The sequence below is a fragment of the Astatotilapia calliptera genome, chromosome 20, assembly GCF_964374335.1.
Source record: "Astatotilapia calliptera chromosome 20, fAstCal68.1, whole genome shotgun sequence".
Taxonomy (NCBI): domain Eukaryota; kingdom Metazoa; phylum Chordata; class Actinopteri; order Cichliformes; family Cichlidae; genus Astatotilapia; species Astatotilapia calliptera.
The window spans coordinates 22,497,049-22,552,258 of NC_137441.1; the positions used below are offsets into that span (position 1 = coordinate 22,497,049).

The 55,210-nt window shown below is 41.6% G+C and overlaps 3 protein-coding genes across 5 annotated transcripts; 2 read left to right on the forward strand and 1 right to left on the reverse strand.

Moving 5' to 3' along the window:
* Positions 1–2,982: 2,982 nt before the first annotated feature.
* Positions 2,983–14,210, reverse strand: gss (glutathione synthetase). The gene is made up of 13 exons (XM_026154343.2): positions 13,955–14,210; positions 13,528–13,669; positions 12,010–12,155; positions 11,771–11,846; positions 10,634–10,773; positions 8,150–8,266; positions 7,736–7,816; positions 7,540–7,617; positions 7,346–7,415; positions 6,226–6,420; positions 6,001–6,082; positions 4,183–4,372; positions 2,983–4,058 (listed from the first exon to the last, which is right to left on the reverse strand). The coding sequence occupies exons 2-13, from the start codon at positions 13,663–13,665 to the stop codon at positions 3,935–3,937; spliced, it is 1,437 nt and encodes a 478-aa protein (XP_026010128.2). The 5' UTR covers positions 13,666–13,669; positions 13,955–14,210; the 3' UTR covers positions 2,983–3,934.
* zgc:103759 (U8 snoRNA-decapping enzyme) lies at positions 14,211–22,834 on the forward strand. 2 transcript variants are annotated; one of them, XM_026154344.2, is made up of 5 exons: positions 14,211–14,350; positions 16,554–16,685; positions 16,814–16,854; positions 21,687–21,927; positions 22,018–22,834. In XM_026154344.2, exons 2-5 carry the CDS (start codon positions 16,554–16,556, stop codon positions 22,261–22,263), a joined length of 660 nt encoding a protein of 219 aa, XP_026010129.1. In that variant the 5' UTR covers positions 14,211–14,350; the 3' UTR covers positions 22,264–22,834. The 2 variants fall into 2 exon arrangements, with proteins under 2 accessions (XP_026010129.1, XP_026010130.1); XM_026154345.2 differs by lacking the exon at positions 14,211–14,350 and adding an exon at positions 16,321–16,384.
* Positions 22,835–24,312: 1,478 nt separating this feature from the next.
* On the forward strand, positions 24,313–53,185 carry arhgap4b (Rho GTPase activating protein 4b). Of its 2 annotated transcripts, none has more exons than XM_026153988.2 (24): positions 24,313–24,661; positions 32,612–32,969; positions 34,792–34,963; positions 35,074–35,236; positions 36,047–36,109; positions 36,205–36,378; positions 36,789–36,917; positions 37,098–37,319; positions 37,727–37,828; positions 37,984–38,169; positions 38,309–38,393; positions 38,816–38,843; positions 39,076–39,172; positions 41,434–41,494; positions 41,659–41,736; positions 44,084–44,212; positions 44,848–44,953; positions 45,084–45,311; positions 47,030–47,085; positions 47,183–47,354; positions 48,261–48,359; positions 48,558–48,665; positions 50,358–50,460; positions 52,248–53,185. In XM_026153988.2, exons 2-24 carry the CDS (start codon positions 32,900–32,902, stop codon positions 52,470–52,472), a joined length of 2,856 nt encoding a protein of 951 aa, XP_026009773.1. In that variant the 5' UTR covers positions 24,313–24,661; positions 32,612–32,899; the 3' UTR covers positions 52,473–53,185. The 2 variants fall into 2 exon arrangements, with proteins under 2 accessions (XP_026009773.1, XP_026009774.1); XM_026153989.2 differs by lacking the exon at positions 39,076–39,172 and adding an exon at positions 39,687–39,714.
* Positions 53,186–55,210: the final 2,025 nt, after the last annotated feature.

Genomic DNA, 55,210 nt, shown 5'->3' on the forward strand with positions numbered 1-55,210 from the left:
CCCGATGCGCGGGAGGATCTAAGTCTAAGTAAGACACCTGTCAAGCCTACACTTAAGATACAGTATATCATCTCATCCTAATTAATGTTGAAAAAAAGCTTGTACTTGTCTTATTATATACTTTTTGTACACATTAGTCTGAGTCCAATAATCAAATAGGCTGATCGGAGAGTACTATGAAGAAGTCAAATATGGTTCGATTATTATACGTTTCTGTCTTTCATTTATTATCAGTGAGTTCAAAGTCAAATAACTTCATGATTAAAAAGGGCAAAGCCTGGTTCACTATTTTGCTTTTTATTATTTAGTGTAGTATCTATCAATACCAAGTGAATACAGGCTGGTATCGCTGATAACAATACTGATACTATTCAATAAATAAGGTGGATGCGTTATTGAATTGCCAAATCTCAATTAATTTTCATGACCTTAAGTGTTTTTTGTGATGTTTCCTTTTGTATTATTAAATAGTTAAACCCAGGACATAATTAGGACAAAGTTTATAATTATATAGAAAATGCTTATAGAAAATTAATATTCTTCATCTTAAATAAAAAGTGCACACAAACCAGTAAACAAATTAAAACAAACAAGTACAGTCCACAGCATTGCAAACAAGAGCGGAACTTAAAGTAAAGAATCGATCTCACCAGGCTAGTATCGATCCGATACCGATGCCGACTGGGTATCGATACAATCGATATTTGGGTCGATCCGCCCACCACTAGTTTATTAGTCAAAGAGTCAAGAGACCAGCTCACAGACAGGTCAGCTGATACTGCATGATTAGATGTCCAATCAGCTGAACTGTCACTGCGGGGTACAGCCCAACCACACCAGGATTACTTTTGTCAGTATTACACTACTGGGTATTTAAACCCGTCCAACTTCACTACCCTCTATTCCTTGCAGCTTCAGCTAAAAATGATAGGAAGAGATACAAACCTGTTTGAACGACAAACAGCTGCTATAACACTCCATGTAACACTCCCAACTTCAGGAGATTTGTTTTTTCAGATGTTTAGAGAAATGCACCGTTCCTGGAAATACTGCAATACCAGATTCATGTGTGGAGTGGCCGGAGCAAGCCCCTATTCCAGTGCTGTCCAAACCCAGGCCTCGAGGGCCGGTGTCCTGCAGGTTTTAGATGTGTGCTTAATCCAACACAGCTGATTTAAATGGCTAAATGACCTCCTCAACGTGTCTTGAAGTTTTCCAGAGGCCTGGTAATGAACTAATCATTTGATTCAGGTGTGTTGACCCAGGGTGAGATCTAAAACCTGCAGGACACCGGCCCTCGAGGTCTGGAGTTGGCCAAGCCTGCCCTATTCCACTTCCCCGTCCTTAAAATCAAGTTAATATGTGTTCACACGTTTGTGAAGAAGAGAGCTATCTAGCTAAAGAATCAGTAGTATCCATCAGATATTTTATGCTAACACAATGTATACTTACCTCGTGTAGCAAAGAAATCCTAAGGTTTCACTTTAATTGTCTTCAGAGAACATGTTGAAACACATTCAGAGAGAACTGAAAAAGTTAGAAGTCTTCCTCCATGATATCAGGGTAAGTTTTGCCTTACTGAACAATTATTTGGTGAGGTTTAATACATATTTAGTCAAAATGTGTACAAAAAATGTGTAAATGTGTAAGTCACACTCAACAAGCACCAAGGCCAACCGAGCTCCAAGATCAGTGTGTCCTTAAAAAGCACAGGGAAAAAATGTACAGGAAGACGTGTGATATTTATGAAGTGCAGTGTGTGCCACTCCGGAAGCGAGAGCACGAACCATGTATTTGCCTTTGACAGTGTATAGAGTTTCATTTGCTTGTAGTACTATTCTCTTTCATTGTGACATAAGTACTTTCGTGAAGGTGTTACATCTAGTACTGTGCAAAAGTCTGAAGCCACATCACATAACCTCTGCCAGGGAGGTTGTTAGTGTTTGCATCTGTGCCTGATATTCTGTCATATTGTCTGTAAATAGGATTACTCAAAACTTTTTAATGAATTCAGATACAAAAATAAAAAATTTTAAAAAAAAAAAACCTTGTGGGGGTGTAGTGTGGGCTCAAGTGACCAATCCGTTTGATTTCACCCAACATCCACAGAGGTTTTCAAGGTCAGTGTCATGATCTGTTGGTCAAAAATTGACAAAAAGCCTTATAATTTAGAAAGTATGACTCTTAAAAGTGTACTGTGTATTGTCATCATGTAGAAAGTAGTGTATAAACATATGTCACATTTGACCTGTGACCTCTTCATTAATAAATTGATCTGAAGGTCGAAGTGCTAGTAATGCCATATAGAGCTATTTAAAACCATGTTTCTTACTGCCAGTTTGACAGCATATAGACATATGGGAACAATTTATTTAAAAATGAATTGAGTTTCTTATTTCCTTCTAACTGTCCCATCTTACTCTTGTTTTAGTTTTTTAAATACATTTCCTGAAAAGTCCACAATTTCTATGATCAGACATGTGAGACTGATCTCACTAGATTAGATTAGATGAAACTTTATTAATCCCTCAGGTGGGTTCCTCCGGGGAATTCAGTTTCCAGTAGCACTGACAGAAGTTGCATGTTACAGATACAATCAAGGGGAATCAGAGCAGAATTTAAACATAAATATACCATATATATATATTTATATATATATACACAGAATATATAATATGGATAAATAGGAATACCTGTGGATTGCACATTTGAGTGAGTCTATTGCACAGTCGAATATAAGAGGAAATATTGTGAATATTGCACAGTGTAAAAAAACCCACTACAGCTCAGTTGTTCCCACTCTCCTTTGTCCCCGTTTCCCCTCCCTCTCTCCTCCAACGAGGAGTTAAACAGCTGGATGGCGTTTGGGACAAAGGAGTTTTTAAGTCTGTTGGTTCTTGACTTTGGGAGAAGCAACCTGTCGCTGAATAGGGGCTACTTGGGGCTAGGGTTAGGCAAATGAACAGAGAAGAAAGTCCAGCCTTACAGTCATAACATTTATTTTTTTCATTTACATCATACTGGATATTATTCTTTGGTCCACAAGGTGCACCAACTTCAGCAAGTTATCTGTCACTGTACTATGCAATTAACAGCATTAACCCTTCAATGCCTAGAAGAAGAAAAACTGAACGTCCTTCACATGATCCAAAGTGGGCCATTCAAAAAGTCCAGAACCTGGAACTGTTTGTATACTTAATAATATATTGCTGAGCTTCTCTAAGTTACAGTAGCTTGTGTTAGTATGTGTACACAAAGATTATAAAAACACAGAATAAAATTGTAAGAAGTCATCAGTTGATGCAGTTTAAGGACACTTGTTCTTCTGTGCAGTCTCACCTGGAGCTCACGTTTGTAGTTCATGCCATCGTGACAAAAGACGTCCATGAATGCACTGCTAACTGCTCTTCAACCTTATAAAAATTAACGTGCATTTTGATTATGAACCACTTTTACAAAACCAAAAGCTTCACTGTCTTTAGTGATTTATATGTCTAAAAAAACGGGTTCAGTTTGTAACTGAGAGCGGCTCAGTGGCGCTGAATTATATTTCCAATAGAAACACAATTTCATATGTTGTAGTAACAACACACTGCCACAAGATGGCAGCCTAGTGACAGAGCCTTGAAAGAGTGACAGTGACACTTTTTATGAACTCATCTGTAATGTGTCACCTTTTCTGTAGAATGAAGAAGTGCTTCCCTTCTTTTAAAGTAAATACAGGCTTACAAAGATCCTCTAAACATGTTTCTGAAATAATCCTAAACACAATCATTAATTCAAAAATGCAAGAAACAATTTATCTAATCACTCTTCTTCACTTAATTACTGAACTTATTAAAAAAATAAACAAAGACTTTTTCTTTTTTTTTTAAAGAGACATTTCTGCTGTGACTTCACTGTGGTTTGTATGTGCAGGCAGGAGTGTGAAATCTCAGAACAGCAGAGGATTGTCGAGCACGGCCACTCCTGCTGCGACGCCCCCGTCTGAGTGTTCTGAGCTCTTGGTCCTCAGCAGATGGCCCACACACTCATTTGTCACCATGTCTTTACCCTGTCTGTAAGAAAACAAAGAAAAGGCTAAAATTAGAAACAACCACTACACTGGGAATCTGCAAATACTTCTAAAAAAACAGCCACAAACAAAATGCATTTAATATCAATGCAGTAGTGGTCACATACCTTACATATGCTCCAAACACTCCCAGTTCACTGAGACAGTTGCTTATTTTCAGGGGGCTGCCTTGTCTCATCAGGTAGTTCCTTACAGGGGTTGGATGGATTTTATCCATCAGAATATAGGCTGTACGCTCGGTACTCTCCTTCACTTCTTCCAGGACCTGGCAGATCTCTGATCCATAAATGTTGTTACCTAGAAAAACAATTCTACACTTAAGTATAGATAAAATGGACATGGCTAGATAGGAATTATTTCACATTAGCAGATGAGCAAACTTTTGTAAAACACTTTTTAAAATTAGTGAAGAGAAAGTTCAGTTTTACCCAGTGAACCACACCTGGCTACACCCGGCCAGTCTGACAGGCAAATGGAGAGATCTTTATTTGGCTGGGTTTTTTCCTACTTATGTTGGATAATGCTAGCCTGCTTGCTAGTACAAGCAAGTTGCTACATATTTAGAATAAAGAAATATTAAACAAATACTGCCTCAAGTAGTCTTTCTTTCAGATGCTCCCTTTAGGGGTTGCCACAGCGGATCATCTGCCCCTTTGTCATGCTATCCCTAACATCCTCCTCTGTCACACCAACCCTGTGCACGTCCTCCTTCACCACATCCATCAATCTCTTTGGTTTTTCGCTTCCTCCTGCCTGGCAGCTCCATCTTCAGCTCTGCTACCTCCAGCCCAGCCTCCTGTCTTTTTGTCAATGCCATTGTCACCAAACCATACATCATAGTAGGCCTCACTGCCATCTTGTAATCCTTCCCTTTCACTCTTGCTGCTATCCTTCTGTCACAAATCCCCACTGACACTTGTCTCCACCCACTCCACCCTGCCTGCACCCAACTCTTTACTTCTCTTGTGTGCTGTCTGTTGCTGTGGATAGTTGACCCCAAGTATTAAATCTCATCTACCTTCACTATCTCTACTTCTTCTATCTCCACCATTATACCTGCCTCCCTCTGACTCACATACATGTATTCTGTCTCGCGTCAGCTGACTTTCCTTCACCTTCTCTCCAGAGAATCTGTTGTGCTCTTTTCAGCACGAAGCCACACTCCTGCTCACTGAACGTCACCTCTCATTTTCACCTAGTCTCAGCAACTTTGTCCCAAAGCTTCTTGATTTATCCTTCTGTAGTTACTACAGCTTTGCACATCTGTCTTGTTCTTGAAAATCAGCAGCAGCACACCTCTCCATTCCTCGGGCATCCTCTCAGTCTCTGTTAAACGGTCTGGTCAGATTGCCCTCTCATCTAACTCCCCTCCTCCATCCTCCTCTCTCTTTCATCTTCTACATTCATCAGCTCCTCAAAGTTCTCCTTCCAGTTCATGTGTAAAATTACTGCTAAAATAGCTCATATGAACCCTGATACTGACCTAAGTATTTATCAAAACAAATGCTCTGATATTACAAAGAAAACTAATGATTGCTTTTTACAGTATTAGCCCAGAGTGATGTAAGGCAGGGTGGTTAGTCAGCCATAACCTGCTGACAACTTGTATCTGGTAGCTTTTTCACATCCTGATCAATGTTGTTGTCAAGTGTGTCTCATACACACTATTATCTCAGTCACAGTACAGCATGCATGAATCACAGTAGATACACAGTAATGCAAAACAGCAGGCAGTCATGTATGTGTCGTTACTGTTTTGACTGAGGCTAGCTCATACGTGGAATGAAGCAAATACTGCACGTGTGTGCAGATCCATGCACTGCTTAAACTTCCCGAGTTTAACAAATGGTGAGCAGCAAACACAAGTTCCATCATTTGCTTCTGGTGTTAACATCAAGTGTGCTTTATTAAAAAGTTCAGTTTACCTCCTCCTTCTCGCTGAGGCTTCAAGACAAACCGCTCTGGTGCTGCCAAGGCCATTGACACTGTTTTGTCCCCCTCTGGACCCTGTAGACGAGCACAACCACAGAGAAATAAATGAGAGGAATAAAATGTGAATGATATTGCTTACACTGAACATCAACACCCAGGTGAGGATTATCTAATGCCAAACTTTCCAAACAATGAAAAAATCGTGTGCTTTTTCTCACCATGTCTAGAGTGTAGAGGCCGGCGAACGTCGCTCGGATCTGCTGCACAGCTTGAGGCTGGTCCGGGAAGAACCTCTCCAGGACTCCGGGTCTGGCGAGCACTTGCTGAACCTTCTTGGTACCAGCCAGGTGAGTGCTGATATCTGGACACTTCACAGCTCGAGAGCGCTCCATGAGGAGACGAGCATCCCAGCTCTGTAATTGAAAACAGACAATGAATTCTCTGCTTGTCTTTTTATCATTAGATGATTTTCCAGCATAAAATAGCCTCTATCATTTCACTAACTCTTGGAATCTTATTTCACTGCTGCTAATAACGTTTTACACACTGTCGCAGGTTTTTTTTAGCTTCGTTCGTACAAACTTTCTCGTGGTTGAGATTCCAGACAAAACAGCCAGCACACCGACCAGCAGAGCGTGACAATAGTTGGTTTATATTATGCTGAGATTTGACAGAGACAGAAGAATGAAGGAGAACAACACAGAGTCACGCTATCAAAGAGAGCCTGGACAGTAGATTCAGCAGTTTGGCTTAAATTTGCAAACTGTTTTAACTCGTTATGTCCAATTAAGTGTTGGTTCCATGGTGCTCGCCAGTTTTCCTTCACTTCCTGTTCCTGCCTGCAGAATTAACACACAGCTGCACGTATCTACACACAATGTTGCAGAGAACATTGTGGCTCAAGAGTTGGCAGTTTGTCTTGTAATCGGAAGGTTGCCGGTTCGAGCCCCGGCACCAACAGTCTAGGTCGCCTACTGGTGGTGGTCAGTGTCCGGCAGCCTCACCTCTGTCAGTGCGCCCCAGGGCAGCTGTGGCTACAATGTAGCTTGCCATCCCCAGTGTGTGAATGACTGAATGTAGTGTAAAGCGCTATACAAATACAGGCCATTTACCATCTAATCACCCATTCAGACTGACAAGGCGACAGGTCTGTTGTCACTTATATCAGCCAATCAGGGCTAGACTTGGTGTTGCTAGGCAGGGAAAGAAATAAACTGGATGATAATGACGTTCTAGTTTCTCATGAATACGAATCATTTTAAGTAAGTCTGCATGTTGCATGTTTCTAACTAAACTCTAATGTAATCTTCCATTCTGTGTGCAAATCAAAAGTTGGACCTGTTCAGAAGTGTAGTTGTCAGGCATGTAACCATTCCTGAAATACACCACGGCGACCTCTTTGCCGTCCCTGAAGTGAAAGCGACATAAAAGACACATTAAGGACCACTGCTATGCGTAACACAGTTTTTGTTTGAGAATAATACACTTAAATAATGTGTCAGTGCATTGTGAGCTGACAGAAATCGACTTACACAAAAAGCCTCTTGTCCTGATCAAGGGACCCTGCTTTAAAGACATCTTCAAACCGCAGTCTTATTACGTGAATGTTTCTGAAACACGGCATGTTGGTGAAAAGCACAACTCTTCAAATGCTTTAAGATAATGTTTTAACTTTCACACAAAGAAAACATGCAGGTATGAGAGCTCTAACCCTTCACACACACCTACCTCTTCCAAAGTTCATACTCAACGAATCGCTGATCAAAGATATTTCTCTGGACGTCTTCCACAAAGAACGCGACGACTGCTCTGCAACGACAACAACTGCATCTCAAAATTTCTGGACTTTTGGTTCTCACGGTTTTGATTTTAACTGAAATGATTTGCTTTTTGGTGCCCCATACTACCAAAACTGTCACTGGCCTTTGTTGTCCTGAAGAAATGTTTGTAATATTATGATGCACTGAGCAACCACACCAGCAGAAGCAGTGTTTGAATGTACAGCTCCACTGGCAAAAAGTTTTATTCTGGATGTACTAATTAATTCATCATGAATGGTGACATAATTAGACCAAGTGAATAAAGCAAAGAGCGATCAACAGCATGTCTGGCATGTACTCGATGGATGTACTTCATTCTTACTTCTCTGATCCATAGAGCTCCCAGGCTTTGGCAATAGCCCTGGCCAGACCAGCTGCAGGATTATTATCCAGGATACGCTCGCTCTCCTCCAGCCTGCCGGCCATCTTCAGGATATGTCTGTCAAGCAAGATTGTAAGCACTCTCAGCAAACCTAATCACAGCACATTATCATTATTATCATCATTATTTCCTGACCATGCCTCGAACAATCCAGTCTCACTCTAAGTCGCCTGTGACGCCTTAAGATGAGCATTTTCGCTGCCATCATCTTGCCACCTTGAAACTGATAAACTGAGGGAAATTGTACAGCCATAGGCTAGCAACTTGTCGATCAATCCTGCCTTTTATAGTCTATAATTAAATTAACTTTATATTGTATTTAATAAGACATGACATTAATGAGCCTATAAACTCATAACAGGGGCATTTTCATGTAGACGTCTATACAACGGAATATCTTTCACAACCACAAGAGGCGCCCCCCCCTGGCCACTGAAAAGAATGCAGATTAAAAGAACTTCTGCAGTGGCTTCATTTTTCAGACACAAAAGCTATGTCTATCTTTTATACAGGGTGGACCATTTATATGGATACACCGTAATAACATGGGAATGGTTGGTGATATTAAAGTCCTGTTTGTGGCACATTAGTATATGTGAGGGGGCAAACTCCTCAAGATGGGCGGTGACCATGGTGGCCATTTAGAAGTCGGCCATCTTGGATATAACTTTTGTATTTTCAATAGGAAGAGGGCCATGTGACACATCAAACTTATTGGTAATGTCACAAGAAAAACAATGGTGTACTTGGTTTCAACGTAACTTTATTCTTTCATGAGTTATTTACAAGTTTCTGACCACTTATAAAATGTGTTTAGTGTGCTGCCCATTGTGTTGGATTGTCAATGCAACCCTCTTCTCCCACTCTTCACACACTGATAGCAACACCGCAGGAGAAATGCCAGCACAGGCATCCATTATCCGTAGTTTCAGGTGTTGCAAATGTCATATCTTCACACCATAGACAATTGCCTTCAGATGACCCCAAAGATTAAAGTCTAAGGGGGTCAGATCGGGAGACCTTGGGGGCCATTCAACTGGCCCACGACGACCAATCCACTTTCCAGGAAACTGTTCATCTAGGAATGCTCGGACCTGGCACCCATAATGTGGTGGTGCACCATCTTGCTGGAAAAACTCAGGGAACGTGCCAGCTTCAGTGCATAAAGAGGGAAACTCATCATCATGTAGCAATTTCAAATATCCAGTGGCCTTGAGGTTTCCATTGATGAAGAATGGACCCACTATCGTTGTACCTCATATACCACACCAAACCATCACTTTTGTTGTTCCAACAGTCTTGGAGGGATCCATCCAATGTGGGTCAGTGTCAGACCAATAGCGGTGGTTTTGTTTGTTAACTTCACCATTCACATAAAAGTTTGCCTCATCACTGAACAAAATCTTCTTCGTGAACTGAGGGCCCTGTTCCAATTTTTGTTTTGCCCATTCTGCAAATTCTGTGTGCCAATCTGGGTCATCCTCATTGAGATGCTGCAGTAGCTGGAGTTTGTAAGGGTGCCATTTGTGAGTAGCTAATATCCGCCGAAGGGATGTTCGACTAATGCCACTCTCCAGTGACATGCGGTGAGTGCTACGCTGTGGGCTCTTGCTGAATGAAGCTAGGACAGCCACTGATGTTTCTTCATTAGTGACAGTTTTCTTGCGTCCACATTTTGGCAAATCCAACACTGAACCAGTTTCATGAAACTTAGCAAGCAGTTTGCTAACTGTAGCATGGGAGATGGGTGGTCTCGTAGGGTGTCTTACATTGAAATCTGCTGCAATGACCCGGTTACTGCGTTCACCAGATATCAACACAATTTCGATCCGCTCCTCACGTGTTAACCTCTTTGACATGTCAATGGCTGTGAACTAAGAGAAACTTGTAAATAACTCATGAAAGAATAAAGTTACGTTGAAACCAAGCACACCATTGTTTTTCTTGTGACATTACCAATAAGTTTGATGTGTCACATGACCCTCTTCCTATTGAAAAAAAAAACGATATATCCAAGATGGCCGACTTCTAAATGGCCACCATGGTCACCACCCATCTTGAGGAGTTTGCCCCCTCACATATACTAATGTGCCACAAACAGGACTTTAATATCACCAACCATTCCCATGTTATTATGCTGTATCCATATAAATGGCCCACCCTGTAGATTGTTTATAGCTGTATTAAATCCCAAACCTACTGACAGCAAAGCAAAGAGATTGGTGTCAACTGTAAGGGAAATAAAGGAATGTGGGGTTTTTATTTATCTTTTTTTTTAAATAAGGGTAAAGTAGCTGTGTGAAACGGTGGCTATAAAGATGACAGTAAATATATTTGAAGGTCTTGGCCAACATGATCACTCTTACTGCTGAGTTCTAGTGGCTAACCTACAGAATATGGGTGACACATAAATGACCTGCTTACCTGTGTACATCTGGCGTGCGCGATGAAAGGCCTCCGAAACTGGCAGCAATGGTGTTGATCTCTATCTGCTTTAGCGATGGCGTGTCATTCTCTCTCTGGTCCAGCATGTAGTCAGACCGATTGAGACCCAACACAATGGACTGTAACAAAGGCAAAGAATCCCAGCTGCAGCATTTGGTCACTTTATAATCCATTAATAGATTTTTATGGTCCCAGCTACACTGTTGTAAGAACCTAATGGTTTTCTTCATTCTATGCTACAGCAGATCTAAAGATGTCACAGAGTTTTAGAAAATTGTGAAGAACTTTGTCAAGCAATAAAGCAAAACAGCTGATAATTGAAACAAGATTTTAGTTTTAGCCAAAATATAGCTTTTGCCTCTCACCCCTCTCCTCCCTGTCGTTCCCTGTCTTTTTTTCTCATAAGAAATCTCTCAGGATTTAATGGCTAGCATACGAAGCCCAAAAAGAAAAGAGCCTGCATCATCGTTCCATTTCTAACTTTTTAAAAAATTCCCTCCAAAAATGGCCCCAAAAGAAGCCAGATAGAAAGGTTTTCATGGTGAAAATACATAGTGGTGAAGGTAACCCAAAACAGCCAGCACCCCAAAGGAACAGATAGGCTGAAAAATCATTCCTGTAAACGTTTACACAACCTCACACCTGCAGTGATGACCCAAGATGTTCATTCTACAAATACTCTATTTGAAATCCAATCTTCCTTAACTAGAAACTGTTTGATTTTTTATACACTCTTTCTTTTCACTACTTTTGAATCCTTATTGAGTGCAAGCAAACAGCTTTGTTGGATTTAGCAACATACCAAGGCCTTAGAGCCCAAACAGCTCAAGTACAATGATGATGGGAAATGGAATGATAATTATGCAGCACTTTGCTCTAACTGAAAGGCGCATTTTACTGCAAACCCTATTCACCCAACCACACAAAAGCCTCCAAACTGCCTTGTCTAACTTCGCACACACTGGATGCACTGGGGGAAACTCAGGGTTCATCATCTTGCCTAAGAAAACTGGAATCTGGACAAACTGGGTAATCAATCCGCCAAACTTCCAACTTACAGACTCTGCCTCCTGAGCTCCCCCTAACACCAGTGTCATCGGGGCTGTGCTGACGTACCTGTGACCTGCCTTCTTTAAGGATCTGTTGGTGGATTTTGAACAACCTTGCAGTGAAATCATCCACAGCGATGGTGCTGTAAACAGACACTTTGTTCAAATCTTGTCAGCAGGTTTTTCATCACAGTGTATTCATTTTGAATTAAACTAACGGGTCATTTGAAGACAGACTTCAGAGACTGTGACAATAATGAGTTTTTTTCTTCCAAACCACATACATGAGGTCATAATGCATCCTACCTAGCCAAAGCTTCTTGTAGGAAGTCTGCATCCTGACTAATCTTGTCCACCAGGGTGTTGTAGTGTGTTTGCACTGCCAGAGCCTGGGAGAATACAGCTTTAGGTACAGGTGTGGGGAACAGTGTGAATGGAGCAAAGGAGACCACCTGAAAAACAAGATGTAAAATGTGAGAAAAGAATGCTGACCAGGGGAAACAAAACAAAACAAACAAAACTGTTGGACAAACATTGGAGATGGCTTGTGGACTCAAAACACGGGCTTAATAAAGATCTCTCTGAAATCCTCTGCCCTAAGGCAGAACAAATTCCTAACATGACTTCACATTCAACACGGCCTTTTCATCAGCAACGGTTTAACATTCCACTGGTATGTGATCTTTGTTGTTGAGGCTTATTACCTAACATATGAATTCTGTTAAAGATGCTGAAAAAAATGTTTACTTACTTTTTTTTTTTTTAGTTTAAGCATTTATTAAAGTATAACTACTTCACTACTTTGCTCATGGCCATTCAATCACATTCAGCTAAAACTGGACAAACAGATTAAATCAGTTGTTAAGGTCAGTCTCATTCAGTTCAGTATGATTGAATTAACCCTTTGTTTTAAAGACCTGCAACTGGTCATACGCTATATTCCCAAAAGTCTCCGTCTGGCAATCCGATGGACGACTCTGGGTTTGTCCGTTGCCAGGAGAACTGTGCATTGGTCTTAATATGACATCTATTACACGTTTGCAGCTGGTCTAAAATACTGTAGGTTACCTATTAATGGCTAAAGAGAAGCAAGACCAGATTACTGAAATTTTAGCCTCCCTTCACTGGTTACCTGTTTGTTTAAGAATCAGTCAGTCAACATGTTCCCAGTAGTTCCATAATCCAAAAGCAACAAGGGAACGTGCTTTGTTACGTGGCTTCACTAAACCTAACACCAGGAAAAGTATAATATTACAAATATACACTACATGTTACAAATATGTAGCGTCTTCCCCTGAATGAATATTTTGAGGAAATGTATTCTCATGGTCTGTAGCTTTACTCTTTCAGGTGCAGTTGTTGGATGGGGCAAGAATGAATATAATAAGACGATTCAAAATCATACCTGAGCAGACTTGCATATTTTATATGAGTTTCACAAGTACACATTCCCTCTTTAAGATTATATAACTATACTAACACTTATCCAGCAATGAAAAACCAGTGAAAGTGCTTCTACATGTAAATGGTAAATGGACTGTTTCTTATATGGTGCTTTTCTACTCTACCTAAGCACTGAAAGTACTTTATACAACTTGCCTCATTCACCCATTCATACAGGCACTTTTTTCTATACTTTTTATATGTGTTTTCTATCTAACATTCACACACATTCACACAACTTGTGGATAGTATCTTGCCCAGTGACATTTGACATGCAGACTGGAGCAGCCAGCCACGATCAATGACCTGCTCTACCTCCTGACCTACAGCCACCCCTCAATGCTACAACCGCTACATGCTACATGTGTGTATAATTCGCACCTCAGATGAGTTGGGGGTCTCCTGGAGCCTCATTAGGACACCCTGTGTAACGGCTGAGTCTTTTGCCTCCTCTGCCAATTTTTTTATCAAAGCCGAGTTCATCAGCATCTCGTCTGGTAGCCCTTGCGCCATTCTCATTCACCTGAAGTAGGATAACCAAATAAGATTACTATTACTGCTAACGTTATTACCGCAGTGTTTGCTCATCACTTAAATTTCCTAAACTGCTTTAAATGATACACATATACATATACACAATACACAAGCGTAAATACTAAAATCAATTATATTTAAATAACAATAATTACAATGAAACACGTCATACATCGATAGTAACATTAAACAATACATTAAATATTTTCTTTTCTGTAATAATCGTGTTATAGGATAGTTTATAACATCAAAACAACACATGTGGCTAACTTACCTGCTTAAGTTTTAACCAGGTCGTTTAACACCGTCTGTTAGCAGTCACCGGTAGTAGAAGCTAGTTAGCCATCAACCTAGAAGGTTCCCTTGGACTGTGTTCTCATCAAGTACTTTCACACTTATGCAGAGAGCGATTAAGACTGCCACCCTTTACCTTCCACGGTGCATCACAAGACCTAACCGGAGCATGTACACACTTCAATCCCTGACGCATAAACTAGATGAACCGGCTGAACGGCTACTACTAACCAAAGCTGATTGGTTGACCGGGGAGCTAACCGGAACCACATGCTTCGCTTAGCCAATCAACGGCCAGAACGTCATCGGAAAAGCCAGAAGTTTTGAAAAGGCACTGCTGACTGAAGAATGAGACAGCATTTAATGTAGAACAGAGGTAAATGCGTGTGACTTATTAAACAAGCGGGTTTACTTCATTTTTGATTAGAAGTAATATTGTTTGACCAAACGCGGCACTAACCTTTATTTCGTGTTGCTATTATGTCAAAATATTAAGAAAATAATTTATAAACTGTACGATAACAGTGTTTGAATGTTAGTTAAGACATCAATCTCCTTAAATAAACAAATAGAAACACACACTTATTAAGAGAACTTAATGCTGGGGAAATATACTCATGTTTATAACGTCCATGCTTACCCAGCCTTTACCGCGCATTTTAGCTTGCTAAACGATGGGGAAGTGTAAGCGCAGAGCGGAGAGTGCCGGTGTTGCAGGTTAACTGTTTTGTTAACTGGTTGGATTTGTTTACATATTCCATTCTCCGTGTTTCAGATGTTGGATCCGCAGATTCGTCTTTTTCACCGCGTGGTCGTATGTCATATAGTTTGACAAGATTAAAGACCTCGACAAAAAAGGTTTCCATCTCCAGCTCGTGCAAATGCATACACGTGTCAATATTAAATTATTTATTTATTTTTTTAATAAAAAATAATTTCATTGTTGTCTGAAGATGATAGTGATACCTGTGTGTCATACTGGCAATAGAGACGACCGCTCGGTGAAAAGGACGAATCTGGGGGACCAGATTGTTGAGCCATCTACGGATCATTAAAACATCCATGCGCACAACTGCAAAGAATGGATTTGAATTCGAGCAGGAAAACTGAAAAAAGGAATAAACTTGACAAAATATATATGTTTTGACAGATCAAAGGAAAGAGTTCCACAAAACAAATTTGTGGGTTATTAGCATTTTCTCAGTTCTGGATTACATGGTGATGTATTTTATTCATACACTGTTGCAGAGACGTCTGTGTTTGCACCTTCAGCCACTTCAGCACACAAAATGTCATCATAGGCCAGACATGATTTATTTTGATAGGCAATCGATCAAAATTAGAAATGAGCATGAGTTTCCAATATTTAACTGGATATAAAGTTAAAAAATATCTAAAAATGTTATGGCCAATGTGACGGTTTTTGGGTTTTTTTTGGTCTGAAATGTATATTTCACCTTATTTTTAGTGCCAGCTGTTTGGATGTAATGTTCTACCACTGTCAGAAGGTGGCAGTCATACTTCAATCATAAAAACCTTGATTTTAGAGCGTGTTTTAATGCTGTTCATTGTTGGTTTTCACTAAACAATATTCTGACTCACTGAGTCTTAATTGGATCTTCTCTGTAGTGGGTCTCCAGTCGGTGGTGCCCGTAAGGCCCATATGGTTTGCTAATATACAACACTAACCCTGGCTGCTGAGGATTTAGCATAATTTTTCCAGTTAGAGCCTAAAGTATAAAAGACTGAAACTGAAAAAAAAAATCAAAATTAAATAACTGACTTTGAGCAAAGCATCTTTAGTCCATTTTTAAATGACAGCCTCTTTCAATTTTAATGAACTATAAAGAATTTTAAAAAGCTGACCAAAGAATACATTAATCTGAGATCTGAGGAAATACAGATTAATTGTTTTATTTTGTATGCTTACATTGTTTTACTTTGCACACAGAAACAAAATAATTTCATAAAAATGAAAACCACCAAGGTCTAAATTAATTCCCTCCCCAATGCTAATAGTCAGTTGTGATTCCTTTTTGCTGGAACAGCCTGCAACCATTTGTTGTAGTTTTCAGCAAGTCTCACACACATCTCTGATCAATCCCAGCTCATTTGTCTTTCTTCTTCTGAGTCTCACATACTCCTCCATATCCTCATAAAATAGACTTGCCGTTTCTGTGCTGACTTGGTTATGATACTGAATGAAAGGCAACTGTGTCAAAATTCATAATCATATTCCAAATTTTGAGGAAAAGTTCACTATGGAACAGGGATTATCTCACTCGACAGTTTGCTCCACCCCAGTAGAGGGAGCTAAAGCTTTCCCAATGCAAGTCACTCAGATCTGTTGTGTTTTTTTTTCTGCATACAAGCCCACAGGCCTTCCAGCTAATCAGTAGGTTTCATTAAGGTCTGTTGGCTCAGCATATGAGGGAGAACAAATGACCAAAAAGAGCAGCTATAATAGGATGATGTCACTTTGGTAGCACATGGCAAAAGAGGGCATCCAGCCAGTGTGTTCAGGAAGCACTGAACTGTGACTGTATAATTTAGCACTGTGTTTGTGTGTATGCTTGTAGATGGCGAGTGGACAGCTGTCGAGGGCGGAGGCATTGGCATGCTCAGGCTGCAGGCATGCGTGCCATGTGATGCTCTACGCTGACACGAAAGCTCAGCTGTTTGGAAGAATTCCCATCAAACATATCATACTGGTGAGGTGTGTGTGTGTGTGTGTGTGTGTGTGTGTGTGTGTGTCATTTGAGCTACTCTAACACACACACACCTTTACATGTCTGCCTCTTTGAGTGAACAGGCATATTTCTGTGTGTCACTTCCACAGATGCAGATGCGCTTTGACGGTCTGCTGGGTTTCCCTGGCGGGTGAGTCTTTCCTGGTGCTGCTTTTGCTCCTTGCAAACATAGGTACATTTTAGCTTTTGGTTTGTAAAGCCTTCTTGTTCTTCACAGAAGAAAGAAAAAAGAAACCCTTTACAGCTCAGAACAAACATTCAAACACTGATGCTACAATCCTCGTCCTGCAAGGATTGGCGATGATAAAATGTGCCTGACGGCTTCTTGTTTAAAGCGACTTATCTTGCCTTAAACCCCTATTTGTAAAGATTGAGATTGTCACATACTGCTTAATTAGTATTCTGCTAAATGAATCACTTGTGCCTTTGTGATTTACTGTAGTCGCTGCCAGGATCTCTGGCATTTCATTTGCCAGCACAGTGAAATTATATAACGAGGAGGCAAAGAGACAGGGCTGAAAAATGATAGAGACATATGCAAAACAAGAGAAAACTACGTCAGCAAATAGCAACAGTGGCAGCTCTATTGATACAACTACATATGAATTGTGTAGCCTCTGTTTTTAATATACTGCTGCAGGTGGTGTATGAAGAAATCTTTCAAAAACGTGTACTGCCTGGCAACATTAAACATCCAAAACACTAGTTAGTTGTGTAAATTTGGTCTGCTACTAAAGTTAGCGGTTAGACTTGTGCAGGCATTCATACACATCCATCCATTTTTTGTCAGAGTCACAGGGGCAGCAGTCTAAGCACAAGTCCCCTCTCTTTCTCCCCGGCCAGTTCCTCCTTCTCATCTGGGAGGGACTCCGAGGCATTCCCCGAGGCATTCCCAAGCCAGCCAGGACACATGATCTGTGTCCTGGGACTGCCCTGGCATCTTCTGTCAGTAAGACATGCCCAAACCACCTTAACTGGTTCCTTTTGATATGTAGGAGTAGAGGCTATACTCTGAGTGCGTCCTAAATGTCCAAGTTCCTCAAACTCTTTGGCCAAGGGATCAACCTTTGAAGGAAGCTCATTTCCGCTGCCTCCACCCAGAACTTGTGGTCATAAGTGAGAGCAGAAGCGTAGATCAACCAGTAAACTCACACTTTTCCTTTCACACTCAGCTCTTTCTTTATCACAGAATACCTGTACAGCATCTGTATGACTGCAGACGCCACAGAAATCCATCTGCCAGTCTGCTGCTTCACTCACCCTCGCTTGTAAACTAGATCCTGATATACTTAGGGCAACAACTCATCCCTGAGTGTTCCACCCTTTTGCAGTTCAGGACCATGGTCTCAGACTTGAAGGTGTTACGGTAATTCCGATTTGCAATTTGGAACAAACATTCATGTCGCCCTTTTGGAGGCAGTCTGTTCACTTTGTATCAGTGGCCATCGTCAGCTCAAATGAGAAATTTACATTTTATTTGCGACAAAATGTTTTTGTTTTGGGTTTTTTTGCTTATGAATGCTAAACTAATATCTTCAAATCATCAGTCTGTTGGCACTGTGACTGATTCTACATGCCTGGATAAATTGAGTGAGAGTTTGAGTTTCTTTGGCTTTCTTATGCCTTAGACCAGTCAAACAAATAGTTATTGGCTGATTTTGAGTTTGAGGTTATACCAGAATTACATTAGAGCAGGTTGTGCCACAGATGGCTGTTCTATTGAAATGTGGTTATACGTTTCTCTAAAAAAAAAAAAAGTTTTTTAATTTCTGAGCTCTTTGAAGTCTGTGTATTGACACAGTGTGTCACTACATTTCATGGTTACTTTTAGCCATATATTTGTTGTAGACGGCATCTGGGTCACTGCCCTCTGCAGCAGTGCCAAGTTGGAAGCAAAATCATCTCAAACTGGAAAAAAAAAGTTTGAGTTTATTTGAACCACAGCTCATTCTGCACTACACTCGTCTCGCATCATCAAAGGGGCCCTCTACTGCTTATTTCCATTTTAGTTTTTTTTAACTGATTTGATCTACTATTGTAGCTTTGCATGATTCACAATTCAAAATAGTCATTCATCTTATACTGAGCCTCTACAGTGGGGCAAAATAGTATTTAGTCAGCCACCGATTGTGCAAGTTCCCCCACCTAAAATGATGACAGAGGTCAGTAATTTGCACCAGAGGTACACTTCAACTGTGAGAGACAGAATGTGAAAAAAAAATCCATGAATCCACATGGTAGGATTTGTAAAGAATTTATTCGTAAATCAGGGTGGAAAATAAGTATTTGGTCAATAACAAAAATACAACTCAATACTTTGTAACATAACCTTTGTTGGCAATAACAGAGGTCAAACGTTTACTATAGGTCTTTACCAGGTTTGCACACACAGTAGCTGGTATTTTGGCCCATTCCTCCATGCAGATCTTCTCGAGAGCAGTGATGTTTTGGGGCTGTCGCCGAGCAACACGGACTTTCAACTCCCGCCACAGATTTTCTATGGGGTTGAGGTCTGGAGACTGGCTAGGCCACTCCAGGACTTTCAAATGCTTCTTACGGAGCCACTCCTTTGTTGCCCGGGCGGTGTGTTTTGGATCATTGTCATGTTGGAAGACCCAGCCTCGTTTCATCTTCAAAGTTCTCACTGATGGAAGGAGGTTTTGGCTCAAAATCTCACGATACATGGCCCCATTCATTCTGTCCTTAACACGGATCAGTCGTCCTGTCCCCTTGGCAGAAAAACAGCCCCATAGCATGATGTTTCCACCCCCATGCTTCACAGTAGGTATGGTGTTCTTGGGATGCAACTCAGTATTCTTCTTCCTCCAAACATGACGAGTTGAGTTTATACCAAAAAGTTCTACTTTGGTTTCATCTGACCACATGACATTCTCCCAATCCTCTGCTGTATCATCCATGTGCTCTCTGGCAAACTTCAGACGGGCCTGGACATGCACTGGCTTCAGCAGCGGAACACGTCTGGCACTGCGGGATTTGATTCCCTGCCGTTGTAGTGTGTTACTGATGGTGACCTTTGTTACTTTGGTCCCAGCTCTCTGCAGGTCATTCACCAGGTCCCCCCGTGTGGTTCTGGGAGCTTTGCTCACCGTTCTCATGATCATTTTGACCCCACGGGATGAGATCTTGCGTGGAGCCCCAGATCGAGGGAGATTATCGGTGGTCTTGTATGTCTTCCATTTTCTGATGATTGCTCCCACAGTTGATTTTTTCACACCAAGCTGCTTGCCTATTGTAGATTCACTCTTCCCAGTCTGGTGCAGGTCTACAATACTTTTCCTGGTGTCCTTCGAAAGCTCTTTGGTCTTGGCCATGGCGGAGTTTGGAGTCTGACTGTTTGAGGCTGTGGACAGGTGTCTTTTAAACAGATGATGAGTTCAAACAGGTGCCATTCATACAGGTAACGAGTGGGGGACAGAAAAGCTTCTTACAGAAGACGTTACAGGTCTGTGAGAGCCAGAGATTTTCCTTGTTTGAGGTGACCAAATACTTATTTTCCACCCTAATTTACGAATAAAGTCTTTACAAATCCTACCATGTGAATTCATGGATTTTTTTTTCACATTCTGTCTCTCACAGTTGAAGTGTACCTCTGGTGCAAATTACTGACCTCTGTCATCATTTTAAGTGGGGGAACTTGCACAATCGGTGGCTGACTAAATACTTTTTTGCCCCACTGTATGTAGCCACACTTTTAGCTACTGTCCCTTTAAGTTCACTTTCCCTTTCAGACAACTTTCTTCTGATTGGCTGCCCCTCAAGAAGAGATGTTGTTAACGGTATGTGGGTGGGGCTGTTCCCGCTCTGTGACCCAAACACTGAAGCCTGAACTGTTGGCTCATGAGGATTGCCTTAACTCACATTTTCCTCATTATTTAAATCTTTAGCCCTGTTAATATGGACATGCATAATAGCACCATTTTAACCTATTATTAATTGTGGGGCCACAATTAAGCTGTGCATGAGTTATCACTCATGTTCTATGGAAAAAAAAACAAAAGAATCCAAGCACCACAGCAGAAAATACTCAGTAAGCGTAACAAAGATTGATAATGATACCAATAATGATAATAAACGTGTTAAAAAGGACTCCCAACTGTGCCCAGTCACAGTTCTGTCCACACAGCTTTGTTAGAGAGTGACCTGCTGAGACACGATACATGTAAAAGCAGCGGTCACTTCAGTTAATTGCACGACAGCAAGTGGCCTTTTCTGTCTCTTCCAGTGACATTTATGAGGGTTAAGAACCTCTCTAAAGAGCTGCTCTTAGTTGTCGGTGTTCTCCTAATGATAATGGAAATGTGCATCTGGATGTTGACCAATGCTTTGACACTATGGCAACAGTACAAAACACACCTAAACTCCTTCAGAGATTTTTATAGAAGCCTATAAATTGCTCTGAAATATATATAAAAAAAGAAAACGTGACAAACTTGATATGTTAGAATCACACGGAGCTGTTGATAAGCAAGTGTTCCGTATAAAACGGTTGTTGGCTGATATCCAAAGCGATTTGCTTTTAGGCATTTAACATCCCGCTAGCTGTTACCTTTTGCTTTCTTTTTGCTGTACTTGTGCTCTTCTGGATACAAACGTCACTCTGATCACTTTGGCAAATGTTTTTATTTTTGCGCACTGTCAAACACAGTGAAACTGTATCTTTAGCCTCTGTGCATTTCGTCCATTATGTCCGGTATATTGTTATTGTAACAGCTCAGGTTGAGCTTTTGTTACTATATTTTTTTTGCACATTTTCTAAGATGAGACTCGAAATCTAGTGACTTGAAGGAGAAGTGATCAGCACCATCACCTGGACAAACTAACTTAGGGCTTTAAATTGAATTAGCCTTTCAATTAGTGTGATTTATTGTCAGGAGAGCAGTGCCTCTGACATCGTTTATCTACTTTCACATCTGTTGCTGACCTTTGATTCTCACACTTCAGGCTCGTTAACCCTTCGGAGGAGACCCTTGAGTCGGGGCTTAGCAGGGAATTGTCAGAAGAGCTAGGCCTGGCCTTGCCAATCTCTGTTGAAGATCATGTGGATTCTTGCTATGCACCTCCTTCCTCCCCCTCCTCCTCTTCACGTCTTATCACTCACTTTTACGTGAAGAAGATGGATGAAGAGCAGATTAGGGAGGTGGAGAGGGCAGCTGCATCCACTGCAGCAGATCACGGTTTGGAGGTAATGTGTCCTTCCAGAGTGACTGATTGCAGCGATTTACCTGATCTCATGCTCTGATCCTCACCACCTTCTTTCTCTGCCTGACTCCAGGTCCTGGGAATGGTCAGAGTCCCTCTCTACACCATGAAAGGAGGAGGAGGGCTCGCATCCTTCCTGTCACACTCTTTCATCGGCAACGCTCGCTCCCAGCTGGTCCACTCGATGCTGAGACTCAACCTGGTCGCCCCCGGGGAGTTGCACAAAGCCCTGACGCACTCTCTAAAGACTCATGCACACACGAAACAGGACCTGCAAGCAGCCCTGGCACTGACCCAGGGATTGAGGAAACAGTTTTAAAAAAATGCAGCTGCATTGCTACATCCTCTCAAAATGTAAATACAGATCCATCAGGACTGTTATAGACAAAAGATGATTTCAAATCCACTGTAACTTATACTCTGGAAACTCCCCGCCATACATGAGTATGGAAAGCCAAAGGTGGGAGGCCAGCAGCAAGAACAGAGCAGGCATTAAGGACAACGGATATGACACTAATTGAGTCAGACATGGCATTAAAATAAGAGAGGCAGGAGTGGAGGTGGGTTCCAAAGCGGCTTGTAGATGCACAGTAACCGTGGGCAGACTGAACCGGCTTAAATAGCGTGCCCTATTTGACATTTGTCAATTAACTGTGTAGAAGGGTCTCAGCTGAGCTTGATTTCCGTGGCCCGCCTGAACTAACCCTATGCTCGGTTTTGACCCTCCGCAGCACAATCTCACACATAAACCTCCACACTCACACTCATGCTGTCACGCTGACTCTGAGCTGGTGACTCATAATTGCATACTGTGCACCAAACAGTTTGGGGCAAAACATTATCAGCTCCCTTACAATTAATGGAAATAAAGCTGTTCACACTGCCCATCACGTCTGAGTCTTTCCTGTCATTTCTCTTCATTTCAGTCGTCAGCACTGTGTTGATTTCAAACAGCCAAAATTGAAATGCTAATTACAAGGCGCGAGAGCATTTTTAAATTTTTTTTTTTTTTACATTTACAGTCACATCTTTATGTGCTGGTGAAGGTTACTTTTCTGTTATTCTAGCAGCAATTTTGACACTTATCTCACAGGCATCTATCAAAAGTGCTACACAGCACTCAGAGAAGCAACATAAGATGAGGGGTTACCTTATATGGCATTGCATAGGCACCCTGTGGTTTCCTTTATCTGCTGGTATCAATAATGAGGCAGGATGTGTATGATCTACAGCCTTTTCAGTCAGAAGGGATTCTTTGTCTGTGTGCTCCTCACATTTCCTTTTCTTTCTTTCTTTTTTTGTTGTTGTTGGTAGGTTTCATTTGAAGTTGTAGCACATCAGCAGTGGTGGTGCTGGTGGTGGAGGATTAATTACGTCCGTGACATACTATACAGCCTGCAGGCGAAGATTTGATTCTGTTTAAGTGCACCCTTGGTGCACATAACGCGCTTGCTCCAGATGTTAGTAACCTCATTCCCCAACATTATTGCTGCCAGTGAGGAAGAGCAGAGACAGGATGTTGCTCAGCGTTCATGATACCTACTGTACTGAAAGTATAAGATCCATTCTCTGGTTTTATTTTATTTTTATTTATTTTTAAATCAGTCAACTTCTGCAGGTGCAGGAGCATCATTTATCCATGTCATATTATTACTACACTGCATTCATCCTCCTGCATTCATCAGATAAAAGCTGGAACGCGTGGAAGAAATGTGCAGAGTATCCCGCTCGTTCACTCATCTAACATAATGGATTTCATGGGGACTTATTGCATTCTTACAGGGGTGTCCATTAATCATGGCTACATGCAGATTGACTCATCATCGAGCAGGTGTTAATGCTATTAGTGATGAAGGTAGAATTAATTTGTGCAGCGGAGTACGGTGCGATCTGCTGTCGGTGCGCGTCTCTCGATCCGAGCGTGTTTTCTGAGCTGTGAGGAGGAGGGGGGGAATACGCACCACATCCGACACGATAGACAGGAAGCAAAAGAGACTGGTAGTACCAATCGCTCCTGTCTGTGGTTGCCTTTTATGTGATCCTGTGGCCCTTTTTGTGTTTTTGTGTGTCGACGGTTGCATCTTGCATGACAGTAAGGTGTGTGTGTGTGTGGGGGGGGGGGGGGGGTGTAAAAGGATGCTGTCGTGTGCTGCAAGGGAAAATAATACAAGGTCATTAGGAAACATTTAGAAAAAGATTGGTGGGGGTTGAAGGGTGGTGCAGTGTAGGTGAGGGGGAAGGATGGATGCAGGGGGGAGAGAGCAGGAGCGAGGGATGCTGAGGGAGAAAGACGGTATATTCATAGCAGCAGCGGTATTTATAGCCGCCCAGAGGAGAGGAGAGAGCGCGGGGGCGTGGCTTTTTGCGCTGCTTCGCATGGCGGAGAGGGAGAGTGGGGAGGAGAGAGGCAGCTCTGGCGCGAGTGAGTGAGCGAGAGGAGAGGCTATTTGGCAGGAGAGGGAAGGAAGAAAGAAAGGCGGGAGAGAGGGAGGGCTGTTTTTTGAGTGAGCGAGTTTGTGTGTGTGTGTGTGTCCCTGAGAAATAGAGAGAGAGGGTGGAGAGTACTGAGCTGAGAGAAATCTGTCAGATTCAAACACACTGTCTGTGTGTGTGTATGTGTGTGTGTGTGTCTGTGGTAGAAAGAGAGCGAAGGATGTAAAGAGAGGTGGAGAGCTGAGGAACACATAGAAAGAGACCGAAGAGGACCACAAAGTGAGGTATGTACGGCTGTCATGCTGCTCATAAATCCAGAAACAACCTGTGTGTGTGAGCATGTGCATGCGTGACTGAAGTGAATGTGTCTGTGTGTTTATATATAGTTTGGTGTCTTAAATGGACACTGTGTCCTCTTGGGGGGTTTGTAAGTGGACAAATGGAGCTACTGGCTGTTAGAGGAGTATCAATTATGTAATACAGTGTGCACCATTTTCACTGTTGATGCTCTGTATATGAGTGTGAGTGTGTGTGAGAGAGAGTGTGTGTGTTTGCGTGCTTGTGTAATTATGCTGAGGTGTTTATGTGGCCATTGTGTGGAGCCCTGCCACTGTGCCTTGACCATATGGGGTGATTTACAGCCACTGTTAAAAACAAAAAAACACCAGTGCTGATGGAGCTGTGGAACCTTAAATCCCACCTGCTGGCCTTCTCACCTATAAGGAGTTCACAGCTATTTTCATGTTATGTTATTAAGGCACGCAGATAAACAAGCTTCTCAGAGGCATCTGCAAAGTAGCGCTCCCTTTGTGCTGTTGGTTCACAGTGCAACAACAAAGATTGTGATAGTAATGTAAGACAGCAGCTCGAGTACAGACACAGCAAGCTCAAAAGCTTATGTAGGAAGCCGAATGGTGTGTTTTGTTTTCTTATTTGATGAGCTTACCTTTAGTTAAACCCAGGAGGAGCAGCAGATTCGAGAGCGACATTGTCACGATAAAACTTGAAATTCTCACGTTGATTGAAATCGTAGCCCTTCCGGCTCACAGGTTGGCCTGATCTAAGATGCAAATCCCTGACCTCAGATGGCAACACGAGCGTCCTTGCTTTCACTGCATCAAAACAACTGCACAGACAGTGGTGTGCTTCAAGCGTGTTTGCTGTGCTTGCACATGCATAACGTGGTGCTAATTTTGACCTACTCCACTTCCCTCATGTGTTGATTTGCCAATGAGCTGTGCCGGACACTTAAGTGACATTACAGAAAATCAGGCGTGACACTTTTTCCACAGAATTTGAAACCACATGTGGTCACAGTCATTTTAACCCAAAGGATGCAGAACAATTTAACAGTAATTTTACTTTCTATCTATTGATGCAGTCATATGCTGTAACCAATTCAATATAGGTGAATGTATGTCAGGTAGGGTGGACCTGCTTTATAACTATTTTATGACCATAACTTCAAATTTGTAATAGCAGGTCTGGCTAAAAGATGGTGGAGTCAAAAGTAGTTTTGTTTCCGTAAATGTAGAACAATGGAAATGGAAAGTGGCCTCAAATATGCTTACTATTAATATATATGCATATCTTAAAAAAACTGTAGTTAGATTTAGTAGCAGTGGAGATATTTGTGTAAATGTCCCTGATTTCATATTACAGCAGTGAGATTTTCTCTTTCAGTACTGTAGACCCGAGGAGCAAAAATATCAGTAGAACTAAACCTAAAGCGCTGATTAATTATCTCACTTAGAGAAGGTTTCAGCGCTGTGCTCAGGCAGTTTCAGCTGTGCCTGAGGAGCGGATGTGGCCTGACAGCCTTCCACCCCCTCACACTGCCCAACTGTTTCATTTCACCTTTTTTTTTTTTTGATATCTGACGGGATCTACAGGTATGCATTCCACAAACATTGCCTGTAAATGATCTTCTGCATTAAAGTCAACTCTCCGTGCTTTTGCAATTAGGTATCATGCCAGAATCTAAAAGGCGCCTGCCATGTGTATAATATGGCTACTGTGCTACTGCCAGAAAAAATGTATGTCCTTTTGCAAATGTAAATCTTTTTGCTCTGTGCCGGTACTTAGTGGACTGCTGGCCGCACTTTCTTTTATGGGATGAATTCCGTGTGGTTCTCCTCTACCACCTTGAAACTAGCTGACCCTGTGCTGTGTGTTTTTGGCTGTGACGCGAGCCAGGATTAAGCTGCTGCTAAAAAGATTTGGTGAGATTTTCAGGTAACAGAGTAATTCTCTACAGATGGTTGTGAGAGGAAAAAAACCTGTGGTAGCATACTATTATGCAGTTTCCTGTTTGCTGTGGAAGTTTCTGCACAAGCAGCACTTCACAGGGTACACAGGAGTGTATAGAAACTCTGGCAAGAAGCAAACAAACCTGGATTTTGGCTACTTTGCATGGCGAATATAGCGTCCTAAATCTCATGGCAGATTCTTAATAAGTTATGGGCCTGGAGTCGGTATGAGTTTGTGCTACCTTTTGTTGTGATGCAGTCACGTTGGCTGTATACTGTGGTTTCAGAATTACCGTCATGCAGCCAGTTGGCTGACAAATAAGGTAACTTCCAGCAGTTGAAAGTCGGTTGATACCCACTACCTTTCTAGTTATCTTGATGACTCAAATCATTTTACACTGCAAGTCACACTCAGCCATTCACTAATACTGTTCTTTTGTAGAGTCTAAGCAAAAAAACTGTATATCAAAGATGGATGTAGCCACAATATCATCACTTGGGTTTTAGACTCCGTAGCTTGAAACCTCAACGTTAGCATTTTACCTTCTGCTGTGCTGTGCGGGGGGATTTTGTAGATCCATATAACCATATCTGGAAGGGAGTTCTAAGTGCTAAGTTATTAGTTAATGCTAGCAAGCTTAGCAAGGTGCATCAGGTTGTAAACCTGCTAATTAATGCTACGTAGGATTTCACTCACTAAAACTGAATCATTAACTTTTTGGGCAAGAAACTCCGCACCACACAGCAGGCCATATTATTGATCAGATAATTTTCTTTAAAAATCCGCCAAGTGGCACCAACAACACTAGGGCTGCCACGATTAGTCGACTAGTCACGATTACGTCGACTATCAAAATCGTCGACGACTGATTTAATAGCTTTGTAAGATCACAAAAGACGCAGGAATATGTAGTAGGATTTAAGAGTGTAATAACGGATTGAAACAGAAGATGGCAGCACTGCATGTACAAGGATGCCAGCTGCCGTTAAACCCCGAAGAAGAAGCTGTGTCCCAGAATTCATAGCGCGGCCCAGCTCAGTTTCCAACAATGGCGGCAGCTAGTTAGTTTTAATATTACTCTTATTATTCTTTCTGGGTCACAAAATAAACGTTTAACATATTTTTAGGCGGGAATGTAGCTGTGGAAACCTCAAATATCTGCTCAGTTTATCAAGACACCGCATATTTTCAAAAGCGCTCCGACGTTTTCGGAGACGTCTGTTACCCACTAGCTCGATAGACATTTTAACAATGGAGCAAATGGGACGTGACTCAGTTTTGGAGCCAGCATCAAGTGGACAATAAAGGAAGTGTAGTTTTCAGTTCATCTACTTTGGTTAAATGTAAAACCTGTTGAAGTTGCTGTTGGCTTTTAGCATGTGTCAATCTCCAGCTGTGATTTGTAGTCACAGAGGTGAAAATTAAAAAAAAAAAAAGGCTACAAAAACTCACTGTAAGAGTTACTACAGAAAGTCAGTGTTGCATTTTCACAAAACTGGGATACTCAAACCAGACGACTTTTAGAAACAGCAGTCAAAACGGAAGCAGCCAACTTCTAAGATATCTACACATTCAGCTGGTTATATGAGAAAGCTCTTCATGAACCATATCGTGACTGGACAGCGGGTTTTATTCAGTCTCTTTCTGCCCACTACAGAAGTTTTATTTATTTTTTAATTTCACACCCACGATGTGTGGCATGCACTTACTCTTTAGATAACTCTGATTACATCATCAGGGTTTCCTCTAGACCATTAAACATTTATGATCATGTCCTGAGAAGTACTTATCATGATTAGTAAACAGAATTGGCCGAAGGTGTGATCCCTCATTTAGGTTACCTCCCTATGTGTGGAACAATATATGCTTAAAAATACATGATGCAGCTATATTTTTCCATCCACAGGTCCAGATTGTTGATCATTTATGCAAATTCTGTTTCATCAGTATGCTTTTTTTACATTGCACATTGTACAATAATATGACGTGCCAGACACAGTATGGGTCTATACTTTTCTTTTTTTTTTTGTAAGCCATGTAATGTAACATTTTTGTTAGCTGATGTTTATCCTACTCACTCCTCCTGCAGTATAAGCTGCAACCAGCTCCATCCTGTCCCAGGTCCTGATTGCATCTAAAAGAGGCTCTCCAATCAGCACGTCAATTGATCGGTGTCACACCTGACTCTGTCTGACTTGGGCTTTTACATCAGTCAATGCACAGCTAGAGCATACATTAGCATGATCATGCATTCATGATTTTCAACATTCATCTGTGGTGACGAAGCTGCTTCAGCACCTGTGTCTGCAGTGCTGTTGAGCGGAAGCCTAATAGTTCCCAAAAGTCAGCTTTTCGGGAAGTTAGATCATCTGGCCGAGGGTCCCGCTGGCTGACACCCATATGTTTCCTTACTTGTTTTTATGATTTTTTTTTGTTTGTTTTTACGGTTTGGCTATGTCCTGAGTTCAGGGGGTTTTGGGATAGTTTTCCTCCGAGGCAGCTGTGAGAAGTCTTACAATTTGCAATTAGACAGCACAACATAAAGTTCTGCACATTAACACGGTCAACATAGCAAATCGTTGCTGGCTAACAGTAGTGTCAGGAAATCCCCGTGCAGTATCAGCATAACATCTAACACAATATCATCCTTGTATTGATTCTGCTTAGTGTCCCTTTTTCTTTTTTCCTTTAACTGACATTAGCAGGAAACCCCCTTGATGGCAGTAAAGCTCTAAGACACGCTACCACATTTATCCTGCCCTGTCGTCAGTCTGCTTTATATTCACCACGTGCACCACGTGACCTCTTTCATTCAGTGACCTTGACTTTAAGTATGAAACACTGGTCCCCTCTAACCTCTGTCTCTCTGTCCCGGCCGCCACCCACCCACCCCCACTGTTTTCCCTCGTCTTTTGCTGAATCCCTCACATCCCCTCCTCTCTCCTCAGATCATTTACAGTGGCTTTGTTCTGTGCAGATTAAGGTCGCACGCTGATGAAGGCTTCCTGTGCCTCCAGAGGTCTCGGGACCCTTGGAGTCTCATTTGCAGATTTTCTCTTCGCGTTCGCTCGCTCTGCTTCCAGATTTACTCTCCACTTGAAACCATGACTGACTATGTCTGGATCACATTCAGTGCACTGTTTTTGGAGGAAATGAAAGCACAGGTCTGACAACAGTTGTTAAGATGGCATTGAAGAGATGCCAGGCCAGGCCAGCTTTCTTGTTTGTTTTTTATCTCCTTGAGTGTGCCGTACTGCCGTACAATCTACCTGCATCAACAGTATTAACTTTACAGTATAAATGAAACTGCATTAAACCACCTGGTGTCTTTTAACTTCAGTTACTTTTGTGAACTGAACACAATTGATTGCTTGTGGCGGATTGAGGAACAATTTCCACTGAAGGATTTTTTTTTTGTATCCTTCACAGGGTTCTGAAACCTGTTGAGAAACTGACACAGGATGTGGGGGGTGAAGCTGCCTCTGTATATATGGGTGTGTGTGTGCTTCCTTGCATGTGTGTTGAAGTTAAAAGTGAGAGATGAGTAAGAAACTGATTTTCATTGACAGCCTCGAAGGACTTGAAAGTCGTCCTCAAAGTACAGAAAATCAAGCGCACTTTGCATTCTCTAAATATGTTATTTTCTCCCGGTCTCTTTCCTGTTGGCTTCTCTTCTCTGTATGTTTAGTTATGCATAGGCACAATATATTTACATTGTGAACTTGTGAACATGACACGTCACAGCACTATGATTTGACTACAAACAAAAGATAACCAGACCTTATATTACACAGTGAATGGTAAAAATGTTTAAATATTAAGAGCACTAGACCAGAAGATGATTTAAGTTAAAAAAAAAACCTCACCCAGTTACCAAGCTTAAAAGGTTATTCTGTGTTGGAGAAATCAGCTTGTAGCCATTTTTAAAACCCAACCCAGTGTGATATTACGAGGTTCAACCAATGAAAAACCTGCCCACTAACTGAATACACTGAGGTAGGGAATAGACACCACCTGTTTGCACAGTAGAAATTATTAGCAAACATAGACTGTATATATGTGATGGATGTAGCCACTGTTGTTTCATGAAGTCCTTTTATGAAACCCCAAAGTCAGAGCGCTGTCTTAGTATTTTGGAAGAAGTAGTAACTATATTTAGGCTGGGGATGTGCACGTCGGGACATTTGTATGTTGCTGCTCTTGTTCGTCTGCGTCAGAAATGCTAGTAGGTTAAACATAGTTTATTAGTGCATAATTGCAGCTGTTTCAGAAATGCCACTAGCCAGGATGATAGCCCCTTATTTCTTTTCTTTTTCTGCTATTCTTTTCTAGATTAGCTGGGATCATTGTCCTGTTGCATCACCCAGTTTCAGTCGAGCTTTAGCTATGTCAAAGTTTTCCGTGTCCGAGAAGTGGCTAACTTTTTCATCCGGCTAAATCACCACGGTAACTTATGCTGAACACATAATGTTGTCTGGAACAGGCTATTCTCAGAGTTTCCACTTAAAATCGACTGGAAGCGCTACGTTTTCACTCATAAGCAATGTCTGAGATGAGGTGTTTGCGCTGTTAAGCTGTGTTTGGTTGTTGCTGTGCTTTGTGACCAGTCATCTCCAGTTTGGTCTGGTCTGTCCAGAAAAGGTTATTACAGAAGTCTTGTGGTTTCTTCATGTTGTTTGCTCAGATACAACTTTGTAAACCTAGGCTGTGTTTCCATGCACTCTCATTTAACATGCTGTCTGATGCCTGTACTGTCTGAGATGTGACTCTTGGGTTTTTTGCAGTTTGTGTGAGCTCTGCACAGTCTGACCTTGAGTTGGATTTATTGGACTACCCACTCCTGGGAAGATTGTGACATTGTGTGAACACACACCTGGATGCTCCGGACCAGAAAACTGCCAGAACGTCTGGTTTTATAGAGGTGCTCAAGCAGGCTACTGATCAATTAATGAAGTACATTTGATTATCACTACCTGGCTGCTACTCACTCTTAAGTAGTTACCCATAAGTTACGCTTAATTCCTATGGAAGCAGTAAGTGTGTACTTGCTTTTTCAGAGGAGACTGTGAATAATGCCCAACTGTTGGGAAATTTAAAATGGGAATTGACTCACTTCTGAAGTCGGCCTCTACTGGCCATTTTTAGGAACTGCAGTTTTTTGTCTCTTACATGTTAGCATCCCTTTTCATCTTGAAGGTGGCCTCTTGTTTCACCAATGCCTGCAGATGGGTATAACAAGTATACAATACTATAATGGGTATAACTTGAACTAATGTTCTCTATAGTGCTTCATAAATAAAGTTGTCTCGGATTAAAGTTGAGGAGCAGAATTAGGGGATCTCACAACAGATTTTTATGTCTTTTACCTGATGGTTGATGTTCTTCTCAGCCTGAGTAGCACATACACTGACTTTGCTGTGTTAGTGGGGTCACCTCTTAACACAAACCAACCCTCAAACCAAGAATGACAAGTCATTAATAGATCAGCAAACCACCAGTGATTGAAAAAACAAAAACATAGACCAGTGTGTGGTTGTTCTCTAACCAGCATTCATATATATGTGCTTCTGGAAAAGAAAAGAAAAATCACTGAATCACTGGAGGTATTTCCTTGCCTATTACCTTCACGGACATCCCCAACAACCAACCTACGAGGCTACGACTGTCCTTCATTATTGGTGCTACTCATCATCTCTCATCTCCCTCCCACCCCAGTCCTTAATCCTTCACATCCCCATCACTCTGCCCTCTTACTGTCCCTTCTCTGCACCACCCTTGTCTCTCCACCCCTCCTATTATATCTCCATCTCTGGTGTCACTGTCCCTTTCTGTCTTGTCACCCTGCCCCCATGTGTCCACTTCCTCTCATTCGTTCACTCTCTCATTGCGGCCTCCGTAAATCTGTTCCTGCTGCCTTTTTCCTCATCCATATCCAATCTCATTGTACTTCTATCTTTTTTTTTTCTCCCCTGCCCGCTGCTCAGGCCAGCTCACCTATGGATCACCGCTCACATCGGAAACCCAGGGGATTCCATGGACGCATCGACCTGACTCACATCCCCGCCAAGAGCAGCCAATCGACACTGATGCCGATGCACTGCACTCAGCTGTAGAGCAGTGAGGCCAAGGGGTCAAGGGTGAAAGGTCACAGGCTACTGATCAAGAGCAGAAGCTGAGGTTACAAGGTTTCAGAAAGAGGGAAGGACAGCGAGACTCCGAGAAGCTATCGGGAAGGAGCGTCTCAGTGACAGACGAGGGCCAGGGGATCGAAGATGATGACTTCACACGGAAAGCTGAGGCGGGAGAAGGGGAGCCTGGCTGAGTATGAATCGCAGATGAAAGGTGAATATGCATGCACTTGTCTCCGTGTATACGCTTGCGTTTGTACATGTGCGTTTGCCTGCACACATGACTGCACACAAGACAGCACACGGGCAGTCATGCATGAATGTGTGCACTGCGCAGTCATCCACACACACCCACACAAATATACATAACACACACAGTATCTGAACATATGTGTGCGTACTCAAACCTAAGCTCCGTGCAGAGTAAAGGGAGGAGAGCAGAAAAGCTTGCCTAGAAAGAAGCAAATCATTTTTGTGTAAGTGAAAACAAAACAACAGCAAAAATGACCAGTGCTGGCGTAATGAGGTTTTCTCGTGACACCAGCATGTTTTTGTGTGTTTGTGTGTGCGCATGTGTGCGTCGTGATTTGGAGGCTTCATGCCGTGGCTGCCTGGCTCTGTGTACTGTACTACAAGGGTGTATTTATAGCTAGTATTAGTGATGCTGTCTCCTCACATCCAGTCAGCCCCGGGCTGTGTACTCACACAAAGACAGAGGAAAAAGAGTAAAGAGGGGAAAGAAGGAGCGGGCGGAGTAGAGGGATGAGCAATGAGAGGGTGGGGGTAGAGGGGCAGGGGGTGAGGTGAAAGAGCCAAGCGAAGGTGGTGTTTTCTGAGAGAAGGATGTTTGTATTAGCCTTTTTAGAGCAAAGAGCAGCACTGGGTCGCTGTGCTACTGCTTTAGTTGGGTTTGCATACAAGCTAGTGTGTAATACATATCGATATGATTATAACAATTAGTATATCACTATCACATTACAGGGGTAGTCAAACAGCTGTATCGGTCACACCACTGGCTGCGTTTTATAAACCTGATCATAAGACATGAATTATTATTGATCCTCTATCTGAGTTAGAGGGAAAGAATTCCAGTGAAATGATTCATATACTAATGGTGAATGTGCGTGCATTATTTCCAAATGTGCAGAGATACAGTGTGTCTCCAGCTTGTACTTCAGGAGCCGTTGTGATAGGGGTTTTTATTTTTCCTGTCCTCTGTTATTGGTGTCTGGGGATGCCTGTCTTTGAGTGGTGGTGGTAGACGTACTCTCATTCTTTGCAATTAAAAGTAAAAAAAAATACTTACAAATGTACAAAATGTCCTTAAACATGAAAAGTTTGAGCTGATTGGCCCTTGTGAGAACACCTTTTAAGACTGTAAACACTGTTTTAATCTGGTTTAAGTCCTCATCCTGATGCTCATGTTTGAACTTCAGATACTCATATTGTCTGCATCTTCATGCCTCAGTGCAATGAGTTGCTGCTTTCTGAGTGGCTGATTGGATATTTAGGTAAGCGAGAGGTTGCACCTGATAAAGTGTCTGAGTGCGTGTAGCAATAATAAGTCAATATAAGTCACAAACTCCTTATTCAGTATTTTTTTCTATTTATAATGTCAGTGAAGACAGATGCCCCGAATAGGGTTGTGCAATTATCCACATTTTAATTTTTGTTAATAATCCAAATGTTATTAAACACACACAGGGAAGATAAACTGTGTTGCTTTCTAACGCTTTAAATAAACAAAATTAAAGAAAAAAACACTGAAAACAACCTATACAATACTCTATAGTAGCTTTTGAATCAGTTATAAAAATCATAATCCTTATTTATTTTCCTGTGCTTATGTTATTTTAAAGTTCGTTTCCAAACCTTTATTTAGTGATTCAGTTGGACATCAGGCACATACTGTATTTTATGCACTGGCTGAGCAGGTAATTACATTTGCTGTGATTGTTAGAGGTTGTGAGCATGTGTTTACTTCGGTGTCTAATCTATTTTTTGTCTCCCCTGTCTCCATCTCCCTCGCATCTCAGACCTGCGGGCCCAGCTGACAGACCAGATAAAGATTTTAGACTCCCAGGTGGAGGTGAAACAGCAGCAGCTCTCAGACCTGTCTGAGTTTCTCCGCCGTCGGGGTGACATCGAGTCTGAATATGCACGGGCCCTTGACAAACTCACAGAGAGGTTTACTCATAAAACAAAAAAGTAAGGCTGCATCAGTTGTGTTTATACATTTGGGTCTTTTCTGTTCCTCTCATGGGTCTGACGTGCGTGATCGTGCCATAATCTCGGTGCGCATCTCTGTTACTGTACAGGAAGGAGCAGTGGGGTCAGTCCGTGTGTCAGGTCTGGTCTGTTCTGCTGACTCAGACCCGTCTGGAGAGCCGGGAACATGCAGCACTGGGTGACACCTGCTGCAACACGCTCACACAAAGGCTGGCACATGGTACAGAGGACACACATCGCCTGCACAAACGGGTGAGAGGATGTTATAGTGTAAGGTCACATGTATGAAAAGCAGCAAAAGGTAGAGGGAGAGTCCTTCTACTCCAAAACAAGCCAATCATTTATTTTTTTCAAATAAAAAGATGATTTTACTTCTTTTACTTTACTCTAAAATGACTCCTTTAAAACTGAGCAGGCTCCCAGATATGAACTTGCAGCTTTGACAAATACCAAATACAGTGACGGCTTTAATATAGATCCTAATTTGTCTTGGTAACGCTGGGCCTCATTCACTTAAAAAAACATTACACAGACTCATCTTGTTCAAATTACTGGATGTCAGACATGCTCTCCGTACCTTCTTGTGGTTGAAATGTGAGCAGAATCTTAATTAAGCCACTACAGACATGTCAGAGGAGCTAAGAGGTTTTGTCTGGCCCGACATCAAGCAGAGGAACTCTTTTAGTTTTTCTAATATCACTTTCAGCACTGTATTAAATGAATTACTGCTACAGATCAAAGTAATACTATGGAAACAATATGAAGTGAAGAGATAATTTTACCAAGACAGAATAACTAAATCATATTTAATAAACCTCCAGGTTTTAATGCTGTCAAGCTCTGAAGGTCCTAAATTCCCACAGACTCAAATTTAAAGGTTCCATGTTTTTCACCCTTTTCACTCCTAATGGTACCCTAATTCTAGCGTTTAGCTGCTAGTACTATTTCTAGTACTCTTACCTGTACTAGGAGACTTAGTGTAACAGGCCTTTAAAGTGTAAAGGGCATATTGCATTGGTGGGCAACAGGAAGCCATTTTTATATATTTTGTCTTTATTTCAGAGCAAAGAAGTTGGAATCCAGATGCAAGATGAGCTGCTGAAGGTTACCACTGAACTGCAGACGGTGAGCACATTATACAGCCGTCCTGAGTGTAACAAGACAAAATACTACAGTCACTGAGACTAGCATGTTGACATGGGTTTGTGCTATTGATGAAGGCTCTGAAGACATATAACCAGTACCACACCGACTGCCTAATAGCTGAGGGGAAACTGAAGGAAGCCGAGCGGTTGGAGGAGAGACACACCGGCAAGTCAGCCGAACTGGGCCCCGGACAGCTGGGAGGGCAAAGGCGAAGCTCTGTTAAGAAGATGGAAAGACTGATGGAGAAGGTGAGCCTGTATTTCTGTGAACGATAAAGAACAACAGCAGTCTTAATATGTTTTGTTTTTTTGTTTTTTGTTTTTTTTTTATTCATTTTCAGGCACAACAAATACCTATATTGAACATAAAATACACAAAACAAAAAACAAAACTTGCCTGAAAAAGGAGTGGGACGAAGAAAACTTATTAAATCCCACCCCTATACTCACTCATCAACAAAAAAAAACAATAAACTTCCCGCAGCTACGCCCATCATTGCATATAGACCCATGTTTCTCACAAAGCAAACCACTTCCTGTATTCAAGTGCCAGATACTTGAGTACTGTACATCCGGATATTTATCACTAGATGTGGTTTCAAGTTGTTATTCGTGCTAATTCTCTTTCTTACTTTTTATGTTTGTGTATGCACACGCAGAGGCATGGCAGAGTGCAGGAGACCCAGCTGAAGTGTACCAAGGCTCGTAATGACTACCTGCTGAATCTAGCAGGAGCAAATGCTGCCATGAACAAGTACTACCTGCAGGATGTCAGCACCCTCATCGACGTAAGAAACATGCACTTTGTGTCGGGTGATTGTATGTTCATGCATTTATGACACACCTCAGCAGAATAATAAATGAAAGTTGTCACAGGGAGAAGAAAAACAATAGTTTGAATGCACATTCATCCACATTTTCTCACGCTTTTCTTACACCCTTCATTTCTTCTCCCTCTCTCCTGCCAGTGCTGTGACCTTGGTTTCCATCTGTCTGTGGAGAGAGTGATGAAATGCTACCTGGCCAGCAGGTGGCGCATCCAAAAGACTGAGGAGACGGGGCTTAAGCAGTTGGAGACTGCGGTGACATCGCTGGACCAGAGCGGAGACAGAGATGCATTGCTGCAGCAACATGACGCCGCCTTCTGCCTTCCTTTCAGATTCAACTACCACCCACATGAAGGAGACCAGGTGAAGCTACCGTACCTCTGGTAGAGCTGTATGACCCAGCTCAAAGTGTTCAATAAAATGTGTGAAAGTCTAAGTATAAATGCAAGAACAGCCACATCCATTTAAGATAAGGTAAGGTTCATTTATTATATGTGACCTATGTGTTAATAACAGACCTATACACAGGGTTCTACCATTTCCTTTATTTCATTCGCCTCTCTCTTTCTACTCTCTCTGAGCAGTCCCATGAAATAAAGGCTAAAATGCTCCCCTAACATCTTAAAAACAATACAAGTTACAAGTTTTCATTTCCTAGTGCTGTGTGATTTCACTGGTCAAAATATACCTGAATGTTTGCTGAGATCAGCACCACTTTTCTTTTACTATACCTTATTTGACATTAGTTTTATATCTCTTGTGCATTTCAGGTGTGCGAGGTCAGTGCGGAGAGCCAGGTGAGGTACGAGTTGGAGACCAGGTTCCAGCAACTTCAGTCTCGACTTGCTGCCGTTACCTTGGAAACAGAGGAGGTCAGCTATTTGTTTTCTGCCTGTTTCCTTAATGGTCTGTCTGCCCTAGTCTGTCTGACACTGCGTTAGCCAGGGTGGAGCTTTGCAACATGAGCCTTAAACCTTGAACTCGGAGCAGCTAAACCCACAAATCGCCTTTTTTTTGCCTTTCTCAGATCAGTAAAACGCTTAAAGCCACACTCGCAGCCCTTCTGGACACTATGTGCGACAGCGACTGTAACCCCTCCCCCGATGTGCCCAGCAACCTATCACACGAGCCGCCCGGTGGAGGCACCCTTCCAAAACTTACCCTTGCCAAGCGTCGAGCCAATCAACAGGAGACAGAGACCTACTACTTCACAGTGAGTTAATGAATTGACATGATTGACAGGAGTTTCCTGATAGCAGTTTAAATGAGCAGTGGCTTTTTTTTCCAAACACAGATAAAAATGATCAACTGTTTTTGATTTATTCACTATTTCTTTCTTTTTTTCATCTTAGAAAGTGAAAGAGTTCCTTACCAGCAGCTCTCTGGCCTCCAAACTTCAAGCCAAACATGATATCCTACAAGATGCCATACAGAAAGGTACAAGGAGGATGGATTTAATGCAGTTTGTTCCAGTGTTGCCTTTGATTATGTCTGCAAAATATCCACATACATTAACCAAATTCCAACATGGCCACAAACTGCCTCTTGGCTTAATGAGCATCTTGCAGGTTTTGTCACTCATATGAAAAAACCTGTTAAAAATAAAACAGAAAGAAAGCATGACTGTACATGCTCCACAGTAACATTTAGAGCAGCTACAACAGGCCAAGTATAATAAGACTGCATCAGTGGTAGTCTCAGATTCTGATACTGTGCATTGCACTGAACTCTGTCATACACACACATATACATATGTTACGAGAGATGTCCTCACGCTCTCCAAAGTTATAGACTGTATACAAAAGATGGACATAGCCATGATGTCACTCTTTCACATATTTTCTGTTTCTGTCTTCCAGCTGAAGCCGTTGACAGCGACCCTTCCAGGTAAACAGACTGTATATAAGAGCTGAGAATAAATCAGTGTGACTGAAATGGAGAGAGTACAGAGGACATGGAGAGAGGACAGTGATGGGCTAAATTTAAACCAAAATTGCTTTTTCCATGATGTATACGAATCTATTTCTAGAGGGGCGGACACCTGACTTTGCAGTTATCAACAATACTACATCTTGACTGTCACTATGGGATCATGCATTTTATCTATTATATTTCCCAGAATGCAATGTGCTCGGTCAGTGCGCGTTCGGAAGTCCAGACCTGTTTCCCAATTCTGCCACACACTCTTCAATACAGACATACTGTCCTACATAGAGGTAACACTCACATTCATTCACACAGAAAACCAAATCCGCTCTTCATTTGTTTTTACTTGTCTTGTATTGTTTGCTGCGCTGCTGTTCAAACCTTCCAAATGAAAACCTGCCACATTGATGCAGAAGAATTGGGGATTGTTGAGGGTTCTTGCAGCACATGCGCACAATGACAGCCCCCCACCCCCCTTGCCCCCTCCAGTGTAGTTACTGCTGCCTTCGTGTGTATGGTCATGCTTATGGCTTACTGCTGGCTTTCTCTCCTTTCAATCCATTCCCCCTTTTATCTCCTCCTCTCTCTCTTGTGAAAGGATTAAAATGCACTGGCCTCTTTGCTGCCTCCTCTCGACTCCTCTATTCAGTGTGTGTGTACATGAGCGTATGTGTGCGTGCGCGTATGCTTATGTGTGCCTCTTCCCACTGCCTCTAAATCTTTATTCCCCTTATTGTCCCCTCTCCCTTCTCTTCTAATCTGCTTTTTCTGTGTCCCCGCTCTGCTGTGTTTGGCTTGGTGCAGAAGAAGAAGGCGAATGTCTCGGACACAGGTACTCAGCACCGTCTGTGTGACTGCTTATGCAGTGCATGCAGACTTGGGACTGTTTACCACAAAGAAGCAGTCACCATGTCTAAGTCGTGTCCAGTGCAGCTTTTTTCAGGGAAGTTTTAGCAGCAGGTGTAAAGCTCTTTTTATGAAATGTGTATGCAGTATTCCCCCTTCAGTCTGGGTCTCTCATGTTCATTAGCCAACTTGTAAAGCACTTTGCTCAACCTTTTACGATAGAATGTGCTATAGAAATAGAATTGACACTGGCAGCCTGGCCTCAGCAACACGCACCGTAAATGTTTAATCTACTGAGGCCCTGAAAAACTGGTGAAATACTCTTAATCTAACCATTTGCATGTTTACATACAGTACAACAGCTGAAAGTCATAGAAGTTGCTGGGTTTTTATTTATTTACATTACACCTATAGTTGTACTATATAATACAGATTTTTTTTTTCTGTGTACAATATCTCATCTCTTCATTGTCTTCATCATTCACCTTCCACACACATTTGAGTAGAGTTTTTCACCGACTAAAATGCCCAGTAGACAAAAAAGAGCAGACAAGAAAAACTGGTGCAGCTGCAAATGCACAGTCACGTTAAGCTCCAATTTAACAACTAAAGAGTCAAAAATATTTCCCATTTTCTCTCATTTGATGATGATGATAGCTCAGTCATTTCAATGCACACAAAAGTTCAGGCATGAACTTCTGTGCACAATCATGAGACTGGAAGGTTGAGTTTATTATGAACCTAATAATAATGATATTAATTTTATGCATCAGTGAGGAAATTGCCTAAAAATCACCTTTACTGGTGAACTATCAAATTGACAGTCATTATCAGTGTCACAGCCCTAATTTACTGTAGCACTTTAATCGTTGAAAATATCAGCTGTCGGTTAGCCTAGCATAGCGCATAAACTGGATGCAGAGAAGAAGAGTTAGCTGAGTTTTGTTGAAAAAGTAGTTTTTTCTAAAATATTTTTTAGATGTTTCTTTTTTTGTGTGCCTTAAACTAACATAGGACACTGTCAGTCTGCATGCTAGCTCTTGTTTCCACTGTGCTAAGCTACTAGCTTTAGCCAAAGTCTTTCTAGAAGTAAGTCTTGTGACTGGTAATGCCCCTGTGCAGTTATGTGGGCAGTTATTTTTGATGCCCCTATTTGAATGAATGAGAAAAGAGCCATAACCCTTTAATTATCGCTTGGTCTTAAAAACATCATGTGTAGAATCGACAGTCGAATCTGTTTAGAAAATGCTTTAAAGGTTAGCTAAACTTTTCCTGTGCATGTGCAAAGTTTCATTAAGGCTGCATATCCCATCTGAATCTTGCAGTAATACAAAAAGGATCATCATTACATTACAGAAGTGTCCCATAGATTTCTATTCAGGACTCTTTAAGTGTCGACTTGCTTTTATAAAGTCTTTGTTTTAGCTTTACATAATGGACAACGGTGGTTGTATAGTTTTTAGTTACTTGTAGCCAAGTGCCCTTAAAAGAACCTCAATTGATGAAACTTGTACTTTTCAGTCATCTTTAGTTTCTTGCATTGCATCTTTCTGTCTTGCATATTTCCCTTCCCTGTTATTGGTCTTCCTTTCTTTCATCCTTTTTTTCCTCCCCCTCTCTTTGCATCTTCCTCTGCACTCTGTTTCTGTCTTCAGCACCGCATTCTCGTCTCATCTCTCTTCTTCTAACCGTCTTTTTTCTGCAGAGCTCTGGACAGCAGATTCCTGTGGTGGTTGAAAGCTGCATTCGCTTCATAAACCTTCATGGTGAGTCAGTTTTTGTCATATCAGTAAGTCATGCTGTGAGAGCTTTGGACAGTGAAAATGAGTAGGTGGAAGGACCTGTTTTGTATTTTTTTTTGTGCACTTGTGCATATCAGGCATCTATGAACGCGTCATATGGTGTGAATATGTGTTTGTGTGTATCGCAGGCCTCCACCATGAAGGAATTTTCAGAGTTCCAGGCTCACAGAGGGAGGTGAACCTCCTCAGAGATGCATTTGAAAGAGGTAAGTGCTTTCCTCGTTTTTTCTTTCGTTTTTTTTTTTTTTGTTTGTTTGTTTTTTGTACATGTGCTGAGATAGCAGAACTTTTTCCTCAGATGGAGAAAACTAAATCAAAGAAGGGAAGTTGTTTATTTACATTGCAATAAATATGTCAGTTAAAGTTTACACAATTAAAACTGCAGAACACTATAGTTGTTCCATTAGCACAAACTAGTGGTTTACAAAAACTGCGTTTGCAATGAAGCCAGAGCCAGTGAATGTAAGTCTAGCAAAACTGAGGGTTGACCTCAATCGACCAAGTAAATTTTAGCAACTCGAATGAGTGAGCTGGATCATTCATGGCCATTTATTTACACAGGAATACTACATTTGTCTTTATCAAGCTTGCACTGTTTCCCAGCCATCTATCTTCTTCCACTTATCCAATTCAGGATCATTGTTGGGGTGGCTCGTGGATTCAAACCCAGGAAACTTCCTGTCATAGTCCTGGGATTTTTGAGCTTGGAATTTTGAACATTTTTAGTTTTGTACAATCAGTTGGGTTTTTTATTACTCACAAAATGAGTTTGATGTCATTAGAATCTCTTTAGTTCCAGTTTCCATTTGTACTAGAGATTTATTGTTCCTCAACGTTTGATTTCCTTTTATTCACCAATCTCTGTGGTTTCATAGTTTCAGGTGTTTATTGTTTAGATTTTTGTGTTCTTTGTTCCCATTAGGTAGTTGTTTTCCTTTTCTCATAACCTTAAGTAGTTTCTGCTGTGTAATTAAAAACATTTTTTTTGTTTACCTAGTTTGCCAGTGAGTCCTGTATTTGGGTCCTGTTTCTTCCAGAACCATGACACTTTTTTGTTGTTGCTGTGAGGCAGTGATGCTAACTACCACACCAACATACCATCCTAAAATGGTTTAATGTGATTAATTATAGTTTTTCAACCATCCATCCATCTACCAATCACCATAGGGCTAGATGCATGCTACATTCTGGGCCGTGTCAGTAATCAGTTTTCAGTTATTTTTTGGCATCAGTGTTCCACCAAATCATTATGCCATATGTGGCTGTTTTAGACAGGATGCACTGCCTGAAACTGCACCTGTCTCTAAAACCACTAACCTTATCCACACACACACACACAACATTGTCCAAATACCCCAGCAAGTTTGTCTGCGGCCTGCTTGCCCATCTGCTCTGGATGCTCAGATGTCAAATTGCATGTGCCTCAGGATATCTCTGAACCCTAGTTTAGGTCTGACATGGTTTTTTGTTTTTTTGATGAAAAAGATAATGTAAAAATTATTAACTTCCCGCTAACCATTGGCCACAATGAGTTTTAAGAAACACCCCACAACAGCACACATAAAATAGGTCTGGGAGAAATTACAAATATAATACGTCTATAAATAAATATCTGCATATGACCACACAGATATCTGTAGGTAGGGGACGTGACTTTTGGTTCTAAAAGCTTTCTGGTTTCTGGTCCGCTTCTAGTTCGGTTGGTACTGACAGCCAGTGGCTTTGTTTGCGAGCTTGTAAAAAGGTCATGTGAAGTGCAGAAGACTAAACGTTTTTCCCAAATCAACCTCAAACTACCGGCTGACAGTTTTAGCTTCTTAATAGCTCTTTGTATTCATAAACAAGAACTAGTACACAACGTTTTGGCTCAAATGTTCTTTAGTTACAGCCCTGAAAAGCAGACCATGTTCCAAGAGGCTGACACCAACGTTACAGTGTCCTCCTCATGATTCTGCAAGGGCTTGGATCTGCTTGGAGAGCGCCAAACATAGCACTTTCTTCACTTTTCTTTTCTTCTGTGTTGCAGTTTTTAATACCAAAGCAGTTCATCATTTTCTCCTCATGTGGATGTCGCTTTTTTGAGAGAGAGAGAGAGAGAGAGAGAGAGAGAGAGAGAGAGAGAGAGAGAGAGAGAGAGAGAGAGAGAGAGAGATTTTTAATGTGTGTGAGTGAAACAAATCCTTTCAGTTTACTCAAGTGGAACTAAACGAGTATAATAGGATCACCCACTTGTCCGTGTTGTCAGCAGCTCTTCATGATTGAGTCAGCAAGCGAGTATTAACCTGTAACCTGGTCTAAGTTAGATTGCAAATACATCTTACCTTTACAATTTTGCAAATTCTAACTGGCATGAATCCTTTTTGCCAGTGACTTTCATCATCTATTCGCTAACTTTGTCTTTTCAGCGCTGAGCTGGTAGCATGCAGTTTACACTGTGAGATCTGAGACAACAACATAGAGCTAAAAGGCTTCATAGAATGAAGGAAAAAGCTCATGCCTGTGTCCTCTGCTACTCCGATTCAGTCATCTCACGTGTGTTTAACCTCTGTGTAGGAGAGGATCCTCTGTCAGATAGTGAGTGTGACCTGGACTCTGTGGCCGGTGTGCTGAAGCTGTACTTCAGAGGCCTCGAGCCTCCTCTCTTCCCCTACGACAGCTACACTCAGCTGCTGGAGTGTGTCCGTAAGACCCCTTATGTAACTTCTCTATGTGTGTGTGTCTGTTTTCAGATTGTGTACTGGTTTCACTTGGGCTTTTTCATGTCTGCTTTCAGTTACTCGAGTATTTCTGGAACATTGTAGTTCCTAGATACTTTCTCAACCTTGGTTAAGCTGACTCAGCCCGTCGCGTACTGTGCAGTGAACCATTTTTTGCCTGTGATCCTGTTTATCTTGATATAACTTCACTGATGCTCAAACACAAAGCAGCAAAAACAATGCAGCGTTGATGCAAGAAGATGCAACTTATACAGCTGGTTCTTGCAGCGCATAGTTTGCTGTGTGTTTATCCCTTCCACTATCTCCCTGTTATTTCTGTAGGTCTCTTCCCAATTCAGTTTTTTTATTTTTCCAGGACAGATGCTCTGAGTCACAATTTGCACAGCTAACCAGTGCAGCAAACCTGCCTGGGGGTTGTTTACTCCCCTTAAATTTGTAGATTTTCCATTAGTGGCATAGCATAATCAATCCATCCTCCTCGCCTCTTTCTTTAAGGAAGGATTTTGGGTGAATTTTGGTCAATGCAGGCTTGGAAAAACTTAAATGCAACAACTAAAAGTTTTAGTTCATCAGGTCATTTTGTTTTCTTCCTGTCATCAGAAATCGAGGAGGAGGTGGACAAAGCCGTCCAGATTAAAATGATTGTCTCGACCTTCCCGAGGCCTCTCCTCATCGTGATGCGTTACCTTTTTGCTTTCCTCAACCAGTAAGTTGCACCAAAACCCAGTGTGGGATATTTTCACATATCAGATATGTGCCATCCTCATAAAACTGCACACTCGTGCCAGAAATAGAAAGTCACCATGTGCGTGTTTGTGTTTCTCTTTTTTTCTCAGTGTGTCTCAGTACAGCGACGAGAACATGATGCAGCCCTACAACCTGGCTGTTTGCTTTGGTCCAAGCCTGCTGAGGGGGATGGATTCTGATGACGCTGTTGCTAGGCAGCCACAGGTTAACGACCTTGTCAAGACCATGATCCTTCAGCATGACAGCATCTTTCCCAGCCAATCGGAGCTGCCGGGCCCTGTTTACGAGAAGCACATGACTCTGGAGCAGGAGTACTGGTGAGAGGAGTACTCATTGATAAAAATGTTGTTTTTGCTGCAAAAAGACAACAACTCTAAGTTCTTAACAGACAGCAATTTCAGTGAACACAACGCAAAGTAAGAAAACAACTTTTTCAGTTTGACATCAGAAGCAGCGAGTTGCGACCTGCTAGTCATGAAAATAATGTTGTCTAGTCCCTTTGTTAACCCTTTGTTTACGCCAACGTTCATTGCATTGGCTGCCCCTCACAAACCGATGGTTTGAAATGCAGGTGGGTGGGGCTCTTTGTTTACATCGAACTACAGAGGACTGATTTCAAAGACGCCCTGAAAATCAAAGTGTAAAAGTTCTGCAGCAGGCTAGTTCATTTTGCAGAAATTTAATTGTAGCAACTCAAAATGGTACTCAATTTGTATGCCCCCACCTGCTCGTATACATGCATCACTATAAATAAGATGGTGGATAGTGTCCTGGGGATCTCCTCCCACATCTGGACCATCGCTGAGCTCCTGGATAGGCTGAGGTGCAACCTGGAAGCATCAATGGACGGAAACATAATTTCCCCGAGGTGTTCCATTAGGTCAGGTGGGGTCCTCAGGCCACCACATGAAGTCTGTTTCACATTGTTGGTCAGAGACATTCACACCAGTGTCCTGCTGGAGGTCATTTTTAAGCTCTGGCAGTGCTCAGCCTGCTCCTCCTTGCACAAAGGAGAAGATATCTGTCCTGCTGATGAGTTAAGGACGTTCTACATCCCTGTCCAGCTCTCCTAGAGTAAATGCCTCTCCCGGAGTCTCCTCCATGCTCTTAAGACTGCGAGGAGACACAGCAAACCTTCTAGCAATGACACGTATTGATGTGCCATCTTGAGGAGTTGGACTACCTGTGGAACCTCTGTAGGGTCCAGGTATTGCCTCATGCTGCCAGTAGTGACACTAAACTAATGCAAAACTAGTGAGAAAAAGTAAAAATACGAGGAGGGGAAAAAATGTCAGAGGCCTCCAGCTGTAAAAGCATTTCTGTTTTAGGGGTTGTCCCATTGTTGCCCCTCTAGTGCATTACCACCAAAGCAACTGAAACTGATTAATACCCCCTCTGCTACAAAACTGAGAGGATCAATATCCCAGAAATTCGGCTGATGTTTGATCCTGTACTCGGATTAAAAAGTGTACCTTTGGGCTTTTTTGAGCAGTAAATTAAGTAAATACATAAAAGTGCCTATCACGCTCAGTCTGAAAAGATATTTGTTGAAGTATTTACTGTCATCAGTAAATAATTGGGCAGCAGCCTTTTTGCTCCAGAGATTTGTTGTTCATGTCAAACTTTTAAGACTCAGGCTGAGATGGTTCCAAGTACATAAAGCATCTTCACCCCTCAGCCCCCTTTTCATGGTTCATCCTCTTGAAACAGAATTTCATGCCACGCCAAAGGCACTTCTGTGTAGCTCATAATGCTTTGTGTAAAAACATAACGCTTAATGCTATTAAGCCGATTGCTCGCTAAAATGGAACACTAGCCTCCAGGCTAACCCCCTACAACCCAAAGTCAGTCTGTTTCCTTCATGATCTTTTTATTAAAAATCATTCAGTATGACATTAGACCAAGCCTGAGGTTTTAGGGTCATTTGGGAAATCTCACAGCAGTATGAAGTCTTGCATAAAGAGAGGCTGTGGTGTGACAGTTAGCGGAAGAGAAGAGGAACCGAGCATGACTTTGGTTTTCTGCTTTTCTGCAGTGAACCAATCACAGAAGAGGGAGATGGTGAGACCGAGCATCTGCCCAGTGAGGATGGTCAGTACGCATAAGCACCAACCCTGTCACATTATTGTACTGTTACACCACAAAGGTACATTATAACCTTGCTTTGTGTGTCTGCTGGTGTGTACAGAATGGGAGGCGGTGGCTATGTTTGACTACGTGGCGAGATCCCCGGCGGAGCTTTCCTTCAAGCAGGGAGAGCCTCTCATCCTTCACAGCAAGGCCTCTTCTGATTGGTGGCGAGGAGAGGTGGGAGGGGTTAAGGGCCTCATCCCTCACAAGTACATCAGTGTGCTGGAAGGGTGAGTGACATTTCTATGTCACATAACCACTGCCAAAATGAAATTTCATGACACCCTTAAGGCATCATTATCATTTCATACAGAATTTACTGTTTTTGTCTGCTATTCAGGTCAGTTTATTCAGTGCCACAATTCAAAGTGAAATTAAGGCAAATCGGTTTCCCTGAGTGAGCGCCACGGCAGCCTGCAGTATGACTGGATAGATTTTCTTTAATAACTCATACGTTTGGATACTGTTAAGGTTTAAAGTTAGGAGTGTGGCTGCTTTGAACGACAAGTGCCGACACGGGCACCTTGGGTAATTCGATTCACTGAACTGGACCTCTCCATTACAAATGGCCCCACTAATATTCTTTACCAGTTAAAGTGACAGGAAGTGACAAAATGAAAGAAAAACAGCGTCTGTGTGTGTGTGTATGCTGATTGGATGCCATTAAATCAGATAAACTGGTAGAATTTAAAACCCACAAGTGGAGAGAGAAAGTATTTCAGCATCAATTCATATTCTCTGCTTGTGTGTGGGTGTCTGAACTGCATATCTAATTCATAGCGCCTTATACCAATCCCCAGTTATCTCTAATACAGATATGAAGAGATAACAGTGCTATGATATCCAACATTTATCAAAGTTAAAAACTGTGGCCTCAAACATTCCCAGGAGGGTGATTAAATATCAGTGCAGACTAAGCACCACCAGGACATCACAAGTTTCTCAAAGGTCATTTTCTTTTTTGAGGAGCTGTTGCTTTATTTTGAAGTTATTTTGTTCTTGTCACACATAAGTTCACCTCTGCTGCTGGTCCCTCCTACAAAACGTTTGTTGCTCAGTCTTCATCCCATATTTAAAACTGTACTGCTTGTGCTTTCTCTCGTGAAATATATATCTCTCTCCTTCTCCTCCCTTAGGTCAGATCGAGGGAAAAGAGAAGAAGGAGGAGGAGGTGGAGGAGGAGGCAGCACTGGAAACCTGACAGCAGAAGATCCACAGACAGAGAACACAACCCGGTACACAGAAGCATACACAGACGAACAAACACACTCAAATGCACACTGCGGTTTATTAAAAACATGTAATAGCCATAAACATCTAAGTACACAAACTCATACGTCTACCCAGCTCCACATTTTTGTACAAAGAAGCATATAAGCTCGTGTGCGTAAATAGACTTGAAAGTTCAGAAGTTTCTGTGTGTGTCTTCACAGGATGCGGGTGAACAGCGATAGCGCTTCGTTGCCAGGACGGCAGAGAGGAAGTGAGGGGAGCCCTAGTCGAAAGCCACCAACCTCCCCCGCCACACGACACCTGCCAGTGTAAGACTCGCACCTATCTTGACGCACTGCAGGCCTCATGCATGTGCAGCGTTACTCAGATTGATATAAATTAGGTTTGCAGCCAGTTGAGACTGTGGATAAACTCTGTTCAGGAAAAAACTGCATGAGGGGAAGTAATGTACACGTGAGAGCCACGAAGGTTTTGCATTACATTTTTTGTACAGCACCACATCACCCTCTGTTTGGACTGCTTACTGAGAGTTACAGTGGGAGAAAATAAAACTGTCATTATCTATATACGTGTGCATCTGTCTATATAAACAATGTGCAACATTACCATTTACATAGTAGTACACAGTCTTTATTTGCATACATCTGGTCATTCGCAAACTGAAGGCATATTACATCCACTGTAATATCTCATTTTTTTCCACTTACAGTCAGGTACATTCAGTAATTTTTTTAGGTTATGAATTACAAAAAACTGTATCATAAGTCTACACAGAACTTGAAACAAACTGATGCATTCTCATTAACTTTCCCAAAGTTTTACAGCTTCTTCCAGAGTAAAGGTGCACGCTTCTCAACTGGCATTGACAGCTGAGTTAAACAGCAATCTGACAGCCTACACAATAATTCGCTTCAATTCAATTGTTTATTATATAGCACCCAATCATAACTCAAGGCTCTTAGTACCGTAAGGACCCTACAATGACGTCTATGTAAAAGTGTAAACTATTTAAGGGTGGGTGATTTTTCCCGAAGTGGTTGTGGCAATCACCAGCCAATCAGGATTGGTGGAATGAGACTGTTGCTTTTGAGAAATACGCAGGGAGGAGCATCCCATGGTGAGACATTGAAACGAATGCTAGGATTGAGCACTCACTTTTAACAGGAAGAAACCTCCAGCAGAACCAGGCTCAGGGAGGGGCAGCCATCTTCCTTGACCAGTTGGGGGTGGGGGAGTTGGGGGAGGAATAAAAGACAAGCTGTGGGTGATTAATAATAAAAAATAATAATAATTAAATGCAGACTGGTGTATAAACACAGAGTAAAAAAAGGTGAATGGAGATGAAACACTCGGTCCATCATGGGAAGCCCCCAGCAGTCTAGACCTATTGCAACATAACTAAGGGAGGGTTCAGGGTCACCTGATCCAGCCCTAACTATAAGCTTTGTCAAAAAGGAAATTAAGCCTAATCTTAAGAGTAGAGCGGCTGTCTGTTTTGTTTTTTTAATGTTTCAGAACTCTTAATAACAGTGCACTATTCTGGGTTAAACTGCTAGTCACTACTCTTGTATTTTTTAGTTTTACTTCATGGTGCCGGTGTCCTTGTGTCTTTGTATCAGTAGCCCGACACACTGATGCAGAAATTTGTCGATTTGGCTCATCTCCACAGTATTTCTGAGAAGAGCTGCAGCTGCTTACAGGTTTAGGCGGGAGCAGCACTTTCTGCTGCTGAGGATGAGGAATTTGTGGATTTCGGAATCAGATTGTGGAAAAGCAGAGCTACAGCATAGAAAGTAACATAGCAGGTCAGAACACTGCTTTCCACAATTGCACAATTCAGCTGTGGAATAAATGAGGCAAAGCCCAAAACTTTAGTCTTTATAGCGTGAGAAGATGGAGAGAAACTTTTCCAACACATTAAAGTAAGGTTCAGATCAGAGGTGGCATCTGCCCGTGTCTTTCAACATCTCTGTTAAGCTGTTTATGTTTTTTTCTTTCAGGTCTCAGGAGCGAAGGCACACGTTGGACACTCTGAGACAGGGAAACTTCAGACCCCCTGACAGACCTCCATTCATTCAGGCAGAAAGAACACCAATTGATAAGGTTAGCGGTGTAACATATTCAACCCTTTGTTAACAACCAAAACAAAAGCATTACATTACGAAAAATTCTAAAATGTGGGTATGACTTTTTATAAAAAACATCCAGAAGTTCAAATGTATGCACAATATGAAGCAGTAACTTTGCTGGTGGTGTTTTTTTACGATGTTTCATCTGACGAGTGTTAGCTTGCTAGTTTTGCTCGTTGACGTTAGATTTATATTAGACTTTTGCATTGTGGCTCACAGCTGCAGGTCTATTTTTGCTTTAAAATGTTAGTTTTAGAGTTGCATCTCTGTCCTGGCTTGCTTTACTGGGGGTTTATTATGCACTCACATAGTCTAAAAGTAGATGTTGGTGCAATTTATGAAGGTTGGTATTACTACATAAAGACTATTAAAAGCAGCCGTGGTGGGCTTTGGGGGTTTTTTTGTTCTTCTTTCTGGTTAACACCACTAATGCAACTGTGAGAAAGGCGGTTATATATATTCAGAACTGATGATTAGAGAGGGGAAGTACTTTTTATTTTACAGAGAAGGGCTCTAGATAGAAAAATCTGAAAATCCTCTGGAGCCCACTGAAACTCTGAGGTCTTCATCACGGCTGTTTTTATTAGTTCATTTCATTTATTAGTTCAGATTGCTTTAAAAAAATTCATTTAAACAATCAGTTGCCATATTTGTTCCAAGTGACGCATTTTTGTCAACCTGCACAGTAACTTAACTAACCACTTACCACCACTGCAAACCATGCATGATCAATCACTGCTCTAAGGCATTACTATAATCACATAATTATTTCCCAGCATACAGTAATGTTTAATCAAAGCATGTTTTCACATAATAAGTGTGTGGTTGTGTAGCATTACTTCTTGAGAGCAATTTCCTCATACTCTTTCCATCCTTGTTAAATTGGACAAGTAACGCATGTGATAAAACACTCCAATAATCTAAACAAAGAATGACACCATCCATTTTCTTGGAAATGGTCCTTTATATCAGCGGTCCCCAACCTTTTTTGCGCCACAGACCGGTTTAATGTCAGACAATATTTTTACGGACGGGCCTTTAAGGTGTCTGTGATAAATACAACAAAATAAAATGATACGATCAAGACAAAAACTGTGGTATTTTGTAAATATAATAATAAACGCAAATTCACTGTGTGATTGTGTAACTTTATTAGCAGCGTCCTGAAATGCACCAACAACATTGAGAATAACATCCTCCTCTCTGCCCCTTAAAGCTCTCTGGTCGCTATGGTAACGCATAAATATTTCTTTCAAAATAAGACACACAACTTCAACACGGGAAACAGAGTTAACGATAAAAGCCCCCGAAAACCTTAAAATTTACACCCGAGCCACAACTCTGGCGGCCTGGTACCAAACGACTCACGGACCAGTACCGGTCCGTGGCCAGGGGGTTGGGGACCGCTGCTTTATATGATATTTGGATCACATCACTTCTTGATTCTGAGTAAGTAACTATGATGTTAGATGTGAGAGTGAATTCATTCTGCAGTGAGAACACCACCAGCAACTTATGTTGTTCAGTCAGTGGACTTTCTGTTAAAGTCTAGATTAAATTGACTTTGTATACAAAACTCCACCTTCAGAGTCGCTCAGTTATGAGATTCCAAGTTAGAGCCTTCACAAAAAAGTGATGAAAAAAAGGACCTTCCAGTCTTTAACAGTGTCAGGATGCAGCAGTAGAATAATGCAGTATGTAACAGAAAAACTTTGATGTTCACCTCCCCTCCTCCTCCTCCTCCTCCTCTCGCTCTCTCAGGAGATGATCAACCGTCAGATGAACTCGGTGTTCAAGGAGCTCCTGTCTCGCCAGCCTCCCTTGCAGGGGTCCGGCATCACTGCACCTGTGGCCACTGCAGCCCCTGCACCCTCCTCTTCCTCCTCTTCATTGTCCACCTCCTCCTCTGTTCCTCAGGCTGCCCCTGTGGCCAAAAAAGCAGGATTCGGTCTCAGGGGACGGGCCCTTTTCAGACCGGTGGACTGAGACTAAGGAGGGGACAGCCAGGAAATTATTGATTCATTGTCTGACAATGATAATTATCCCGCTGATGCCAATTGTGCATTTGGGAAAGATCTTGATTTTTTTTTCTTCTGTTTTTTCCCATTTTTTTTTGGACACGTGTATAATAAGTGAGTCTCTGCCATCTCATAGTGCCACTATTCTCTGTGCCGTGTATGTCCAGTGTGTCTGGTTTTGGTCTCTTTTTTTGCTTTGTTGTTGTTTTTTTATGGCCTGGTCTGCTTTTGTTCTCAATCAGGGATGTGACTTCACCAGACTGACTATTTAAACACAGTTGCCATGATACTAACTGTACATCAACAACAGAAGACTAAAACTGCCCCCTAGTGGCAGGTCTGAGATCAGTTCACCCAAAAACCTTTTTCCTTATTTAAAAGAGAAAAGAAAACTGATCTGGGGCCTGTGTCTAGGAGTGCCTTCACATCTTTTACTCTACATGTTTAATTCACTTGAAAAGATCTGATAATTTTCAATTCTGCATATTATAATAAAAATGTGACCCAGGCAGATGTGTATGGAACCCAAAGTGTTCAGTATTAGCAGCAAAACATTGTAGCATGATAAAAAGAAAGTGCTCCCTGTTTCAATTCTAAAGGTTTGACACATCACTGCATAATAAAAATAATCTTTAGCAGATCTTAAAATTAAGTAAATAAAGCCTCAGATGAAATACAAAATACAACACATTTTATTGAGGTATTGAAGTGTGTGAAGAATTAAGTACTCCTTTACTGCTTTCATATGAAGTAACAGAAATAGTGTCCAGGTGCTGCTATTTAAATCCACCTGATTAACTGAATCAACAAGCAAGTGTCACCATGTATCATCTGCAATGATCTTGGGAGGCATCTGTTGCTGTCCATCAGTCTGGAAAGGTTTTTTTTACACATTCCAAACAGTCTGAAGTCCATCATTCTACAGTGGAAAGGAATATTTACAAGTGATAAATATTTAGGAATGTTGTCAATTTTCTCAGGAGTGAATGTCCTGGGAAATTTATCCCGAAGTGATATGAGCTACAACTGAGTGAACAGGCCTCATTTAGAAAGTTTAAGTTATTAGCAGTATACCTGGAAAAACACTGATCCAATATGGTTTGTATGGAACAGGAAATGGCCGATTTTAAACATGACATCAGCTAACTACTTCACCAGTTAACGAAAGTTTACTGTCTAACCCATTTGTTTTTTCCAGCTGACTCTTTTTGGAGAACAACATGCTAGGCACATCATATTTGTTGCTTTATATAAAATAAGTTTATTGGAGTTACAGCAGTAGCTAATTTAGAATTGGTTTGGTTTGGTTAGCAGCTAACCCTGCTAGTTCAACAGCTAGCAAGGTTAGCTGTTAGCTGCTTTAGGACGGTAGCATACTGCTAAAAAAAAGGTAGTGGAAAAACACCTCTGTCATTAAATAGTGTGTTATTGGAGAAAAAAAATGAAACAAAAAGGTTTTTTTTAATATTTTGTGAATATTTTTTGAAAAATTCCTTTCAAGCTAAAAAAAAATGATCAAACAACTTTTTATAATGATTATATCCTAAATCATCTCACAAATTACAACTTAACATTTACATTTATTATTCTGTTGATTTTTTATTTCATATTAATTTATTGAAAACTGAACACTTTGAGACTCCGTGTGTGTTAGCTAGATACGCTGTTAGCATTGAGGTTGGTATACTTGGTCTTTGCATAACAGCATGTTGTGTTGAAAAAACACAGAGAAGAAAAACACATTCCCCTTCATATGTGACGTGGCCTGATATGTTGGCCAAATCTCAGGGCTTATGCAGAGTTAAGGACAGGCTAACTCAGGTTTGGCTTAGAAGGAATAAGAAAGGGTTTTCTCTCAGGTCTTAGGTCGACTTACTCTTCAGCTGGAAACTGTGCCCTTGTCTCGAGAGCCAAAACGGCCCCTATATCAGAGAGGTGTCCGACTCTTTCTCTGATTTAAACTGTGAACACCATGGCGCCATTTTGGTGCCACAATTGAAACTCTTGTCTCATTCATCCACACTTTGGGCCCCCCTTGCTGTGTTTATGGCATCATCATAGGCACTATAAAACATGGACGTAGCTACCGTGATGTCACCTGTTGGTGTCTGAGGTCCCGTTTTGAAGCCACAAGATGAACATTTCTGTTGTCGCCATCTTGGTTGCAAGACACTGGCTCCAATGAGGACAAGCAGCAGTGAAACTGCTTGCTCATTGCTCAATATCTTGTGCCTGACAAGTCGTTAGACAGTGCATGAGCAGAAAATGCCACTGCTAATCTTCCTTTTTGAGACATGATATAACCAAGATTTTACTTTTTATTATTATTGTATATGACCCAAAACAAGTGACTAAAGTAAAGTTTTACCCAAAGACCCCTACAGTCTTTTTCAACAACAGCTATTGCCATCTGGTGGCCTTCAGAGAGAATGCAGGTTTTTAGGCACTTCTGCATTGGCTTTATTTTTAGGACCAGGAAGCATGTTTTTTCCCCACAGGTCCCATTCAAACGTGTTTCAGGATTCCTGCAGCGAGGTGAACAGCTCCTTTGACTCTAAAAGCATTTTAAAATCTTACATACATCATCTCACATTTTTTGTGCTTCAGTATTGGAAAAATGAAAGAAGAGTTGTTTTGTTTTCCCTTCTTTTATTGATTCTGCATCTATGGTTAAAACACCCTGTTGTTCTGGATCACTGTTCGATG

What these genes read in the sequence shown, in the direction of transcription:
- gss (XM_026154343.2), bottom strand. Translation starts at nt 13,665, where the DNA reads ATGAGAATGGCGCAAGGGCTACCAGACGAGATGCTGATGAACTCGGCT. An exon ending in CTACAAGAAGCTTTGGCTAG is followed by an intron (nt 11,847 to 12,009) that starts GTAGGATGCATT and finishes GTCTGTTTACAG; the next exon opens with CACCATCGCTGTGGATGATT. An exon ending in GTGTTTGGAGCATATGTAAG is followed by an intron (nt 4,059 to 4,182) that starts GTATGTGACCAC and finishes GTTTTCTTACAG; the next exon opens with ACAGGGTAAAGACATGGTGA.
- zgc:103759 (XM_026154344.2), top strand. Translation starts at nt 16,554, where the DNA reads ATGGCGAGTGGACAGCTGTCGAGGGCGGAGGCATTGGCATGCTCAGGC. An exon ending in CCATCAAACATATCATACTG is followed by an intron (nt 16,686 to 16,813) that starts GTGAGGTGTGTG and finishes TCACTTCCACAG; the next exon opens with ATGCAGATGCGCTTTGACGG. An exon ending in CAGCAGATCACGGTTTGGAG is followed by an intron (nt 21,928 to 22,017) that starts GTAATGTGTCCT and finishes GCCTGACTCCAG; the next exon opens with GTCCTGGGAATGGTCAGAGT.
- arhgap4b (XM_026153988.2), top strand. Translation starts at nt 32,900, where the DNA reads ATGATGACTTCACACGGAAAGCTGAGGCGGGAGAAGGGGAGCCTGGCT. An exon ending in TGGAAAGACTGATGGAGAAG is followed by an intron (nt 36,379 to 36,788) that starts GTGAGCCTGTAT and finishes ATGCACACGCAG; the next exon opens with AGGCATGGCAGAGTGCAGGA. An exon ending in GCCACACGACACCTGCCAGT is followed by an intron (nt 48,666 to 50,357) that starts GTAAGACTCGCA and finishes TTTTTCTTTCAG; the next exon opens with GTCTCAGGAGCGAAGGCACA.